Source organism: Mustela nivalis (assembly GCF_964662115.1).
Source record: "Mustela nivalis genome assembly, chromosome: 5".
Lineage (NCBI taxonomy): Eukaryota > Metazoa > Chordata > Mammalia > Carnivora > Mustelidae > Mustela > Mustela nivalis.
The window spans coordinates 155351731-155420909 of NC_139024.1; the positions used below are offsets into that span (position 1 = coordinate 155351731).

The 69179-nt window shown below is 45.3% G+C and overlaps 7 protein-coding genes and 2 long non-coding RNA genes across 13 annotated transcripts in view; 6 read left to right on the forward strand and 3 right to left on the reverse strand.

Moving 5' to 3' along the window:
* Positions 1-4962: 4962 nt before the first annotated feature.
* On the reverse strand, positions 4963-19461 carry LOC309865304. The gene is made up of 3 exons (XR_014312018.1): positions 19353-19461; positions 17405-17462; positions 4963-8890 (listed from the first exon to the last, which is right to left on the reverse strand). It is a non-coding gene; the product is annotated as an uncharacterized lncRNA (long non-coding RNA).
* On the forward strand, positions 6599-14582 carry HFE (homeostatic iron regulator). 2 transcript variants are annotated; one of them, XM_082731520.1, is made up of 6 exons: positions 6599-6912; positions 9758-10021; positions 10194-10493; positions 11297-11572; positions 11700-11813; positions 12524-14582. In XM_082731520.1, the coding sequence occupies exons 1-6, from the start codon at positions 6837-6839 to the stop codon at positions 12562-12564; spliced, it is 1071 nt and encodes a 356-aa protein (XP_082587646.1). In that variant the 5' UTR covers positions 6599-6836; the 3' UTR covers positions 12565-14582. The 2 variants fall into 2 exon arrangements, with proteins under 2 accessions (XP_082587646.1, XP_082587647.1); XM_082731521.1 differs by having other exon boundaries at positions 6774-6912; positions 11380-11572.
* Positions 19462-19636: 175 nt separating the features above from the next.
* LOC309865296 (histone H4) lies at positions 19637-20023 on the forward strand. The gene has a single exon (XM_082731563.1). It carries the CDS (start codon positions 19649-19651, stop codon positions 19958-19960), a length of 312 nt encoding a protein of 103 aa, XP_082587689.1. The 5' UTR covers positions 19637-19648; the 3' UTR covers positions 19961-20023.
* Positions 19642-23295, reverse strand: H1-6 (H1.6 linker histone, cluster member). Its single transcript, XM_082731529.1, has one exon. The coding sequence runs from the start codon at positions 22810-22812 to the stop codon at positions 22174-22176; it is 639 nt and encodes a 212-aa protein (XP_082587655.1). The 5' UTR covers positions 22813-23295; the 3' UTR covers positions 19642-22173.
* Positions 23296-29833: 6538 nt separating this feature from the next.
* On the reverse strand, positions 29834-43760 carry LOC309865285 (histone H2B type 1-C/E/F/G/I). Its single transcript, XM_082731545.1, has 2 exons — positions 43323-43760; positions 29834-30064 (listed from the first exon to the last, which is right to left on the reverse strand). The coding sequence occupies exon 1, from the start codon at positions 43710-43712 to the stop codon at positions 43332-43334; it is 381 nt and encodes a 126-aa protein (XP_082587671.1). The 5' UTR covers positions 43713-43760; the 3' UTR covers positions 29834-30064; positions 43323-43331.
* Positions 43761-43986: 226 nt separating this feature from the next.
* On the forward strand, positions 43987-51800 carry LOC309865279 (histone H2A type 1-C). Of its 2 annotated transcripts, XM_082731540.1 has the most exons (3): positions 43987-44561; positions 48179-48358; positions 51585-51800. In XM_082731540.1, exon 1 carries the CDS (start codon positions 44052-44054, stop codon positions 44442-44444), a length of 393 nt encoding a protein of 130 aa, XP_082587666.1. In that variant the 5' UTR covers positions 43987-44051; the 3' UTR covers positions 44445-44561; positions 48179-48358; positions 51585-51800. The 2 variants fall into 2 exon arrangements, with proteins under 2 accessions (XP_082587666.1, XP_082587667.1); XM_082731541.1 differs by lacking the exons at positions 48179-48358; positions 51585-51800 and adding an exon at positions 45751-48118.
* A 2588-nt stretch (positions 51801-54388) lies between these two features.
* LOC309865305 lies at positions 54389-57520 on the forward strand. Its single transcript, XR_014312019.1, has 3 exons — positions 54389-54600; positions 55255-55293; positions 55407-57520. It is a non-coding gene; the product is annotated as an uncharacterized lncRNA (long non-coding RNA).
* An 8523-nt stretch (positions 57521-66043) lies between these two features.
* Positions 66044-69179, forward strand: part of LOC309865264 (histone H1.4) — a 3791-nt gene continuing 655 nt past the window's right edge. Inside the window, exon 1 of the mRNA XM_082731524.1 lies at positions 66044-69179. This exon is cut by the window's right edge and continues 655 nt beyond it. Coding sequence (XP_082587650.1) covers positions 66110-66769 — 660 coding nt within the window. The 5' untranslated portion in view covers positions 66044-66109 and the 3' untranslated portion in view covers positions 66770-69179.
* Positions 67699-69179, forward strand: part of LOC309865288 (histone H2B type 1-M) — a gene marked incomplete at its 5' end in the record, with an annotated part of 19658 nt that continues 18177 nt past the window's right edge. For 2 of the 3 annotated variants that reach the window (XM_082731550.1, XM_082731552.1), the window contains one exon: positions 67746-68135. In XM_082731550.1, coding sequence (XP_082587676.1) covers positions 67746-68126 — 381 coding nt within the window. In that variant the 3' untranslated portion in view covers positions 68127-68135. Of the gene's footprint in view, positions 68136-69179 lie in introns of all 3 variants that reach the window. The other variant, XM_082731551.1, reaches the window with a different exon arrangement.

Here is a 69179-nt window from a genome sequence, read left to right on the forward strand (position 1 = left end):
TAGGGCTCACTCTAATGACCTCATTTTAACCCGAGGACCTCCATGAAGACCCTATCTCTGCCAATTTCTGTTTTTAATTTAGGTATTTAGTCCATCTACATTTAAGATGATTTTTGACATGTGAGGGTTTAGGTCTGTTATGTTATTCTTTGTTTTCTCTGTTTTTCCTGTTTTTCTTTTCTTTTCTTTCTATAAGTTATTTGAACAGGTTCTTCAAATTCCATCCCTTTTGGAAAATGGATTTATTTATAATATTTTTTTTAGTTCATTGCTTTGTACAATTTTGTCAGTGGTTACTCTCAGGTCTTACAATGTATATGACTTTTCATAGTCTATTAGGATCAGGTTTTATGACCACAAGTTAATCGTGGACACATCATTTTTATCCTCTCTATTTAAAAATATTGTCTTGAATATCAAACTGTTACAATTTTTGTATCAGTTGCCACATATGATTTAGAAAACTCCTGAGAAAGGCAATCCAATGTTTGCCTATATGTTTACCCATATTTCTGGTCTTGCCATTGTAGTTCTTTCTTCTTGGTACTCTAAGATGCCTTCTCTTATTACTTCTTTTCTGTTTTAAGAAACTTCTCTACTCATTCTTTAAAGATAGGTCCGTTAGTAAAAAAATTCTTTCTGCTTTCCTGCATTTGAGAATGTCTTTATCTCCCCTTCATTCCTGAAGGTAGTTTTACCTAAAGGATATAGAATTTGCAGTTAACAATTATTTTCTTTCACTGCCCCAGAAGCATGTGCCCTTTCCTTCTGCCCGTTTCTTCAGAGGAACAATGCACTGTCCCCCGAGTTGTTGTCCCTACATAGCTTGTTTCTTTCTCGATGCTTTTTATTAAAAGTTTTTTAAAAATTGTATTTATTTATTGACAGACAGAGATCACAAGTAGGCAGAGAGGCAGGTAGAGAGAGAGGGGGGGGAGGCAGGCTCCCTGCTGAGCAGAGAGCCCGATGGGGGACTTGATTCCAGCACCCTGGGATCATGACCTGAGCTGAAGGCAGAGGCTTTACCCACTGAGACACCCAGGTGCCCCTCTTTCTCCATGCTTGCAAGATTTTTTAATCTGTCTTTAGTTTCTAGAATTTTAATTACAAAGTGATTGGCAGGAGTTTCTTTGATTATATTTTACTTGGGGTTTATGCAATTTGTGTCTTTTCACCAAAGCTTGAAATTTTCAGACAATATTTCTTGAAACACTCTGTCAGCCCTGCACTCTTTCTCTTGTCCTGGGAGCTGATGATATGAATGTTAGGTCATGTGTGTAGAGCTACTCCAAGTGGCAAAAGTAAACACGTTCGTTAACAGACCCAAAGATACAGTCTCTCTAGGGCATATGAAAATAAAAAGCAAAAGCATATGAACTTACAGAATGCTTAAGAAGTGTCTCAGTGTTTTATATACTTAGAAATGTATACAAGAGGGGGAGCCTGGGTGGCTCAGTCAGTTAAGTATCTGCCGTTGGCTCTGGTTATGATCCCAGGGTCCTGGGATCGAGTCCCCCAGCAGGCTTCCCACTCAGTGGGGACTCTGTTTCTCTCTAGTCCCCCTGTTCCTGCTCTCAATCTTTCTCTCTCTTTTTTGTTTTTCCCCAGTTTGTTTATTTATTTATTTATTTATTTGAGAGAACATGAGCAGGAGGGAAGGGGCGGAAGGGGAGGGAGAAGCAGGCTCTCCTGCTGAGCAAGGAGCCCAACGCAGGGCTTGATCTCAGGACCGTGAGATCATAACCCGAGCTGAAGGCAGATGCTTTAACCCACTGAGTCATCCAGGCGCACCCCTCTTCCTTTTTCTCACATGTGCTCACATGCTCTCTCTCTCTTTCAAATAAATAAATAAATAAAATCTTTCAAAAAAAGAAATGCATCAAAGTGTCTATCTAAGGATCTTCCATCAATTAATAGAACATTGGTGCAAAGTTAATGAAAGATCCACTCTGAGCGTGTGGGGGGAAGCAGCTACTCCTTCCTTTTGTATACCTGTTCAAGAGTTTTCAGTTGTCTGCCCCGTCCTTGTTTTCCATGACCCCTGTTGAATGTGAGTGTATTTTTTTTAAGACTATGAGGATTTCAGGAATATAGGTACTGGGTTACGGCGGAAGCAACTGTGTAGCTCTGTGCCCGTTACTCTGCACAGCGTCAGGATTATCAAGAAGCAGGGGCGCCTGGGTGGCTCAGTGGGTTAAGCCTCTGCCTTCAGCTCAGGTCATGATTTCAGGGTCCGATGATGGAGCCCTGCATCAGGCTCTCTGCTCAGCGGGGAGCCTGCTTCCTCCTCTCTCCCTCCCTGCCTCTCTGATTACTTGTAATCCCTGTCTATCAAATAAATAAATAAAATCTTAAGAAAAAAAAAAAAGAAGCACAGAGAGGGTCTCGGTCAGTGACGAATCTAGTGAGAGAGGTAGTATATTAACATATCTGTCTAAGTCCATGCAATGTCTTCTGGTATTCACAAGCTCCGGGGGCACCGGTAATAGAGACAACCAGAGAAGTCTTCCCAAGTTCCCAAGTGGGTTTCAGTTGGCTTCACGGTCTGCTGTTGGACATTCATTCACTGGCTCATTTATTTACTCAATCCACACATAGTTATGGAATACTTCCACTAGGCAACAGTGCTGAACGATGTAGAACAAGGTCACTGTGTAGCAGGAGTTCAAAGGCAAGAGGAGAGAGAGGAACAAACATTCTTGGCCTAGAATGTGACCATTCCTGTGGACGGAGCACGAAGGGGCAGGAAGGAGGGAGAGAAGTCAGGGGAGCAAGCAGATGGAGGGCACCTAAATGGGCCCAAGACACATTTCCCTGCGTGAATGTATACACGAAGATAGGAAAACAAGCTTTCCTAACACATCCTGGCGTTCCTAGGAATTGATCGTCGGTTTAGACTGCCCATTTCAGAGGAAGACGAAGAAATGGTCAGGAACCAGAGGAAATGAAATGCAGTTTCTGTTGAACCTGGCCTGGTACCTCTCTGATTCTACTGAAGTCATTTAAGGCAAGAAGTTATTCATTTCTGTGAGTTCCCAGAGTTGTTCACCTCAGTGAACTTGGGCAAGGCCCTAAGTCCCTCTTTGCAAATAGAGGTTATATATCTATTAAAGATTTTACTCACTTACCTGTTACATGTAATGGTTAAATGTAAACGGTCTGAATACCTAAATTAATACCTAAATTATTTGAGAGAGGGAGCGAGGAGAGGGGCAGGCAGAAGGGCGAGGGACAAGCAGACTCCGCGCTGCGGACGGAGCCAGACCTGGGGCTCGATCTCATGACCTTGAGAGCAAGACCTGAGCCAAAATCAAGAGTTGGACGCTTAACCAATTGAGCCACCCAGGCACCCCAGAACAATATATTCTTAAGAAGATGTTGAGAGTAAGTTTCTCCTGTATAGACAGCTCAGCGTGACCCTTCGTACAGGCCTGGCATTCTGCAAGTTGCATTTCCCTTTCCTTTCTCTCCTGGGTTAATCAGGACTTGGACACTTTGAAATCACTGTTCTGGGGGTTAATTCTGAAAATGGGTTGGCAGGGCTGACTCCTTCTGAGCAAGGCGAGAGAAAAACCTGTTCCAGGTCCCTCTCCTCGCGTGTAGGCTGCTCTCAGTTACCCTCCTGTCTTCACATCCCTCCTCCGTGAACTTCTCTGGGTCAAAATCAGTTCTGTCAGATTAGGTCCCATCCTAATGGCCTTTTCTTAGTTTGATCATTTGCAAAAACTTGATGTTCAAATGAAGTTACGTACAAGTACTGGGAGTTGGGACTTCAACCATTTTAGTGGAGGACACATTTCAACCCCTAACATCTGACCATCCACAAGGGTTTCCGGAGACTGGAGGGGCTGAGGCCAGCCTACAGGTGGTTACTGGTCTCGTGGAGCAAGCTAAGGGAAGGGAAGGCCCAGGGACCATCTACCTCCTACTCCCGTTCCACAGGACTGCCTTCAATATATAAGACCCACCATAAGACCACTCGGCAGGAAGCATTGGTGCAGTGCCCAGCCTATGTCTCTTCCTCTGCCACCACACTGATACCTGTTCTCCCTAAGGGGTCGGGGAGGCCTGCACTCAGACCACAAAGGGTACCAGTGCAGCAAGAATGGAACCAGTCAGCGCTGGGTGAATGTCCTTTGGGGAGAAGCAGCCACCTACCCCTGCCATACTGAACACTGAGGCCTGGAGAGGGCCACCATTAGCACATGAGGAAGGAGCTAGGCTGTTGGTAGACCTGGGTGGGTCTGGCATATCCCTGGAAGCAGATGGTTGGGACAAAGGACGAAATCTTACATTCTGGGGAGGGGCGAAAAGAAACCAGAACCTCAAACAGAGCTTTCATCAGACTCCATGAACACCACTGCTCAGATGCCCATGTTAGCAAGCATTCCAGCCATGGCACCATTGGAGTTCTTTGGAAAAAGCTATTCTAATCAGGCAAGCTAAGAAGCAGCACAGTGGGGCCTGCTGTCAATCTCTGCATGGCCGGCGGCTGGCCCCCCAGACCAGACAGCATTTATTGTCTCCAGTGTCCCTCCGTGCAGTGAGAGCTAACTAGACGAGTCAGAAGTCAAGCGTTTTGTGTGAGTAGAAGAGGAAACACACAGGATAGAAAATATGATGTAGAAGAACTGTTTTTTTCCCCCTACACACGAAGGAAGATCTGAGATGTTACTTTTACACACATGAAAAAGAATGAAGTTGGACCTCAACCTCATACCACATCCAAAAAATTAACTCAAAATGAATCAAAGACATAAATGTAAAAACTAAAACTACAAATACTTAGAAGAAACCGTAGGTATAAATCTTTGTGACCTTGGATTTAGCAATGATCTCTCAGTTATGACACCCAAAGTACAAGTAACCAAAGAAAAAATACGTAAGTTGCACTTCACCAACGTTAACAGTGTCTGTGCCACGTGGCACACCATCAAGACAGTAAAAAGATCACACACTGAATTGGAATTTCCAAATTGTATATCTGGTACTGGCCTTACATCTAGAATACATAAAGGACATTTATGACTCAATGAGAAAAAGCAAATAACCCAGATTTTAAAATGACAAAGGATCTGAACAGACGTTTCTCCAAAGGAGGTTCCTAGATGGCCAATATTCAGGTAAAAAAAAAAGATGTTCAGTATCACCAGTCATCAGGGAAAGGCAAATCCAAAGCGTAATGAGGCATTCCTTCTCACCGACTGGGACGACTAGCATTATGAAGATGAACCATAAGAAGTGTTGGCAAAGGTATAGAGAAATCGGGACTGTCATTCACTGCTGATGAGAGCACGAAATAGTGTATCCACTTTGGAAGACGGTCTGGCGGTTCCTCAAAAGGTTAATTAAACATAGAGTCATCATAGGACCCAGCAATTCCACCCCTAGGTCCATACCCAAAAGAAAAGAAAATGTAAGTCCACACAAAAATGGGTACACACATGTTCAGAGCAGCATTCTTCTTAATAGACACAAAGTTGAAATAACCTAGTTTCCATCAATTGATGAAGGGAGAAATAAAATGGGGTGTGATGGAATATTATTCATCCGTGAAAAAGAAACATGAAAATATTACGCTAAATGAAAGAAGCCAGTCATGAAGAATCACATAGTCTAGGATTCCATGTGTCTAAAATGTTCAGAAGAGGTCAATCTATTGAGACAGAAAGTAGATTAGTGAAGCCTGCAGTGGGGTGGGAGGCATTGCCTAGTGCTGTCTAAAAGGCACAAAGTTTCTTTGTGGGGAGAATGAAAAATGTTCTAGAACTGTGTTAATAATCACATGCCTTTGTAAAAATGTGAAAATTCACTGAATTTTACACCTTAAGTGGAGGAATTGTACGGGATGTGAATTAAATTTCAATAATCAAGCTGTTACCAAGAAAAAATATATTACAATCATTCAACCCCAATGGATTCATCCACTGTATTCATCATTTTTCCGGTTGCATTTCATATCCCCCTGCAGTTAGGCCCCAGTTTCCAAGTCTGATTTCTTTTTCTTAGGTGGCCAAAATTGACATGCATGCTTAAAAAGGTATTGCTCACTGGATTTATTAGGTATTTAAAGGTTTTTAGGAAAATCAGATGTATTAAATTTGGTAATATGTTTTGAAATATCTAAAGCAGTAGTTCCCAAACTTTGGGTGTGTGGGGTGGGGGTGGAGGAGGGGTTAAAATTCCAATCCCCAGGTAACACCGCAGGCACAGTAGCTGAAGTAAAAACAGGGCATCAATAAGTTTAATGATTTTCTAGGTGATCTGAATGTGTTGTAAAGTTTGTGAAATCTAACTATTAAATTGGGAAAGATGCTTCACTAGGTTCTAACTTATTAGACTTACGATTTCATTGTTTCTAATGTGGGAATAAAATGGAAATTTTACACAAAAACCGTATTTTTAAGTTGAATAAACAGGATTGGCAAGATGAACTTAAGATAAAAATGCTGAAAAATGTATCGCTAAATTTTTAAATTCCTATTTAAGTATCGGATATCAGAAATAAGGCTGTTTCGGTCGGAACACTGGTAAGCATACTCTCCCCCAACAGCAACGTCCCGAAGGCCTGGAACCCCCCCAGGGACAGCTGGGTCACAGTGTTTCACAAGCCGGTGCTCTGGGCCGCAGCAGAGTTCAAGTTCAGGAGCCGCGTTTCTTCTCAGCCGCGGCCCCGGAAAAGGATCGCACCGGCCAGGAAGTTTTGTCTGGTATCCCCGCAGCCCGGGCAGCGACTGCAGCGTGACTTGCTGGCCATGCCCGCGTCGCCGCCGCTCGGAGGCGGGTGAAGCTCCGGGACGCGCGGAGCCGGGGAGGCGCACGGTCGCCGCGCCGAGATGGGCTCCGGAGCGCGGCGCGCGCTGCTCCTGCTGCTGCTGCTGCGGGCCGTGGCCGAGCCCGGGCCGCCGCCGCGTGAGTCCGGGCCGCGGGGGGGACGAGATCGAAACCAGCTTTGCTGAGCGCCGGGGGTCGCCGAGTGCGGGGGCACGGCTCGGCCCCAGCGCAGCCTGTCCCCGACTCTCCCGGGAGGGGCTCCACCGCCGGGTGCGGCCGGGTTTGCGGGTCCCCTCGCCCGGGCCCTGTGCGGCCCCCACCTCCGTCGCAGTTCCCCAGGGTGGCGCTCGGAGCCTCCCGTCCCCTCCGCCGACTGCGACGCTTTTAACTACTTTTAACTCCAAATCTGCGCGTTTCTCATCCAGGCTGAGCTGGGATCCCCGGGTCCTTCCGAGCTGGGTGCTGTTGCTCTGCTTTGGGCCACGTCGTGTTTTTCCCCGGTGGTCCCCAAAGAGGAAGTTCCCCGCAGAGACGACGTGTTGACACGCAGGGCTGGCAGAGGGCAGCAGGCCGGGGCTGCGCGACCCCCCACGCACAGCGTCCAGCCTCGCAGACGCGTGGGGGCCCGCGAGCTAGCGGAGGCCGGGCTCCCCCCCCACCCCTCTACACTCCCGGTTCCAACTCGGGGTGAAGAGAGGCCCCCGAGACAGATCTGACCCGAACCTTACTGACTCTTGGCGGTTATTCCTTTGCCTGGAAAAAATAACGTATCTGCGATTTCTGGACTTTTGAACTGAAGGGAACAGTTCGCATTTTCAGCCGCGGGCGGGGGGTGGGGATTGATTTGCAAAGTTCATCGTAGTATGTGTGACTGACAGGCTTTTACTAAAGGATGCCAACGTGAGGATAACTGACATCGAACTAGGTTTTAAATCACCTTCCTCTCTATGATCAGATTGGACTCCACTAAGCATTTGGGAAGGAGGAGCTAGTCGGAGGGTGATTTTACTGGCGTAAAATTCCTCAGGCTCAGTTCCTTCCCCAGGTTAGAAAGAACTTAAGCCATCTGGTTCTCTGATGCAAAATGAAGAGCTATCACTGTTCCTAATCTCAGCTGAAGGGGACTCTCCACACACCTGTTTACACAGTCTCAGAACAACACTTGGAGGGCAGGTCAGATGTGTGCCCACGTTTTACAGACATCAAGAATGAGGCATGACCTGCTCCTGGGTAATTTTGTTCCAAGTCACCCAGGGCTCCTGAAGCAGCACCTGCATCTCCATCGCTGTGATTCTTACATGTCACACCGCAGTAGAGGCTGAATACTAAATTTGATGTGGAACAGAAATATTCATTGTTCACACTTATAAAGGGAGTAATGGAGCGTGAATTGCCCTGTTCTAGACCCAGGGAGGTAGCAGAGCCAAGCCCCTGCCCTCTGGTATTTTGCATTTTAGAGGCAAGATGACAATAAACTAACAAACCATAGGACACAGAGCCCCAGGTAGCAGCAGGAAACTGTGAAGATGGATGAGGATGGGAGGCTGGGGCAGGCTCCTCTTAGGCTGAAGGGAGTAGGAGTAAGCCTTCTAGAAGCTTCCCAGTTGAGCTGAGTGTACACCGCAGGTTGAGTTGAAGCAGAGACTGCAACCTTAAGGAAACTGACACTTTTCTGTTGTGGGGACTGTTCTGTGCATCACAGGATGTCCTTTACTCACTAGATGTTAGTAGCATCCCTCCAGTTCTGACAGCCAGAAGTGTCTCCAGACATTAATGAGGGAGTCACAGTGTCCCAATTAGGAGTGGCTGGGGTGCAGAAGAAGCAGCGACCAGAGGTGGAGATTCGCCGGGGGCTCAGCCCCCGGCCACAGGCAAGGTGTCCTCGGACCTCACCGCTGCCGTGTGGGTTCTAGCCGAGGAGGGACATGATCCACCATAGGTCTGGCCGCTCTGTGGGAGGCAGGGGTGAAGGAAGTCACAGAGCTCGGGAGCAGCAAGGGAGCTGTTGCTGGGATGCAGGGGGAGATGGCAGCCAGGCCTGGGGCTAGCCGAGGAGGCCATGAGCAGCAGGTGCTTTCTGGATGTCTTTAGAAGGAAGTTGCCGAAAGATCTGGCACTGTGTGAGAGAAAGAGAAAAGTCAAAGGCGACTCTGTGATTTAAAATTATTTTAGATGTGTCATTGGCCTGAGCTGTGGGGTGATAGGTGATGCCATTTCTGAGATGGTGAAGGCAGAAGAACGAGCAGCTTGGGGGAAATCAAGAGTTAGACTGAAGTTGGATTTTTCCAATTAGTTATCCAACCGGTGGTGTCCTGTTGGCAGTTGGGTGTAAGAATCTGGAGTTCAGGGCCAGAGATAAACAGCAAGGAGTTATCATCGATTCATCTAACAAGGATGTACCGAGCCCCGAGTACATGCCAGGCACTGTTCTAGGTATTAGGCATTCATCCCAGAGTCCCTCTTTCCACAGCGGAAGGAAGGGAAACTCTCTCTTGCCCTTCTGGGTCTTCTTCCTTTTGCTCTGAAAGCATCCTAGTGGCGCATCAGCAGATCTGCCAGCATTTCACAGCAAACACTTACACAGGAAAGAATTTAGAGATGGGAATTATGAAAAAACAAACAAACAAACAACAACCCAGCAGTGAATTCCTCCGCACGTAGATCTAATTCCCCGTGAGCACCCAGAGCTTGGCTGCCCCAGCTAGAGACGCTTTGGGATCTTAGAGAGTTGGTGGGCTGCAGGGGAGATTGCCCTAAATGTGGGAATGGGGCAGAGGCTGGGAGCTCCAAGAGGGTGGTGGCAGCCCCCCCCCCCACCCCCCGGCTGGGGAAGAGAGAGCACCCAGGCTGTGGGGGGGGGGGGGGGCGGAGAGGCCCTGCAGCTCACGAGTGGTGGGTGGGCCCAGAAGGAGCAGAGATGCGGCTCTGCTGCCTCCCAGCCCCTTTCGCAGCCCACAGAGATGTCCTCTTGCCTTCTCCCCAGGATCCCACTCTCTGCGCTACCTCTTCATGGGCGCCTCAGTGCCGGATCTCGGGCTGCCCCTGTTTGAGGCCTTGGGCTACGTGGACGACCAGCTGTTCGTGTCCTACAGTCACGAGAGTCGCCGTGCAGAGCCCCGCGCCCAGTGGGTCCAGGGTGGGGCCACTAGCCAGCTGTGGCTGCAGCTGAGTCAGAGCCTGAAAGGCTGGGATCACATGTTCATTGTGGACTTCTGGACTATCATGGACAATCACAACCACAGCAAGGGTACATGGAGAGGGAGCTCGCCTTTCCCAGGGGGGCAGAGCGCTTCTCTACCTCAAAGATGCATCTGGGGGAAGCAAGCAGGGAGTCTGAGGTCCCACGGGAGGAGGGGAGGAGTCTGAGGTCCTAGGCTCCCTGGGGGTGACGAGACAAGCAGTTTCTCCTTTGATTTCAGTAACGAAGCTCGGGGTGCTGTCCGAGTCCCACACCCTGCAAGTGATCCTGGGCTGTGAGGTACAAGAGGACAACAGCACCAGGGGGTTCTGGAAGTATGGGTACGACGGGCAGAACCATCTGGAATTCTGCCCCGAGACGCTGGACTGGAGAGCAGCAGAGCCTAAGGCCCAGGCCACCAAGCTGGAATGGGAAGTGAACAAGATTCGGGCCAAACAGAACAGGGCCTTCCTGGAGAGGGACTGCCCCGAGCAGCTGCAACGCTTGCTGGAGCTGGGGAGAGGGGTCCTGGACCGGCCAGGTATGATGGGGGCCCCTGGCTGCCCCTGGACTGTCCGGATGCCGCAGAGGGGAACGCAGGGCGAGGTCTGGGGCTGGGCTTTCCCAGGTGGCCAGGGTCACATGACTCTCGGGGCCAAGAGCTCTGAGGTCTGAGGGCTCCGCCTTAGAACTGAGATGTAGGACACCGCTGAGGGTCAGGGTTTTAGGGGTTTTTTCTCCCTACACATGGCCGAAGAAGTATCTGTGATCTCTTGATTTCCCCGAGAACACTGTGTATATTTACACCTTTTAGGAATTTCAGAGATGTCAATTACTGCATGAAAGCCCAGCCAAGAAATTAGCAAAGGAGGCAACCAGTCAGAGTAGCAGAATCGTTGGGAGGTTAAACGTTACTCTTACAGAACAAGCAACAACAGAGAGTCCCTGATGGCTGCCCATCTTGGAGGCCCCTTCTTACAAGAACCCTTACTGGGTTGAGCCAGGGAGAATTTGCCAGTAGGGCTCATTCGATCACGTCTGCACACTGTGGAATTTTATCCGATTCCACTTACTCTATTGACAAAGGACAGAAGTCGCGCGCTGCAGGTAAGTGTGTTTATACATGGGCAGGAGAATGGCCTTGACTGTCCACCATGCAGCTCCCCATCACAGCTGACACTCCTGTGACATGATTTAGGACACAAAACGGTGACTGTCCTGCAGCTGTGTCAGGACATGGTTAACTTCCTCGTCCAACCCATGGAGAAAGGGAAGTGAAAGTTCCAGTCTTCCTGGCAAGGGTAGAAAGCTCCCCTCTCCAGATCCTTCCTCCTTCCTGTGCAGTGCCCCCTCTGGTGAAGGTGACTCAGCGCGTGGCCTCCGCTGTGAGCACCCTGCGGTGTCTGGCCCTGAACTTCTACCCCCAGAACATCACCATGAAGTGGCTGAAGGACGGGCAGCCACTGGATGCCACGGACGTGGAGCCGAAGGATGTGCTGCCCAACGGGGATGGGACCTACCAGGGCTGGGCGGCGTTGGCCGTGGCCCCTGGGGAAGAACAGAGATACACCTGCCAAGTGGAGCACCCCGGCCTGGATCAGCCCCTCACTGCCGCCTGGGGTACAGGCGAGGGGGGTGGGGCAAGTCCGTTGTGGGGGGAAGCAGAAGGCTCAGCCTGGCAGTGAGGGGAGGGGCTGAGCTGGGCTGGGGCCGGAGTGCCAGCTTTCCCTTGCTTTTGCCTTTTTAGAGGCCCCGATGTCTGGCACCCTGGTCATTGGAGTCATCAGTGGGATCGCTGTTTGCATCATCTTCCTTTTTATTGGAATTCTGTTCAGAATCTTAAGGAAAAGACAGGCTTCGAGTGAGTAAGAGGAAGGAGGACATCTCTCAGTTCCTCTGACCTGGGGACACACTAACTCATCAGGAAGCAGGGTTGAGGCAGGGCAAAGGGGCTTTGATATCCGTCCAAGAGAAGCCTGGTCCTCTTTTTCTCTTTGGGAACATGTGCACGGTCCCGGGAGCAGGAATTCATGGTTTTCCTTGGAACGAAAGCTCCAAGTTCAACAAACTTCTCTGTAGAACCTACTATGTTGCAAGCTGCTATTTAAAACAGTGCGCGGGCTTTAACGTTGAGTTCATCACTATTGCTGTTCTCGAACCCACATCCAGAAAGGAATGAAATCTAGCACAAGTTAACACAGTGAAAGGAGAGCCCCTGAGGTCCTTAGACAGATATGAATTAGAGGGACAGACGGAAGCCAGCCGTGCAGAGCTCTGGGGGCCTCAAGGATGCTAGCCAGTGAGCCCAGGGAAGTCAGTGCAGGAACAGTGGGTGGGGACAGACTCTTGGCAGTTGGAGAATGAGCGTCAGGAGGTGAGACGGAACACAAGGAGGCCCAGTTAGAAAGCTGGTAAGCAACTCCAGGTGAGAGATGATGATGTGAACCCTGGGAGGCCTCCAGGCAGGGGGCGGTCCCAGTTGAGGTGAATGGATGAGGGGGGTGAGGGCCAGGGACACAGCGGCATGGTGCTTGGGTCTGAGATGCACTTTCCTGTCTCTTATCTCTGCAGGAGGAGCCATGGGGGACTATGTCTTGGCCGAATGTAAATGACTTGGACAGCCTGCGACCCCTTGTGGGGAGGAGATGTGGAGACTCAAAGAGAGGGCACCACTGTGGCCTCTTGGTGTTCCAGAGCAGGACTGGACTGAATGAATGGGAACTGCACCAGGAAATCTCTGCTTGCGTCCTGCCTTCTTCATTTTGGGAAAGTTCCTCCCATTTCAGTTTTTGAGTTCCCGCGTGCCAAAGAGCCCCAGCGCTGGCCGCGGGACAGAACAGGCTCCCTTGAACCACCAGCTGCCTCTAGAGCCTGCCTTCACTTCTGCATCACTTCCAACTCCACGTGCCCAAGTCATCTCATCTCCTACCTCTGGAATAGCGCTCCTGAAATCTGGGGGGCACACGGTTCCTTTCAACATCTGAGAAAAACAATGAACTTTCTCCTTGGGACATAACACTCTCATGCCCTTACCAGAATTTTGCACATACATTCAGGCATTTCCTAGGCCCATCCGACTTTCCTTTTGGTCCCTTCTCTCTCTGTTGTCCAGTAATTCACCTGTCACCGAGCCCTCTGGTCTCTTCCATCAGAGGGTGAAGTGGGTCAGTGTACAGCGGCAAAGGCCGTGCACTGCACAACCCAAGGAGGCACCTTTCCCAGAAGAGCCATTGTGGATGCCTCTGTTTATTTATGATAGTTTTCCAGAAAGGGGGTGGAAAATGTCTTGAAAGGGGTATCTTTTTCTATTTGGTAGCAAGTAGTCACAGATTCACACAAACTCATGATTTACATTAATGCATTCATAGCGCCTCTCTGGTGTGCCAGGCTTGACGTAATGCAGTCATTTCCTACCCTGGTCTCTGCTATTGAAAGGACAATGAAAATGATCCTAAGAATGATAACGGTAGTGATAAGGGGGCTGACACTTACATATATATTTTTTTTAAAAGGCATTTTACTTGCTACCAGACAGTTCTGAGCACCCACTTACCGTATAATTCTCACAATAATGCTCTGATGTAAGTACTGTTATCCTCGTCCTTTCTTTAGGTGAACAAAATGAGGTAAACAGTAGCTCACAGCCTGCCAAGGCTAGAGACAGGTCTGTAGCTCCGTCAGTCTGACTCTGACCCATCTCACACGCCTGCGCAGTGTTCTAGCTGTGCCAAGAAATGGAGAAGGGAGGGGCACGGCTCTTCTGTGGCCCCAGTGTCTTTATTTTGCCCGAGCTTGACCAAAACGAAGGGAAATAGTAGAAAATAATCTTCACCATTTCCTTTCAAAGTCTCTGGGCAAAGAAGTCCAGCGTGTGGCTGGTTTCCTCTGCTGCCAGCCCGGGGCCGCTCTGTCCCGCGCGTCTCTGGCGCCCCCGGGTCACGAGGGGGATCGGTGCTGTGCGTCTGCGGCTAAGCTGGACCGCACGGTGTTTTCGTTCCGCCTGCGCCTCCAGAGTCACAATCCTGCTGGCATTTCCCTCCAGGAACCAGAGTGACATCTCTCATATTAAAGAGGGCAAAACGGACGCCACAGTGTGGCCTGGGGGTACCCTGGCATATTCCTGGGGTTCCAGGAAGTCTGTCTCTCTTCCCCAATTGTGCACATTAAGAAAAGAAACTCATCTTACCAAGCTGCTCAGGAATTACTCCGTTCTGGGAAAGTAATTCATCTGACGGTGTTCAAAAGAAAGTGACATGATGCCCAGATGGCGCGGGTCTCCTTTCTGCTGCTATGTACATTCGGCCGCAAACAGTGCAACAGGCATTCTGTCTCTGCGGCAGGTGCCTCGAAAGTCCAAATATAGCTCAACGGTTCGGTAGGTATTGAATTTGTGCAAAAAGAGCTCAACTATTTTTTTTAAACTTTTCTTTGTTTCTGGTTACAGAAGTTAAGTGGATAAAAGTACATCTAATTTGTGCTTATTGTCAAAAAGTTGAAAATTAGTTCAATTGAAACTCTCATTCCAATTAGCTAGTGATAAACGATCTGGGTATCTCCTCTCAGTTTTGCTATATTAACACATAAGATCAACATATACACTTTAATAAACATACAATTAGTGTGTTGCAAACTGCATGATTTCTTTAGGGGGAGAAAAGCAGAAGAGAGAGAATCTTAAGCAGGCTCCACACCCAGTGCAGAGCCCAGCTCAGGCTTCAATCTTCCCACCCTGAGATCACAATCTCCCTGAAAACCCAGAGTCAGATGCTTAACTGACTGAGTCGCTCATTCTTTTTATAATGGAAGTTATAACCTCTATTTTCTTTCAGTGTTTCTTACCTTAATTTTTCTTCCCCTGTCCATCAATTCTCAAGATCAACTACCTTTGAAAAATCAAAGACCTAATTTTAAATTCTGGATCCTATGTGGCCTCTGGCAAAACCAGACACAAATCGCGGTCGGGTGGAGAAGGGTGCCACCTGGTGGCTATCATCGAAAGTGTCACACTGGTCATGCGACTGTCTAGCTATGGGGGGTGAGGAGCAGTGTTTCCTGCAGGAATGAGGAGACAGAAAGAGGAGAGGGCCACTGGACATCTTTTGTGGAGAAAAGCCCCAGAGAACTGGAGGAATTTGAGTCACCAGCTGGTTTCATCACAGCGCACTGCTGAGCTGGCTGAACCGAAGAAACCTTTGGTAATCTTTGAAGTTCAGGTTCAGCAGTTGGTTAAGACCTGCTGGGGCCGGTGCGGGGGTGGGCGGGGTGGGGGGAGCGTGGGGGTGGGGTGGGGGGTGTGGCTGGATGGCCCAGTGGGTTAAGCCTCTGCCTTCTGCTCAGGTCATGATCCCTGGGATCCTGGGATCCGGCCCCACTCTGGGCTCTCTGCAAGCTTGCTTCCTCCTCTCTGCCTGCCTCTCTACCAACTTGTAATCTGTCAAGTAAATAAATAATAAAATCTTAAAAAAAAAAAAAAAAAAAAAGACCTGCTGGGGGGTTAAAGCAGATGTTCTGCTTGAACAATATGGTCTTACAGGGCTAGTGGGCTTGACTCACTATGAAACATTTTTTAAGTTCACACACACACACCCCTTCGAAAACATAATGCTAAAATGCTAGAAACTCTTATAAGCTACCATTTTTAAACTATAATTTTTTTCTAATCTCACTCTAATCTAATAATGACTAGAACTAAGAATGCATGACTTTAAACATTGAAGATCTTCACACTGGTGGATGGGTATCTGAGATTTTGATTTCTATCTGTAGACTTTGTGTCATCATTTTTTTGTTTGTTTGTTTCTCTTTGGAATCAATGTTAACTGGTAGAATGTCAACTCATTATTAATGATTATACGTGATGATTTTGTTACAAAGCCTAGATTGACTTGACATCCAACACACATGTCTTCTGTGGCATGAATATTTTCTAAAACTATTTTTTTTCAGCTAATAATAATTATGCATTTCCTAGATGTCAGGCCTTGTTCAGGATATTTTTTTCTGAAGAATTCAGTGAAGTAGGAACCATGGTTATTTCATTACCCTTATTTGGTTTTATGGAAACCAAAGCACAGAGATGTTACCTAACTTGCTGAGGGTTGCACAGTTAGAAAATTATTGTGCTCAATTTTTATTCTCACTTGTCTGGCTCAGAGTCAGGCTCATAACCACTATACAGTACCTCTTTCTGTGTCAAGAAAAAATGTCATGGGCGTACTGCTCCTATTCTCAGGGCTTCTCCTGGTGGCCACACCTCTGATGTTTGCTGCAGTGGGGAGAGAATCTGTTTTAACATTTCAGAATTTGCCATATCCCTGTAACTTTTTCATAAATATTTGGAAGCATTTTCTTTGGGTGTATTTTTTAAGGGTTTTTTTTTTTTTCTGTTAATAAATAAATTTCTAATGAAAGAATTCTCATTTCTATTTATTCTCTTTCTCATAAAGGGAGAAATTTGAGTATGAATAGCTCCGAAACACCCGTGAATCACTTAATAAAGTGAGTAGATTTGGGTAGAAACTGTTGTTGCTACTTGTGTTTTGGGTTTTTTTTTTAAGTATTGTTATTTTTTAAATATAAAATTTTAGCTTTTGATCCAAACAGTCTAACGAACAGTTTTGGAGTTTTCTGTGTACTCGTGGTGGGACGGCGTGTGGGTGAGTATACAGACCAGTATCTGTATAAAACCCAGTAGTAAGTCTCAGTTAACCTTACTCTAGGATTGATTAAATGCCCTAAATTTAATTCCTTAAATAGTTACCACAATGGTATTTCCATGAAGCAGTGAATAACCAATTTTGATCTTGCCAAAACGTCTTGACCTTGTGTGCAAAAGAGGGCATCTGTCTTAAATACAGATGTAACAGTTAGTGGAGTTTCCTTTTGTATATGTTTGCCATTAAAACAAGAGCAAAATACTTTTCATATTTTGTGTATGTGACTAAGAAAGTATCCAAAGGGGGTGCCTGGGTGGCTCAGTAGTTTAAAACCTCTGACTTTGGCTCAGGTCATGATCTTGGCGTCCTGGCATCCAGCCCAGCATTGAGCTCTCTGCTCAGCAGGGAGCCTGCTTCCCACCACCCCCACTCTCTCTGCCTCTCTGCTTACTTGTGGTCTCTGTCTGTCAAATAAATAAATAAAATCTTTAAAAAAAAAAAAAGTATCCAAAGGAATTTGAAAATCAAATTTAATTAGAGACTTTTTAAAAAAAAAAAAAATTTGAAACAAATAAATATATACAAAGGACATTGTCAGAAATTCCCTGTCCAAATAACTTTTTTTAGGAGGTCAAAATAAATTAAGAATGTTTAATTAAGTGCCCACAAAGACAGCAGGCTGAGGAAGTAGATGGGACAAAACCTTTCAGTAGACTGTTTGTACTGAAAAGAAAACGTAGAGCATTTTCTAGAACAGGACAGAGAGGAAGTAAGGAAACTAGGCTGAAAGACCTACCTCACGTGTTGAATGAACGGGGTTCTCTGAAGCCAGGTTCTCTGAAGACAGTTTCACTCTGAGGGTAAGAGAGGTGAAAAGAAAAGTCAGCCATAAAGGTTCCAGAGTGAGCCACCCCTCTCCCAAACCTTAAGACCAAGAAAGGCAGGCACTCTTCACTGAGTGGAAGGATCCATTCTTTTTTTTTTTTTTTAAGAGTTTATTTGTCTGTTTGTCAGGAGAGAGAAAGCAGCAGGCCAGAGGAGAAGCAGGCTTCCCAATAAGCAGGAAGCCCGATGCAGGACTCGATCCCAGGACTCGGGCATCACCACCTGAGCACAAGACAGATGCCCAGCCAAGGAAGGATCATCTTTACTATACATCTATATCTGCATACCGTTTAAATATTTCTGTTCTGACATTCACAATTTTTGAGTCAATGTCATTGAGAGAAATTGATAAAAGAGAACATTAGGAGAAGGGAATAGGAAAAAAGAATAAGATATCAAAATAAAAGTGAGGTTTTATCAATGATAGAGTGGGCAAAATAAAATTGGGGGGAAGCTGGCCTGGATCTCCGGCTAAAATGCAGAGGGCACCTGCTGGGATGTGTATCCCCGGCGGCTCACACCATTTTTTGCATGAAATTACCATATTATATACATGCTACTTTTACTTATTTCCATGAATTAAAAAGCATGTTGAGATTTCAGTTTTACTTATAACCTCAGACCTTACACTTTTTCTCTGTAGTAAGCATTTGAGATTTCAGTTTTACTTATAACCTCAGACCTTACACTTTTTCTCTGTAGTGTTTGACATTTCTTCCTAGCTAAGTCCTCCTCGTAAAATATGTGTTTGTGGTGGGAGGGAGAGAGTAAAAGTCAGGAACCTAAAAACCCTCAATCTGGGGCAGGAGAATGCTTAATAGTTCCAGATGTGTTACAAGTCAGGGCTTTCCTACCCTCTCTTGGAACTCTTTTTTCATCTGAAAAAGTATGAGATTATATATATATATTTATAGATATATCTATAGATTATCTATAATCTATATATATATCTATAGATTATCTATCTATCTATCTATCTATCTATCTCAGGCCATAGTCTCATTCTAAGTATCCACAATAGATATTTATTTATTAACTAGGATGGAGGGTATACACCCCCCCACTTCCCGGTTTTGACTAGAGTAAGTCTCATCATGGAAATTTTCAAAAGCTGCCGCAGGAGGCTAAGGAGAAATGTGTGTTTTTTTTTTTTTTTTTTTTTTAAACCCTCTCCCAAACCACATTCAGATCCAATTCTGCTCTATTCTTTTTTCTCCTTAATGGGATTAGCCTTGTTTAAAACACCAATAATCTCATTAAAAGCCCTCCAGAAGAGGGCCCTGTAGGCTTTATAATGACCTTAATCAAGTATTAGCCCTGCCCTACAATTAATCCCCAACTCAACAAAACGTCTATTCTGGTCTCTAAACCTGGAGAAGGCGGACAAGGCTTGAGTTAGGGAGGGAAGGGGAGCTTACTAGGAATTGCAGGAGGCTCAGACAGGCCCAGCAGGCCAGGAAGAGGGTCCAGCGGCAACTGGCGGTCCAAGCTCAGCTCCAGGTTCCCGAAGGCTGGCACAGACTTTTGTAGAAACAGGAGTCACTCAATAAATGTTTGAAAAGGAACAGAAGTTTTAATTTGTAATTGTTCGCTTTCCCACCCCCACCCCCCCCCAGACACGGGGCCAGAGCTTCTGGATAGCCAGGCTTACACTTCCTCCAGCATAAAGAAGCCCTTCTAAATGTGTCAGTTTACTAGGAATACTGAAGAACCCGGAGGGAAAGTCCCTTGACCTATAAACCCTCCGTCTTTCCCATATGACCTCTACATCCCCCCTGCCAGGAATCATTCCATAACTTATTAGTTATTAAGTGGAAATAAAAAGAAACGTTGAGTGGTTCTCTGCTCAGCGGCTTTACCTGATAGAAAAGAACACATTCTACCTGCAAACGCGCCCGGAAAAAAAACAACGCAGGACAGAAGAGAAAGGAGCTTTCCAGTCAGGAGAGCCATCCCTCCTCCTCCAGCGCGCCGGCGCAGAGCGAAGTTCCACCGGCCAATGAAAACACCGACATGTTAATGAGGGCTCCTTGCCCCACCCCCCCTTACTGACCTAATTTGGAAAGTACGCCAGAGCACAGTGTTCTCAATCAGGTCCGCAAAAATGCTATTTAAAGGGCTGCGTGAAGACGGCGTTGTCAGTTCAGCGACAATCATGTCTGGTCGCGGCAAGGGTGGGAAAGGCCTAGGCAAAGGGGGCGCCAAGCGCCACCGCAAGGTGCTGCGCGACAACATCCAGGGCATCACCAAGCCCGCCATCCGGCGGCTGGCCCGGCGCGGCGGCGTCAAGCGCATCTCCGGCCTCATCTACGAGGAGACCCGCGGGGTGCTCAAGGTGTTCCTGGAGAACGTGATCCGCGACGCCGTCACCTACACGGAGCACGCCAAGCGCAAGACGGTCACGGCCATGGACGTGGTCTACGCGCTCAAGCGCCAGGGCCGCACCCTCTACGGCTTCGGGGGCTGAGCGCACGCAAACCCTCCCACCATACTTCAAACACAAAGGCCCTTTTCAGGGCCGCCCACAAAATCCTTTAAAGGGCTGTTAATGCTAAGTAGGTCTAATTTGGGGTAAAGTCCAGTGACGGTTGCTAAGCATAAAACTCCGGAAGGCTTAGTTGGTAGTCGTTTGCGGAGTGCTGTTGTCTAAGGTTATGGGGCGCTTATACCATAGTAACGGGGTCGCATGACTTAAATGATGAAGTGCTGGCAATTAAGTGTTTTCAGGACAGAAATACGTGTATTTTACACAATCGTGAGCGCCCCGACGAAGGCCCTTCATGTAAGTGCAGAGGCGGAAGACCCCAACGCACAAAGCTCTCCGGTCACACCAGCCGCGTCTTTGTAAATGAAGGTCCTCTGGGGACAAGTTCTGATTGGATGATACTCGCTGTGGTGCGGCACAGTTGCAGAGGGTGGGATTTCAGCACCATTTTCCTGTTTGCTGGAAAAGGTTTAATGCTGGACCCGGAAGTGGAGGAAGAACCCTGGTTGGTTAACTTTGTTTTTAACCCGATGTATGCCAGGAGCTAAAAAAGGTGCGAGGAACAAAGGCGCGCAGGATGGCGGGGTCAGCTCTAGACGGATTCGAGCAGTGCCCCGCACCTGCCGGCTACCAGGCGGAGGTCTGGGGTCCGTCCGCTGCTGGGCGCGGCAGTCGGACGGGGGACTCACGGCCTTCCCCGGTACGTGAAGCATATTCCTGTGCCGCTTTTCCAACCTGAAACTGACCGCCAGGTCCAAGCAAGACACAGGCTGTGGCTGATTCTATACAACTTTAAACCATTATGTGTATTCGTTTTCCCTTATATAGAAGATTGTCAGAGGCCTAATTGCATGGACTAGTTTAGAAAGGCAAGGCCCTAAAGAGTTGTAATTCAAGCTTGCACATGAAAGAATGCGTTACGTAGTTTTTGCATGGGTCTTTGTTCAAGGTTGCTCCAAATACCAAGGCCCAAAATAAGATTAACAGTATGAATTTAACATATATAGTAACCTTTAAGAATGCCAAATCCCAAATTAAGCGAAAGCTGAAAAACTAATTTTGCTTAAAGTGAGAGAGGTCTTCACTCAGACCCTGACAATTTCCAAGTTTCTGAGATGTAGTTCAGTTTGGACCCTAAAAACTGTAGCCCCAGTATTTACGTAAAGGTTTAGTATTTTTCAGCCTGTGGAACACAATCTGGACAAGCCTATCCACTAGTCATAAAACAGAATTACAATTATGTTGGACTAATTGTATTAACAAACCAATTTCTTTAATGTGACAATACAGTACTTTGGAAATGATATATGGTATTTCAGTATTTTTTTAAAAAAGATATTATTTGACAGAGATCACAAGTAGGCAGAGAGGCAGGCAGAGAGGGGAAAGCAGGCTCCCTGCTGAGCAGAAAGCCCAATGGGGCTAGGACCCTGAGATCATGACCTGGGCCTAAGGCAGAGGCTTAACCCAGAGCCACCCAGGTGCCCCTCAATATTCTTTCAACTGTAAATTGAAGGTACTTGATATTTCTATTTTTAAATGTTAAACCCAAGGCACCTGACTGGCCGAGTTGGTTAAGTATCTGACTCTTGATTTTGGCTCAGGTCATGACCTCAGGGTCTTGGGATGGAGCCCCCAGGTCAGCTTCCTGCTCAGCAAGGAGCCTGTTTCTCCCTCTCCACAGTCTTCAAAAAGTAAATGGAAAAGCTCCACAAAGATTCAAAACTCCAATCCAAATCTTGTTACAATTCCAATATATTGGCCCACAGAAAGCTGTGGATCATGAGTTCTGTAAACCTCTTTACAACAGTACCATCTAACAAGGTCAACTGGAATGCAAGCCCTTGGAAAGTCAGCTACATTCCTGCAGAGCAGAGCTGATCTCTGATCCAACCTCAACCTATGCCTTTCCAGAGAAACATGGCGGCTACACAAGGCCATGTGCCCTATTTAACTCTGCTGTGCAACCTACTTTTGGACGAGGCTACAGGATTTCCAAATACGGATAAACCTTTCTTTCTAGATCGGTACTTTCTCTGACCGGACCCCACTTCCTACAATAGAACTCACTTAACAAACCAATACACAGTTACACAATTAAAAGCTACTAGAAGTTTTCAGTGTCACGCCGTTTTGTAAGTACTTGGGGTGGCTCTTAAAAGAGCCTTTGGGTTCACAACAGAGCTTCTTTTGGCTTATTTCTTGGACGCCACTTTCCTCGCGTTAGTTTTCTGCTGGCTCAGCTTGGGCTTCCCGGCCTTCGGCTTCTCTGCTCTGGCCTTCCCCGGGCTCTTTCGTGCTTGCTTGCCCTTGGCCCCCAAGGCTTTCCTGCCGCTTCTGGCCGCTTTCTGCGCTGCCGTTGCCCGGGGCTTCTTGGACTTCTTGTTGGTCTTGGCACCTTTCGGGGACTTCGAATCCTTGGATAAAACCAGCTTCTTCGCCTTGGCGGAGGATGGCCTTTTGACTTTGCTCTTGGTGGGCTCAGGAAGTGCCTTCTTGCTGAGCTTGAAGGAGCCCGAGGCGCCGGTGCCCTTGGTCTGCACCAGGGTGCCCTTGCTCACCAGGCTCTTGAGGCCCAGCTTGATGCGGCTGTTGTTCTTCTCCACGTCGTAGCCGGCGGCCGCCAGCGCCTTCTTGAGCGCCGCCAGGGACATGCCAGCTCGCTCCTGGGACACCGACAGCGCCTCCGTGATCAGCTTGGACACGGAGAGGCTCGGGGCCTTGCGACTAGCGCCTGGTTGGCCCCCCGGCTTCTTCCCCCTCTTCTTAACTGGAGGATTCTCCATTGAAACCAAGGCAGTGTCAGCTGTGGCTGCGGGAGCCGTCTCAGACATGGCACGAAGACAAGCTGAGGGCGACCACCGATGAGCACAAAATGCCGCGCGGCCTCCAGGCCTTATATAGGGCAGGGCGTGCTGTGATTGGTGCGTCACCCGGGCATCGCCCCGCCCCTCGAGGGAGGAGCTTTTGTGTTTGTTTTACCCCCAAAAAGTTGGATCACGCACAAATCCTCCTAGCAGAATCGTCCATCTTTCACTGCTGGGTCATCTGCGGAGACCCAGATTTCACGTGCCTTTTAAGTTTTTCATGAAAAACGACCCTGAATGCCAAAACTGTTAGATAAAGCCCTCGATTTTCGGGAAAATTCAAGGAGAAGGGAATAACTTCCTCTTTCCTTGTAAATTTAAAAGGCATTTTGAACAAGAGGTTTACTTCAGCTCTTCTGAATGGTTTTCTAAACGGTTGGCTTCCAATCGATGGAAAAAATAAATTATTCACACATTGATTTTTATTGGAAATTATTTATGTATGCGAAGGAAGTAACACATCTCTTGAATGTCTCACGGCGTGCTTAGGAGATGCTTATAGAATTGTCTAAAAAATCTTAGAGTACGACTTTATTTGGGTAAACACAATCTAATGAACCATAATCTCCAAGGCATGTGGGTTGTTTGTGACTTAAACCAGTCTTAGGTCCCTGTGGCTTGATGGAGTGAGTAAAGTCACCTAACATGTGATATCTGTGTCCCCCAATCAGGTCACCTCCGTGAGCCGTGTCCTCAACTGAATTTTGCTTCTCGTTTCATTAGGCCAAACCATACCCCCACCCAAACCCCGGTCTACCTCCGAAATGCCAGGTACACACAAAGAGAAAAAGATAGAGTCCCTACTCCCAATTAACTTGAAAATGGGAGTCAGAAAGTGGGGAGCATAACCCCAGATCTCGAGCAGGACTGGGCTGGCCTGTGTGCCTGCAAAGCTGTGGGAGAGGAGTTACCGGGATAGGGTCTGGGATGCTTTTTTAGGCTTTTCCTCGGACTTGCCTTCCCAAGAGGTCCAGATGGGAATTTGTTTATCAAGGCCAGACCTTTCAGAAGGATGTTGAGAGAGGAGGGCAGTATGGCTGAAGCACAGGCTTCAGCAGAGAAAAACCCCAAAAAGACCATCTTGTGGAGATCCCCCATAACCAATCCCCCATGCCTGCATGAGAAGTTTGTTATTCTGCAGGCTGGGGAACGACCTGAAGTTTTTAAGGACAGGATTTGTGTATTGTTCTTGTAGCTGTCTTGGTTTTAGAATTTTCCCATAAAAAACAATTATTAGAAAGGGCTCAGAGGTTGGTAGTCTGTTGCAATAGTCTTAGAAAAGACAAGGGCTTCACCTAAGGAGATAGTATGGGAATGGAGAGTCTACGTTTGATATATTTCTGAAGCAGAAATCAAATGAGGAGACTTTCCAACTTCTGGTTGCAAAGTGGAGTAGCAAATTCTCTGCCTCTCTCTGTGTCAGGGGCACATGCTTACACACTCACCTGAAAATACACACACACATTCAGAAAACAATACCAACTTAAGTGCTTGCTTTCTGATGCATTCCAATCTATTTCATTCTTTTAATGCTTGTTGCAAACTACGGGATTGATTTCACAACACACTAAGGCACTAATGTGACCCTCGATTTGAAAAATCTTTCTTCTAAGGGCGATTACGGGTGCATCTCACTGAGGACCCTAGATTTTAACATGTGTTTGGTTTTTCTGACCCTGTGTGACCCTTGAGTACTTGTGCTTAGGCGTCAGGTTGTGAAGTGGCTTGAACCTTATAATTCTAGGTTGACAGAACATATCATTCTATTGCTTTAAAAGTAATAAAGAATTGGAGAATTTAAAAAATTCTTACGTTCCATAATATAAGATCCAGAGAAAGAACCATGATTCATTCTTTGTATTGGAAATCAAAAAGCTACCACACACACAAACACACACACACAGTGCTTACTACTGTGTTAGTCATCATCCCAAGTTTTTCCCCTTCAAAAAATGAAAACGTATAGAAACTAATTTGGTTGTTAAGGAACTGAGTGACAGAAAAGTCATAAAGCTCACCCAGGGTCTAAGAGCTAGGAAACAGGAGGCTGGCTTCAAAAGGTTCTAGCTAGTTACGGACATCACTGATGATGGATCATTTTTTTTCTTCCTCTTTATATGTTACAACTACTGTCCATGTAATTACATTTTTATAGCATTTTTTTGTGAGGCCATACTGTAATTTTATTTTGGCAAATTTTCTGTCGTGAGAAAGTCAACCTTCTGAAATTTCATGAGGGAAATAATACTGCCATAAACACTTCCTTAAGATCAACTTTTACTGGCCTCTTTAACTTCTACATAGTAAAACAAGGGAGGCAGTAGCAAGGAAACTAAATGCTTTCTTTAAAAAAATATAATAAATTTATTCTGTCATGATAGGGAAAGTGTACAGCCCATTTTTAATATTAATTTAACATTCTAGTCTGTTGGGATTTTTTTTGTTTATTTATTCATTTTTTTTTTTTTTTTTTTTTTTTTTTTAGTAATCTTACACCCAACATTGGGCTCAAACTCATGACCCTGAGATCAAGAGTCACATGCTCAGAGCTGAGATTTGAGGTGGGTGTTACGCTGACCTCCAGAGCCTCTTATTCGCCTTTCTTGTTTTCTCTGAGCAAACACTTGGAGGTACTTAGTCTGGCTATGTGACCTGAGGACACCTTTTTTTTTCTGGACAACTGTAATCTCTTTGGTCCAGGTGTTGCAGGATTTTTCCCCATCAGTGCCCACAGTTCTTGGTCACACCACTTTGAAGAATGAAGAGGTAGACCAGACAGACAGAGTGCTGGGCAGCAAAGAAGGTTTATTGAGTGAGAGCAAAGTGATAGTACAAAGCTCCCAAGGAGGGAGGGGGCCTGAAGGGGTTGCCCTGTAGTCTGTTGTTTAAAAAAAGGTGTTTATATTTCTCCATGTATGTGTGTGTGAATAAAATAAAAGCATCTACTGATTTTCAGTATGCTCAGTGAGATCAGCAGAATTTCACTTACCAAAATGTCTACCCAACATGCTTCTTAGATTTTCCTAGTATCTAGGATTTAGACCTACCTTTCAAAACTGTTAGCCTTTTTCATGTTTCTTCTTTTTTCAATAGGTATATTTGAACTTTGTTTCAAAGATAGTTTCATCTATCTTTAACAAACATTAGTTCACATTTGACTCCACCTCTTTTTCAACTGATCTCTTCATGTTTGAATCATTCTATTTGCTTGTTCTTCTATTGAGGAATTATTTTGTTTGCTTGTGAACAGTTCCATGGTTTGTAAAAGTTGTCTCTAAAATCATCAAGTATTAAAGATCAAGTGCAGGTCTGATGTTGTTCTAGGGCTGAGGGACATTAAAATGACAGTTTTTAAATTAAGAAATAAGTCTTACTTGGTCTCCAAACTAAAGAAATCACCACTTTCCTTATTCGGAGGTAACATTTAAATATATGCAATAACAACAATAATTTGGTGCTGAAATCAATGCCCAAAACAATAATCTTCCCAGGGTTTCAAGATGGAGAGATCTCTCAGAGAGAGGGTGGCAGGAAAGAAGTCCTCAGTTGAGTGAGATGGACCTGAATGACTTGTTCAGCTTGTTTCTGCCCCTCCTTATGAAACAGCACACCTTCCGAAGGAGTTCTAAAAGCATCTCAGAGGAAAGAGGACCAAAATCACCAAAGGCTAAGTAGAAAGCACTGGAAGCATTTGCCCTCTAAGAGAAATGATTTGCATAATTAGAAACCCACTGGAGGAGCCATTCAGGTAACTTATTTCTGTTTTCCCTGACATTCCCACCTGGCTTATTAGCTATTTATATGGAAACTAAGATACTACTGGTATTATGCTGTTTCTTAATTTGTGACTGCCACGAATAATGCTAACAACATAGACTTCTATGCAAAACCTTTCCATGGATGTAAATGAGCCAGTTTTCCAAAGTAAGGAGACACAAGCATTAAGACTTGGTGTGAATTTTCTGTTGCACTTTAATACAGAATATGGAGTCACTAGAAAAAAAGCAAGAAGTCTATTTTTTTTTTTTTTAACTAAGTAGACTTAGATGGCACATGTCTATATGTCTATTTCCCCTTGATCTTATCCCTTCTTCCAGTCTGGAGAAGAGATTCGCCCTCCCGAGGAGATAAAGAGGAACATGAGGTGGAAAATGACATGGAGGATGAAAATTGCACGATTAAGAGCACAGGATGCTAGAAGAAACCTGTACACTTGGGCAGCCTTGGCTGCTCCCCACCACCCGTGACAAAGCAGCCAAGCTCTCCTGCTAACTGGGAAGAGCAAATCTCTTTCTAGCTAACTAACTACATACAGATTTCTGTGAAATGCAGCTCAGTGCATTCCTGAGTCAGTGGATAATACCCTCCCATGAACATGCCAAGTTCATAGACCTGGGATATTGGTCTACCAGGCATGCTACTGAATCCTTCCACAGGAGTGCCTGGTGTGTGGGCAGAGCTTATCTGTGCAGTTGAGCTGAATGGGAGGATGGACACATAGTCCATCTAATTTCCAACTGTAACTCCAATGTTTCCTTTGTTTTCTTTTTAAGATTTCATTTATTTATTTGGCCTACAGAGATCACAAGTAGGCAGAGAGGCAGGCAGAGAGAGAGGGGGAAGCAGAGGCCCCACTGAGCAGAGAGCCCGACGCGGGGCTCGATCCCAGGACCCTGAGATCATGACCTGAGCCGGAGGCAGAGATTTACCTCACTGAGCCACCCAGGAGCCGCTTGTTTTTATTTTTTAATAAACATATTAGGGGATCCTGGGTGGCTCAGTCATTTAAGCACCCGACTTTGATTTTGGCTCTGATGATGATCTCAGGGTCATGAGGTCAAGCCCCCAATGGGGCTCCAAACTCAGTGCGGAGTCTGCTTGAGACTTTCCCTCCATCTCCTTCTGCCCCCTACCCACCCCCCCAAATAAATAAATAAATCTTTAAAAAATATTTTTTAAAAATAAAGAAACATTTTCCGTTATATATCTTTCCACTTAATTTACCTGTCTGACTAGGACCACTCTGAGATCCCACTTCAAGTAACGTATCACCCTCAATCAATGCTGTAAGGATATCATTAGGCTTTATGTCACTTCCCACTGGGTGGGCAAAAATGGTTTTGCCCATGATATGCATTTTAGTTTTGTAAGAATTTCAACATTTTTCATGAGGGAGCAGTCAAAGCCTATTTATTTAAGATTAAACATTCACCTTCTGGTGACAAGTCTCAGTCTAATACTGGTTGTGGGAACATGTGGCCCTCAGCCCTCCAAGGCTATTGTCCCTGTGTGCAATGGAGGAGCTCTGGCCTTAGAATAAGGACACCTGGGTGAGCTTCCAAACCTTGCCTGTTTCTGACTCTTGTGATTGGGGCCACATAGCACTTTATTTCTCCCAGTCTTATTCACTTTCCTGTTTTTGTTTTTTGTTTGTTTGTTTTGTTTTGTTTTGTTTTGTTTATTTTTCAGTGTTCCACGATTCATTGCTATTCATGTTCCTTGTCTGTAAGTCACAGCGAAGACAGTCTTAGTCTGCTCAAGCTAGCGGAAAAAAGTACTATCGATGGGGTGGCCTAAACAATAGAAATTTATCTCCTCGTAGCTCTGGAGACTTGAAATCTGAGATCAGAGGGCCAGCATGGTCAAATTCTGGTGAGAGCTCTATATGGCTGTCTTCTGGCTCTGACCTTGAATGCTCTTTCTGTGCTGCGTGGGTACCGGAACTGTCTTTCCCTCTCGCTCTTCTTACAAGCCCACCGATCTAATTCGAGGAGGACCTCACTTTTATAACTCCTTAAGCCTCAAATACCTCCTAAAGCCCATCTCCAGATAGAGTCACACTGGGAGTTAGGGCTTCAATGTATGAATTCTGGAGGGAGAGAATGCAATTCTCATTAGACACCTCTCTCATGGAGTCGTTGGGAGGCTGGTAAGGAGCAGTGTTGGTATAAAAGTAGGTTTGGTTCCACACACAGTCAAATGCAGTTTATTATTCCAGCACTGTCCCAGGCAGAGGAATCCCTGCTAAATACTAGTTTTCAGTCTTAACCTAAGAGCCTACTTATTCTGCATATGGTGCCTTCTGCAGATTGATTGTGACCATGGGCCACGGTTCATTTCTTATGGGATCATGGCTAATGAAACCATGGGGGAGAGGTCCCAAGAGGGAAATGACATTTCAAAAAAATTTGACGGGGGCCTGTCAGGTTAACAATGCTTTAAGGCATTGTAAATATGCATGCAGTAAAACAGGGATTTTCATAAAATGTTGGGATATAAATGGGCATGTTCCTTCTGGATGGCGGTTTGGCAATGTCTGTATCAGGAGCCTTGCAAGAGGTGGTGACCTAGTGATTTAGTATTTCTACTTCTAGAAGTCTATCTTAAAGAGATAATCACAGGGGCGCCTGGGTGGCTCAGTGGATTAAGCCTCTGACTTCGGCTCAGGTCATGATCTCAGGGTGCTGGGATCGTGTCCTGCCTCGGGCTCTCTGCTCAGTGGGGAGCCTGCTTCCCTCTCTCTCTTTCTGCCTGCCTCTCTGCCTACTTATGATCTATCTCTGTCAAATAAATAAATAAAAATCTTTTTTTAAAAAAGAGAGATAATTACATATTTAAACAAAGATGTGTGATCTGTTAAATCTCGAATGCATAAAAATGAAACAGGCGTTGCAGGGACATGTGACTCTTGATCTCAGGGTCATGAGTTCAAGCCCCCACGCTGGATATAGAGATTATTTTAATAACCGGGAAAAAAAATTTTCTTAAATGGACCTCAATCTAAATAGCTAATAGCAGAGGACTGTTTATCTAAGTAATGATACAGCCACTAAATACTGTTTCTATGCATATCACCTAGAAAACTGTATATGTAGATCTATGGCATGATACCTAAACATGCTTCATATATGCATTATATGTGTATCCTATGTATCTACATTCATCTATACGTATCTGTCATATACATATTAAAAGGAGATACTAAGAGTTATTTTAATTCTTTATATATTTTTCTTTTTACAAAATTCTACAATAAGCATTTAATATTTTTATACTCAGAAAATAATATTTTAGCCAGGTTCTTACAGATCCTTCTGTGATTGTTAAAAATCTTTGCATTAATATTCTTATAGCATCACTTGTTGTTTTACGTATGAGATGGAACGGTGTCTAGCAGTGGCTGGTGGTGGTAAAGATGTCTAAAACCCATCTGCTCCTCCTGTGAAAAGAGAGAGATTGATCAATTCATTTCTATAATTCATCAGATCCCTGATATTGTACTTGAACTCTGAGAACAACAGCAATAATGAGGATGGTTAATTTCACTGGGAGCTTGTTCTGCTCCCGGCGGTGTTCTAAGCACTTTATAGATACCAACACACTTGATCTTGCGGCAACCTTATGAGATACCTCTGGTCCTTCTCTCTGCTGTGTAGATGAGAAAATGAAGGTTGAGTTTCTCCAGTGACACAGTGAGATGGTGAATCTCTGTAGGAAGTTCACACCCTCTAGCACTGGAGTCTATGTAAACTCTTAAACAAAGGATGAATATGGTCCAGCCAGTGTCCTTTACATTTGAGTTAAGTTTTTTTTTTTTTTTTTTAAGATTTTATTTATTTACTTGAGAGACAGAGATAGAGAGAGTGTGTGTGTGCACAGAGCAGGGAGAGAGGGAGAGAGAAGGACAAACAGAGTCCCCATTGGGCAGGAAGCCCCACTCAGGAACTCAAATCCAAGACCCTGGGATCATGACATGAGTTGAAGGCAGACACTTAATCGACTGAGCAATCCAGACGCCCCTGAGCTAAGTCTTGAAGGGCAAGTAGGACGTCAGGTTAGAGCTTTTCACAAAGGAGACGCAGTGACAAAGGCCAGGTCATGGACACTGTCTAAGGTGAGGTGCTTGGGGTGGGCCACAGCTCGAACTGCCTGTGAGGGGCGAGGAAGTTCCTTATATAACCACAGTTAGAGTTCAAGCCTGTTATTCCCACATGGAACAGCTGAAACTGTGCCCAGAAGCCACCCTTCTCCCAGCTGTTCATCCCTTTGGGCAGCTAACAGATGAGGTCATCCCCCATGAGCTTTTAAATAAGTCAGATGAAACATATCTGATGGAAATGTACACAAATAAAGGCTTAGTCTACTTCTGGGGTGTTCTGAAATGCACTTTTCCTCCTCCTCTTGTCAAGCAAGCAAAGGCAAACCTGATTTTATCCCCTGCAGGTGTCCACATCCCATGCAGGAAAAGGTACAGAGTTTGCTTATTAGGGAATTCTCTTTTATATGTCTGGACTGAAGTGTTCCTTGGGCAGGGAGATACGGGTTCCTGTGGCAAGTGTTTGCATGCCTGGCTAATCTCAGGACCTATGATTATAACCCATGCGTGAAACAGCTAACACCCCAGTGATCATTTGGCTTCCCAAAGACAAAGATTTGTGCATCCTGCTTTGTTTGTACTTCTAGAAGTGCAATTGCCATCATATTCAGGTAGGTTCAAAGCAGAGCCTGCTGGTTGTGGGGGTGCGGGCTGGAGGAAACAGTCCTCTCCCTTTAGCTGGCGAGGGGCAGTCTCCCCCACAAATGACGACTCAAGATGTGACCCCTGATGTTCGCATAGGGAGTTTAGCAGACTTACTGTCGCTTCAAATGTAGTGCTCTTAACAACGACGCATGCCACGGGTTGTCTTAGTCCCCGTGGAAAAGGCCCCCAATTTAAAACCTATGCTAGAGGAAACCACGGCTCTCCCTTTGGGGGCTCACGCTCACACATGACCTCACAAGCTCACGCTCGAATGAAGACACTGATGAGGGTAGCAGAGAACGAACGACAGATACTGGGACAGATATTCCGCATTTGCAGAAGCTGTTGGTTTCCCCTCGTTCCTTCATTCCAGGCTCATCTTCAAGGGCTTAGGCCCTCTCCACTTTCCTCCCGCTAACACATTATCGTTGGGGAATTCACTGAGTTAATAGAGTACACATTTAGAATGTTCCTGGCACACAGTTCCTGCCACCCCAGGGTTAGCAACTATTGTGATAGTGTTTTAATTCATGAAAATATAAATATTACATTTACTGCCACCCCTGACCTGCCTTTCACTGCTGTACTAGGTGACTCCCCAGAGTGTTTCTTCCTTTCTTGCATCCTATATAATTATATATGATAACTACCATTTGTGATCTGTCTTCTCCAGCCGAGATGAAAGGTCCAAGATGGCAGTGAGTTGTCCCTTTTCAAGGGGACAGTTGCTGAAGCTGGAGCAACGGAGCCAGGGAATAGTCCTTCAGAGCTGGGGCAGAAAAGGAAGACTTCCCCTCCATATGCCACCCCAAGACTCTGTCCTCATCCTTTCTGTGCCGGACATTGTCATTGGCTGGTGAAAAGCCACTGTGGGGCTTGAAGGGACAGAAGGGACAGAGGAAGTGGGTCGGGGGTGGAGGAGAGGGCAGGGAAAGGGAAGCGGATCTAGAGGCTCATGAGAGCTTCCTTGCTCTGCCTCCATCAGCTCCTCTGTCCGCTGGCCGGATGTGGAGGCTCCAGCAGAGTATCTCTAAGACCCGAGAGTCTGCGAGGCACAAGCTGGAAGGAGTCGTCCCTGAAAGACATGGAGCCACGCCCCATCCCCTTGCGGCGGCGCATCATATGACATTTTGTAACAGATTGAGGACCTTCTGTCTTGGCTCACCATTAAGTTTTGGGGCTCTGCTCCATAAAAGAGAAAGTATCACAGACCTTGCTTTGACTTGAGGCTTGTCTAGTGAAACAGACTCAACACTGCCCTTCACAGTAGCGCCTTGACCCTAGATCCGGTCTCCTAGACAATGATTAGCAACTGTCAGAGCTCCCGCCCCACACGCCGGCTCCGCTCACACTGGGGCCGCCTGCTCAGAATTTCATTCCCGGGCTCATCATCGCGGTCCTTCCTCGTCGTCCTCACCTATGTGCCAGGCCCAGTCGCAGCCCCTGGGGATCAACCCAGAGCCCAGAGCCTATTGGACATGACAGCTAGGCAAGTAGTAAGAATTAATTGCAAACAGAGCAAGACGTACACTGAACGATTGGGAGGGCTGGTCCGAGGGGAGGCGAGGGGCAGGAGGGTGTCTATAGGATGATGAGGAGAAATTTTCAAGGCAGGAAGGAGAGGGAAAGAATCAAAAGATGGAGGTCCAGCATATGCGTGGGGCGGGGAACCAGAAGGCAGGATGTGTGCAAATCTGCTGTGATCCAGATCATAAAAAAACGGGGGGAGAAGGATGTTCCAGACACTGGGTAAGGACAGCACCTGCCAAAGTGTGTTTCATGGATTTGGAGAATCCTGAAGGCAAGATAAGTAGCTCCTTCAACCCCATTCCAGACCAGCCATGACATCCTAGTTCACACGCTAGCAAGACAGAGGTCCCATCACCCCCTCCCCTCATTTCCAGTTGATTAAAATTTCTGATCATTTTAGGACATGAAAAAAACAGTGTGCTATTACAACGATGGGTAGCTGTCATTATACATGTGTCCAAACCCAGAGAATGTACGACACCAAGAGTGAAATGGCAAATGGCAAACTATGGTCTTCGCATGATTGCGATGGGATGGGTCATTGTAGGTTCATCCTTGGGGAAACAGAAGTACCATTCTAGTGAGTGGTGTTGCTAATGTGGGAGGCTCTGCATGTGTGGGGATGATGGTACATGGGAAGTCTTTACCTCCTTCTCAATTTTGTTGTACACCATGTATATTTTAGACTGTAGGGGGAAAAATGCCCAATTCACTCAGGCATATTTATGTCTAGAACTGACTGGGCCAAACTCTGTCTCTGAACTTTAGAGCGGGGCTGGATCCCATGACTCATGAGATCACAGCCTGAGCCAAAACCAAGCATCCGTTGCTTAACCAACTGAGCCACCCAGGCGCCCCAGTCAGCATTCTTTTTATATCAAATCACTTGTGAAATTTCCATGACTTAAGGAAAACTGGTTCTTAACCAAGATCTTCAATCATCAGCTGCTCTAGGGGCTAAGGGTCGAAGGAAGGTTATAAATAAAATTTGGCAAATATCAGCAGACCCTGAGAACGTACCACGTACATGTCACTCTACAAAGTGCTTTCTATGCATCAAAGATCTCCGATCTTGACCAACATCTAGAAGGTACGTGTTATTACCATCATCCTCAAGACACAAATGAGAACACTGAATCACACAGAGAGGAAATGTGGGTCAAACTTGGAGGTTCCATCTCTAGAGACCACAATTTTTTCCTCAGGGAGTCATCTCACTGGCATGATACTGTTCCTGGGACAAGTATTTTGTATTCATGGTTTCATTTAATCCTCACCCCATTTTCATGGGTAAGTAATTATGACCACTTTACAGGCTCAGAGTGGTGGGTTTGTTAAACAGTAACTCAAAGACATTTAGCTAATTATTAGCACACTGTTTTCTTATGTACAGGTGTGCCAAGCAATAGGAAAATTTAATCCAACAAAGTCCAAAAAAGGTGATTATCTAACAGAGGGGAGAAAAAGCCCACAGAATAAGAACGAGATGTCATGTTTGTGCATTATTTTTAGTATAGACAATCTGTTCTAATGTAGACTAACAAGCCCTTTAAAGAAAACAATTTGTGATTCTTTAGAAACTCTCCAGTTCCTAAACTCTGGGAGCATGTGACAGGCTGTCTCTGCATAATACATTCTTCCAACCCTCAGTCAGCATGTCCGTCCTATGTTGGCCATATCTTCACCCCTTCCGTCATTAGACTTTCTCAACTCCCCCACATTGGTCAAAAAACTTGTGAGGGCAATCACAAATATAATAAGAAGAATCTGAAGTCCATATAGTCTCCAAGTACTTATTTGACATGTCTTATGTAGAAGAATAGTTCTCAAAGATCATTTTGATGTATTTTAGTTAAACAAGTATCATTTTTCCTAATTATTGTTTCAATTGTAATTTGAGCTATGGTCAGAAATAAACCATGTAGCAACCCTTCTTGTTTAGGAATTTTTAGTCAAGGTGTAGAGGTCTAGGCTCTGAAGAATTTATTTTATTTCATTTCACTTCATTTTATTTCATTTCACTTCATTTTATTTCATTTCATTTCATTTAATACTGGAGAAGACGAAATCCAAAATCTAATCATTGGAAAGACTGATAATGGAGAAAAAGACAAAAGAGCAACACAGAAGGAAAAAGAAGGAATGATATTCTACTCTAGTTCTCATCTTGATCCGTCGAACCTTAGGAGAAAGATTCCTACTTCCAGAATTCTGGAGAACTTTCAATGAGTCTCAAGATTGTATTTCCAAAGAGAATGTGTATCAAAGTGGTGAGATTCTAAAAATGTGTTTGCAGTGAGAAGCAAATATTCATCTGTCCTGGAATGTAAAAGCAATATTTTTAGTTGAAAGGACTGGAAATGGCCTTTCCATCGTTGCTACGAAGTTGACTTTTCTTTTCTTTTTTAGACTACCACATATAGGGCCTCATTTGGATGCGTCTGGAGTCTTGGAAGATTGACTACCCTACGTTCTCCTACAAATGGACCTTGAGAGCTTGTTTGGAGGTTCCAAGAGGGAGCACAACTACTCCTATACCCTTGACCAGAGAATGGTCCTCCTCTATCCACGAATCATTCTCCTTCATGGAGCACACAGCTTCCAGGAGGGATGCACATGGAACAGTGAGGGAGGAAGGGGACACCCGCCAACCAGCCAGATCAGCCAGATCAACCCTGGGGATCAGTGCAAGTGACAGATGTCACAATTCGATCACCCTCACATCCTATAGCTGACACTTCTTGAAGTCTTTAATCATATAATTTACAGAAGTGTGTCTGGTGACAGCTTCCCACAAATGTAGCTTCCATTTGTTCAATTATGCTAGTGTGGGGAACAGTTATTGATAATATCTGATAATACCAGAAGGCCCTAAAGCAAAACGTGTCAAAAACCACGTCCCATGGATCTTTTGGTACAATTTCAAATGATGAGAAGTTACGAGAATCTTTAGGTAGGGACACATTATCATGATTATTAGAATAAGGAGTAAAATACGGGCACTGTAAATTTAAGTTATTTTGGGCAAATTTTAGAGTGTCTTGTATTATCCTCTTAACAGGTAGCAGATGATACAGACTGACATGATCTGTCCAATAAGAATACTTTTGTACAGATTTTTGAAAGTATTTTACCTATGATCTCAGTTCTATCATTTACAAGTAGTAAAGGTATTACCAGGTGGGGAAAAAAAAAACCCTGTTTTAACAATAGCATGAAATTGATTTGTTCATGTGGTTCTTGAGGTATGGTTTGAAGCCCTGCCTCAGCTTTATAGTTTTGAAATTCACACTAATTACAGATAACACAAGGGTCAATCACTTGTCCAGTCTTTGGGCTAATCAATGTATTTGTAAAATTTGAACTGGTTGGTGTTAATCACTGGAGTTATTTTTATTTACATGATTATAAAGTCTGGAGATGGCTGAGCCACAGAAGCGGTATGAGAGATTTGTGGTAGTCAATTTTTATCGAAGGGCTGGCTATACTTGATTTTATTTTTAGAAATCAGACTAGACAATTGGTATAGTGCTAATGGTGAGGAATCCTTGAAAGGCTCTTTTTTGCATTGCAATTTTGGTATTTTCTTTAGCATTAGGTTTAATTTTAACTACTCAATTTTACTTTGGTTGCTTTTCCTGAGTACTTACCCATCCCCAGCTCCCGCCCCAATATTGACTGAGCCGTCTGCACAAGTTAGAAATCCCGTTTGTTTTCATACAAGTGAAAGCAAATGAACAACCGCCAGATATATCTATTTTAAGTAAATATGTCAACTCTTGAGCTGTGAGCGAAGTACCATTCTCAGATCTGACCTGTAGACTGAGTTATTGGTTACAGAGAATAAAGTGAAAACATAACGGTAAAATCTACTTGGATTATTCTTCAGGGACAATTAATTACCAAATAATATGGCAAGGTTTTAATTAGGGAGGAACGTCAGACAAACTGGCTAAAACAAGCTTAGTGTGAGAAGAGTTGTTAAAAAGTTATGGGATTTAATTTGCAACATGGTGGATGGAACTAGAGAGTTTTATGCTGAGCGACATAAGTCAATCAGAGAAAGACAATTATCATATGATTTCACTCATATGTGGAATTTAAGAAACAAAACAGAGGATCAAAGGGGAAGAGAGGAAAAAAATGAAACAAGACGAAACCAGAGAGGGAGATAAGCCACAAGAGACTCTTAATTACAGGAAACAAACTGAGGGTTGCTGGAGGGGAAGGGGCTGTGTGTGGGGGTGACTGGGTGATGGACATTAGGGAGGGCACGTGATGGGTTGAGTACCAGGTGTTATATAAGACTGATGAATCACTGACCTCTCCCTCTGAAACGAATAATACATTATATGTTAATTAATTGAATTTCATTTTTTTTAAGTTATAGGATTTACTCTTATCAGAAGGAAGTTGGAAAGCTGGATTTAGATTGGAAAATTTAAGAATTACATAAAAAGCAGACTGTACCGTGATTTGACAATCAATATTTGAAAAATATGAAATATAGCTGATAAATTTAATCATTCCTCCTTTCCTTAGATTGTGGGAATAAATTGTTGGCTCGCCATGGCTATCAAGGAAGGCCCAGGAATATTTTTTGGTATAAAAGATATCTTAACGGTTTCATTATTTTGTACTTAGACCTGAATCTAGGATATGATAAAAAAATATGTCAGTGGGATACCTGGGTGGCTCAGTTGGTTGGACAACTACCTTCGGCTCAGGTCATGATCCCGGAGTCCCGGGATCGAGTTCCGCATCGGTCTCCCAGCTCCCCGGGGAGTCTGCTTCTCTCTCTGACCTTCTCCTCGCTCATGCTCTCTCTCACTGCCTCTCTCAAATAAATAAATAAAATATTTAAAAAACTATGTCAGAGAAAGCTGGTTATTATATTAATATGTAAACATAAATCATAGCTATATAAAAACAAGAAAATGGTTGCAGTCATATTTTAGAGTGAAATGTAAAACATCATAAAGAGATCACAGCAAATTCTTTGAGGTGAGGTCAAGCACTTGTTAGAAATGATTTCAAGGGGCGCCTGGGTGGCTCAGTGGGTTAAAGCCTCTGCCTTCAGCTCAGGTCATGATCCCGGGGTCCTGGATACTAGAGTGCTGGGGTCCTGGAATCGAGTCCCGCATCGGGCTTTCTGCTCAGCAGGGAGCCTGATTCCCCCTCTCTCTCTGTCTGCCTCACTGTCTACTTGTGATCTCTTTCTCTGTCAAAAAAATAAATAAAATCTTAAAAAAAAAAATGAAGAAGAAGAAATGATTTCAAGCTTGGCAAGGCACAAAAATATATCAAAAGTTCCATGTGAATCTTGAATTTTTCTCTTCCTAAGAGTGTTTTTTGTTTTTTAACCAATCCCAGTAAGCCATTCTGAGCTTATGTTTAGATATACACAAACCAACCTCAGATAAACAAAATGATAAATTCATAGAACGATATATTCAAAGCCTATGACTTTACTTGTAAAGAATATTTAATCAGCATCAAGAAGATAACACATATTAAACTGAATTTACTACATTAACAAACTGTAACAACTTCCTAATAAATGAACAGACTAAACATAGCCACTGTCTTGTATGTATATCTGTGTTTCTCTGAAGTTATAATAATTAACAGGATCAGAACTGTATGTGTTAACAACAGCCCTTAAAAGAAGCAGGAGATTTGTTCCCTCATTGGCCTGAGGAAACTGGGAGCAATACCAGTCTGCCCAGGGCCTCTAGGCCAAGCGCACTCATTACATTTGCTTCCACAGATTTAAAGTGGCAAAACCAAACCTATCTAATTCCGTTCTCCTAAGACATCTACATGTTCTCTAACTTGTTTATCTAGCATCATTCTAAACTGTGTAAAAATATGAGCCTTGCATAGGTCAAATTTTTTTAGGGATGCATATTTTGCACCCTCTGATTTAGAAATTGTCTAGGTATCTGAAGATTGGGCATTAATGTACTCAATTGAATAGTCATCAAAATTCTCAGGTTTATCTATAGATTATGAATTCACCATTTAAGCTGACGCACTGAGCTTTTGTGATTGGATGCAATGTTATAAACATCAGCTGTTTTAAAAATGATACGATCTGGGGCACCTGGGTGGCTCAGTGAGTTAAGCCTCTGCCTACAGCTTAGGTCATGACCTCAGGGTCCTGAGATAGAGCTCCGCATCAGGCTCTCTGCTCAGTGGGGACCCTGCTTCCCCCTCTCTGCTTGCTGCTCTGCTTACTTGTGATCGCTCTCTATTTGAAATAAATTTTAAAAACCTTAAAAAAAAAAAAAAACCTCCATATGGGGCACCTGGGTGGCCCAGTGGGTTAAGCCTCTGCCTTTGGCTCAGGTCACGATCTCAGTGTCCTGGGATCGAGCCCCGCATCGAGCTCTCTGCTCGGCGGGGAGCCTACTTCCCTCTCTCTTTCTCTGCCTGCCTCTCTGCATACTTGTGGTCTTTGTCTGTCCAATAAATAAATAAAATCTTAAAAAAAAAAAAACCCTACATATCATGAACTAAAAAATTTAAGTTGTTCAAAAATAATAGAGATGTTCTCTTTTGTTTCTAAGCCTATAATCTGTTAACTAAAGCCACTAATTAAATTCACAGTTAAACTTTCTTGTTTTCTCTGAGTTACAATTTAAAGAGGAAATACATTTAAAACGTCAAGTGAAGTTTTATTTTGATGTGAGGTTCTCTTTCTTTTCTTTTAGTTTTTATTTAAATTCTGGTTAATTAGCATACGTGTTATATTAGTTTCAGGTATGTAATATAGAGACTCAACACTTCCCTATATCACCCAGTGCTCATCACAGCCCATGCCCTTCTTAATCCCCATCACCTATTTAACCCAGTCCCCTGCCCACCTCCCCTCTGGTAACCATCTGTTTGTTCTCTAGAGTTAAGAGGTTTTCCTCTCTGTTTTTCACCTATGATTCTTTGTTTTGTTTCTTAAATTCCACCTATGGGTGAAATCTATGATAACTGTCTTTCCCTGACTGACCTATATCACTTAGCTTGATACTCTCTAGCTCCTAGTTTCTTTTGCTTTAAGTTGTGTTTTTTAGTCTTTATATAAGCCATTTAAAATTTAAGTTTGCCTTATAAGTTATTAATTTCCTGATGAGGTAGAGTGGACAACTTGCTCAAAATTGTTTGTATTCATAAAACAAAATATTCTCAATCATTGTGCAAGTTAGAGGAGCTAATTGTGAAACCGTAATAAAATCTAAAGGAGGTAAAACTGATGTGGGAAACAAAAGCAGAAGAAAAATTATTAAATTGCTTTACTTTCTATAGCCCATTGACAGGTCCTTGAAGCAGACAGTGACATTCCTCTAGGGACTCAGCTGCCTAAATGTTGACATTTTGCTAAGGGCAAAAGGCTATCCTAGCTGGACACCCAGGACCCTGTAAGCTTATGTTAACATGTGAAAATTCTTTTGGAAACCTCCTTTATATCTACCCCCAAGGTACATGTTGGCAAACATCCCCCAAGCTTATGGCCCACTGATATAATTCTGAAGGGTCTCCTGACTCAGGTCCTATTAGACCCTAATAAATGACCTTTTCCTAGCAATAGCGAGACCCTTTGAGGTCCTGGAAAACTTGCTTCCAAAATTCCTTAGAGACTTACGCTACTCCCAACCCCCTCCCAACTTGAAAGTATATAATGAGCTACTCCTCATGACCCCATTGCTGCTCTTTCTGCCCACGGGTCCTGTCCCCGGGTCCTGTCCCCGTGCTTTCATAAAATCCCCTTTTTGCACCAAAGATGTTTTAAGAATTATCTCTTGGCTGTCAGCTTCGAACCATAACATCTTTCCTACAACAAAACCAGGGCCACAGATTTGTTGATCAGTTAAGAGGGAAAAAGAAGAAGAAGGAGGAGGAGGAGGAGGAGGAGGAGAATAATTAAAAAAAAATGTAACTGGGCTCCCAGGTAGCTCAGTTGGTTAAGTGTCTGCCTTCAGCTTGGGTCATAATCCCAGGATCCTGGGATCGAGTTCTACGTGGTGCTTCTTGTGCCTCTTGCTCAGCGGGACGTCTGCTTCTCTCTCTGCCCTCCCTCCTGCTCATGCTCTCTCTTTCACGCTCTCTCTCTCAAATAAATAAATAAAAATCTTTAAAAGGAAAAAAAAAAAAAAGAAACAAATGTAATTAAGAACAGAGATCTCTAAGCAAACACCATTGTTGAGAATATAAGTAAATTCTCTGATACCCTTCTAAGTTTTGTAGGAAATTCTTCTTACTTTCCAGAGCCCTAGCTCTTACAACAAACACATTAAGATTTAGTAACTATTAATGTCTGTTTTGTAAGAGTACTGGAAGCCTTCTTTTTGTCTGACTCAGTAATCTGATTTATAACACCATGTTTCTTCTCTCTTTTTTCTACTCTTACTTACACAGCCAGAAGGGACAATTCCTTGGAATTATTGGATCATTCACTTTAGAGGCTTCTGCAGAGCAAGGGACAGGCTTCTGCAAGCTGGAAATTTGGTTAACTGGTTTTCTTTCTTGTCATTAGTCTCCTGTAAAGCCTAACCACTCAAAGTCAAAGTTATTACAGTTTGCCCTTTTTTACTTGTATTATCTTTGAGGCAGGAATCCTGTTTTTGCAGATGCTGACAACTATTTGGATACATAATGTGTAAACAAAAGAAAAGACCACTTTGAAAGGAGGAAAGGGACTCATCTTTAATTTCAGGAATCCACAGCATGTAAACACAAAACACCAAACCCAATGGATCACATTAAAGGACAGAAAGAAAAATACCAACTTCCAGTTTATATGTTCTCAAATGTCAGAGAATATCAGAATCCCCAGACAAACACAAACAACACAGAAAAGATTAACAAGTACCCTAGAGTTCAGACTGCCTGTCCTCTGCCACCAATAATCACTTCATGATCTGACATAAAACCACTAATGTGTAACCGATCGACAGAGTGCACTCAGAATAAGAGCCAAAATAAGAAACAAATTTAGGCAGGAACACATTTCAGCACGCAGTAGCAGAAGGCAGATAAGCATAAAACTCAAACTGCCCAGGGTTGGACAAGAACCTTCTCCAGGTCGCACATTTCTATTGATTCCTTGGCAGGACTTAAGTAAACAATGTCTTGGTAAAACTTTAGAAATAAATTATCAAGTTGTTAATGATTAGCCCGCCCTTCACTTGTATAGAAAGGGGAACAAGCTACAGGATTACTCCATCCAACACGGGCAAATCAGAATTTATATAAGAGACAAAGGGAAGAAGGAAAACAAAAATAAAAACAAAAACAAACCAAAGACCTTGTAATCACCTGGGTAACAGTGAACCTGCACATTTTTGGGGTAGCCTGTAGGTGGCAGTCTGAATTGGACCATCAGTCCTTGAGCAGATTCACTAGACACATAGAAAAAAAAATCCAATTTCAGTTGTTGAAGGATTCTGGAAGCCTTAGTTTGGCTGAGGAGCTAGTATGACTAACATCTGGAACTGTCGTTTTTGCACTTCGACCTTAACTATGTCAAAACGCTTCCAAGTTAGGCAACCAGAGCTGTGCTCCAATGCAAGCCTGTCTAAGGCCAGGCAGGCCTTTAATATTCTTCCCAAGTATTAATTAAAACTGCAGGTATAAGATCATGAGGCCCTTATGTTAAGTAACTTGGTAGTCTACATCATGTTTCATCTAAAATTGTACAAGTCTGTGTTCTTTTGTAACAGAATCTATTCCCTGTGTTTTCCCATGTTTTTTAATGGAAAAAGGCAAATTTCACCGCAAAGTACTGAAATGTGTTCCAGAACCTGGAGAAGACAAATGGAGAAGAGTGCTTCTTTCACCTAAAAATCTTTGCCTGGAGCAAAGCTCATGAGTAAAGAGATTAAACTGTAACTTCCTAGGCTGCACTATTTGCTAAAGTAAAGTTCTCTAATGGGAGATTTTGAGTATGCCAAGTTCAAAAGCGTCTTTCCTACCCATTCACCTCCAAACTTCGCCACTAGTACTTACCTACCTTTAGTTCAGCCGCCCTTGGAAACAACCAAGTTATCCAGCAACTTTGAGCAGGTCTAATGAAGCCATGGATCCATCCTGACTGTTTAACATAAGCCACCTTTTAAGATCAGATCTCCGTGCTCAAATGAATTAGACCAATTATGGCAGAATTTGAGAATGGGAGACTCAGAACAGCATGGGTTTTCACGAAGAGGGCCCCCGAGAGCATGGAATAAGAATCCTATTAACTTTCGCTTCGTATTGTCTTACACCCTTAAGAAAGACTAGTAATTCCTTCTCTGGTAATGATTTTCTAGTTAAGGTAGAATACTTTGTCCCAAGCCCCTCATGCACAATTCTGTGTTGGATTACAGCTCTCTTAGTGGAAATGTGGGTGGCTCTGAAAAGAGCCTTTGGGGTTGGAGGACAGGACGCTTACTTGGCAAGCTCACTTGGAGCTGGTGTACTTGGTGACGGCCTTGGTGCCCTCGGACACGGCGTGCTTGGCCAGCTCCCCGGGCAGCAGCAGGCGCACGGCCGTCTGGATCTCCCTGGACGTGATGGTCGAGCGCTTGTTGTAGTGCGCCAGGCGGGACGCCTCGCCCGCGATGCGCTCGAAGATGTCGTTGACGAACGAGTTCATGATGCCCATGGCCTTGGACGAGATGCCGGTGTCGGGGTGCACCTGCTTCAGCACCTTGTACACGTACACCGAGTAGCTCTCCTTGCGGCTGCGCTTGCGCTTCTTGCCGTCCTTCTTCTGCGCCTTGGTCACCGCCTTCTTGGAGCCCTTCTTCGGGGCCGGAGCGGACTTGGCTGGCTCAGGCATTTTGAAACCTCAGAAAGGCCGAAGTGAAGTGAAAGTAGGAAGCGAATCTGTGCTACTTATAGGGCTTTTATGCTAATGAGGGATGCAGACAGAGCCTTAGTTCATTGGAAGACAAGCAGCGAGGCTGTCATCCATGGGCAGAACTATGCAAATGAGGTATGGAAATAAAGCTTTTCTATTGGCTACTTGACTGAGTCTTGTTACCATCCAATCAGACAACCGGACTTACTCCCCAGGAAATGCCTATAAAAGCAGCGGTGTTCCTGCTTCCATCACTGCTAAGTCGGCCTTGGCAAGCGATTTGTTTTCTTGTTTTGGCTTTTCTTTTCTGTGCCTGCAATGTCTGGACGTGGCAAGCAAGGAGGCAAAGCTCGGGCCAAGGCTAAGTCCCGCTCCTCTCGCGCTGGCCTGCAGTTCCCGGTGGGCCGCGTGCACCGCCTGCTCCGCAAGGGCAACTACGCCGAGCGGGTCGGGGCCGGCGCGCCCGTGTACCTGGCGGCCGTGCTCGAGTACCTGACGGCCGAGATCCTGGAGCTGGCGGGCAACGCGGCGCGCGACAACAAGAAGACGCGCATCATCCCGCGCCACCTGCAGCTGGCCATCCGCAACGACGAGGAGCTCAACAAGCTGCTGGGCCGCGTCACCATCGCGCAGGGCGGCGTGCTGCCCAACATCCAGGCCGTGCTGCTGCCCAAGAAGACCGAGAGCCACCACAAGGCCAAGGGCAAGTGAACTGACCAGCGTCTTAGGTTCCGGAAGCGTTTTCAAACCCAAAGGCTCTTTTCAGAGCCCCCACCAGTTCAAAAAAAGAGCTAACACTACTTTAGAGTAAGGGGGAAATAGGCAAAGGTAAGTCAACTTTTTCTGAAAAGATATCGAGGCTTCAAGATCTCTGAGACTGGCTTAGGGTGTAAGTGTCAATCATTAATGGGAAACTGCAAACTGATAAGGATCTAACCATTGCATATGTCTAATGACTCTCCTAAGCCGTGCATACCCGGCAGGTCGAGTAAGGCCCAACTTAAAACAACTTAATTGCAGAAATCTGCCTGTATTTGAATTTTGTCTTGCGGACTTAACTCGGATGTTACTGAAGGCAAACTTAACTGAGTAACACGGGAATCTCCCTGGCCAAACCATCTTAGATGCTTCGTCTTAAGCGGCAAGCAACCGGTCTAGACTAATCCCGTAAAGGAGTTAGGCTCTTTTCCCTTGGTTTTCAAAGTATCACCTGAAACTTAGGCATGAAAAGGGGCCTCTGGAAAATGGATTTCCCTGCGGTGATATAAGGGGTTGACTGAATTCAAATTCGAATTACAGCTTTTTCCCGTTTACAAATCAGTTGTATTTGGGGCTACTTTCTAATTTTGTCCTCCGTAAATTGGAGGTAGATTGATGGTGTCACCCTTAAGTTTTTGTGCCAATTAAACCACTTAAAAGCCCTTAACCTAGATTACTGCTTGACATTCAACGAGCTGGAATTAATACATTTCAAGAGGCTCAAATGCCTAGATTCCTAAGGCAACCAAAAACAAACAAAACAAAAAACTATGGGGGCGCCTGGGTGGCTCAGTGAGTTGAGCCGCTGCCTTCGGCTCAGGTCATGATCTCAGGGTCCTGGGATTGAGTCCGGCATTGGGCTCTGTGCTCAGCAGGGAGCCTGCTTCCTCCTCTCTCTCTCTCTCTCTCTGCCTGCCTCTCTGCCTACTTGTGATCTCTCTCTGTCAAATAAATAAAGAAAGAAAAATAAAATCTTTAAAAAAAAAAAAAAAAAAAAAAAAAAAAACTATGGCCACAGGCCTCCCCAAAGCTGTTGCTACTAAAGGTCTGGCAACTTAGCTGCTCCAGCCCCAGAAGTGGCAATCTGGGACCATGGAAAAATTCCTACGATCTTATTTTCTAGGGTCGAGTCTCACCCAAGTGTTTCTTCAGGATGACTCGGTTTACGCTTTGGAGAATGAGTGGGCCATGGTTTGCCCACGCCTCTGCGCGCTGGTACTCGGGCGACCCAAGTAAGAACCACCTCTTTCCCCAAAAGGTGCTTGAGCTCCCACTGAAGCATTTTCCGGGATCGTTCGCTTGGAGCATTCAAAGAGGACGTGTGCGCTGTGGAGGTCATCTAAACTGAAGTCTGTTCCCGCGGACGCACCTCCCACTTCCCTAATGTTGAAGCTCGCGGAGTGGTCCAGAGGCAGCCTCCACCCTCTCCCCGCCCACCGGCCCCTCCACCCCCTCCCGCTTCCCCCCTTCCCCCAGCCCCGCCTCCCCTCCCTTGGCCTAGCTGTCACCTGCGGGGGGTGGGGAAAGTGGCTAGTGTCTGGGAGTTTGGTGAAGGCAAAGTGGTGGGAAAAGAGGTAAGCACCTTGATAAGCACACGGTAGAATTTCCAGAGAAGCTGAGAATCTTCACTCGGGGAGGTCCGGCCTGGCAGCGTTCCGGAGAGGTCCGCTCAGGGGACGGGGATCTTCCCACCCAGAATTTCTGGTATGCTGGAGAACTTGGATCCTTAGATCCAGTTGCTTTATATGGGCCTAGCAATCCTCCTCATTAACTTCCAGCTTGCTTTGGACCCCGCTCCAGCACTGACTAGGCATGTGACCTTGGGCTTGGTGGTCAACCTCCCCCTGCTTCCATTACTCCGTGTTTGCCTTAGCTCACCTCCTGATGAAATGCGTAGGCTCAGCAGTGTGGGTTCTGAAACTAGAGCACGGGCACTCAAGGGTAATGGCTAACACTTACTAAGCATTACATGCTTCTAGAAAATTCATTAAACCCAGCGGCCTAGCGATAAGTGCTATCCCTATCTTGATTTTAAAGAGGAGGAAACGAGGACAGAGCATAAACAATTTGTCTAAGTCCCAAGGCCAGGAAGCCAGTACTTTGACCGTTGAACACCACTCCCTAAGAGATTATTGTCAGAACAATGAAACCAGTAGAAACTCAAGACATAATGGATTAACTTTGTCCACATACCAGAATGTTACCAAGCATCCTAAACTGAGGAATTTAAGGGAAGGAGGAGAGGTGCTCTCCTTGGAATCGACATCAAGGGAGCAAGGAAGATGAATCTTGGCCCCGTGTTAGCGCGGTAGACCCAGGGGGAAAGTACATACACTTTCGAAACAAGGGGACAAATCAGGAGATGGTTTGGTAATGAGCTACCTGATTTGGTAAACTAATTTCCTGTGGTGAATGAAGAAGGAGTTAGAGATTGGACTTTGAATTCTCCCCTCTGCATGCTAATAACAAAACTTTGTATTTGATTGGTGAGTAATAATACATTGTGTTAATTTTGCTTGTTTCATCTTCAGCAAGACCTCCTTAAAGTCAAAGACCTCATCTTGTTAAATTGTTAATAGTGAGCACAGACCCCACCTTATGGTAAACACTTGGAAATGGGGCCTTGTGTAAATGTTGAGCTGAGTCTGTGGCTGGGCCATCAGGAAGCACATTGTTCTAGAAGGTTGGTTTATTAGCAGAAGAGACGTTAATTAGACACCAGACTAACAGGTTGCTAATAACATCTCTTTCCAGTAGAAAATCCCTTCTGAAAATCTCATTTATGGAAGTGTCTTGTTTGGAGAGCATCAAAGAAACACCGAAGGTGCCAAGTGACCAGCTCTTACCTAAGAGCTCCTGCCAAAAGGCTTTCTGGAGGACATTCCTCACAGATCCATTCTAGCTCCCCCTCTCCAACATGCCTCTTTTACTTCTACTTTGAAACATCACTGTTTATATCCAAAAGCCCTAGTTACATCTTTGGAAAATTCTCTAGTGAGCAATAAATTCTCAGTAGCTTCAGTTGGTTTCCAGACGTTGAGCAGGTCTCCATCCACCATGCCTCAAGGGTCCCGGGGAGGACCATTTCAGCTGGGACGAGTTCATGAGAATGGTAAACCCTGGCCTTCCAATTACTGACAGCAGCTGGACACCAGGGACAGAAGTTGATCTCAGGGATTTACTGAGGTATGAGGCTAAGATGAATCATTATTTGGTTATGTAGGGAATTCCCAACAAAGCAGATCATATCACCAATTAGAATATCTCTTTCTATATTTTGAAGTCATCTATGCAATCTTCCTTTCCTCTGTCCACCATCCAGTCTCTTACCAGTTTTTTATGTATCATTGGAACTCTTTTTTTATGAGGCTGAGATATTTTATAATTAGTTCTAAAAAATTGTGTGTATTCTCGAGTCAATTACATTACCATCTAAGGGTTTGTCATCTTTTGATCCTAAGTTATAATTATAAATGTAAATATTCCTGTTAAATATAATGTATGTGTATTATTAGACGATGTTAGGAATTTAACTGAGGATTCGCCATGCATACTGAAATTGAGAATTAGGCCATATATGTAGACAATGACATGCAAAACTTGAAAATAAAGTGATGTTGCAGGCATGGGATGGTGTAACCCTCTTTAAAAATATCAGAATTTCACTGGACTGCATTCCATCGCAGCTGTTCATTCCGTCGCCCTGGGCAGGGCAATGGAACCAGCATCTCTTAGGACTTAGGACTAATGCACATCACTAGAGTTGGGGCTCCTTGTGAAAGAAGCAAGTGTGCTAATGTCTTGTTTGTCTGCCAGCTGAAGCTTCAACCTTGAGCACATTCCTCATCATCAGGAACACCAGGCAGGTGAGGAAGTCCATGCCCTCCTACCTTTGCCAAAAGCCACAGCCGGAAGGACTGGGCTAGACTTGACACCACGACAAGTTCTCTTTGCTTTAACGATTGATCTCAATGAGGTTGGACAATCATGTGCTCTAAATGTGAGAACCTTGGAGCTTGGTACCAGTTCCTATTCTTTTGATGATCTCATCAAGAGTGCAGTTTCAAAGCTAGCTGGTAAACTTCCACGTTTACATCTCTAGCCCGGATCTCTCCGCTGACGTGCAGATGCGTGTATATATATGTGTATACATACTTCTCCTTAACGCCTTCCCTTGGAACTCTCATCTCACCCGGAGGATGTCTAAGACACAGGAACTGACCCTGTGAACCTTAAGCTTGTTATTTCCTCCTGTCCTTCCAACTCAGGAAATGACACAGCCTTAAATCCATTCACTCCAGCCAAAATTTTAAGAGTAAGCCTTGCTCCCATCCCTTTATCTCTATAAATCCAAACTATATGTAGGTCATGTCACCTGCACCCCAACATATGCCTTGATGCATCCTCCACACTTCTCTACCATGACCTGAGGGGCCACCCAGGACCACCTCTGGCCTCTGCCCACCACCTCCCGGATTTCACCTCCATCTCTCTGTTCCAGCCACACTGCCAAGCTCTTTGAAGCTTCAAGACACTTTCATTGGCTCTTTTTCTCTGAAATAACCTGTTCTCTGATGTGTCTTCTGGCAAGCTCCTTCTCCCCTTTCAGGCCTCAGTTCTTCTTCAGACAGGCCCGTCTGAAATGGAGCTACCCAGACAGATTATAGATCTGAATACAAAACCCAGACATAAGATGAAATTTCAGGAAACACTTTAACCTCAGTTCTGCACGTGGGTGTGTTTTGAGGGGGAGGTATTGTTATCAAGCAAGACAGGAAACGCACAACCTTATAAGAAAGGACATAAACCGCATAGGCCAAAAGGAAATTTAAGACACAATATAATAGACAAAAATGACTAAACAGGGGATTTTGTATCTTTTGCTGAATTCAAATGGTCAATGCCTATGAGGGGAAAAAAAAAAAACAGTTAACCTTTCTCGTAGTTCAGTTTTGTATATAACAGTAACAAAAGTATTAAAACACAAGACCAAAACTAGCAATACACGGGACTACTAAGGATAAGGAAGGTTTGCCACTTGCTTATAAGCTTTTGAAAAATTCTCCTGGCAATATCTATTAAAATGTATTATTAAACACTTGGCCTTTCATACGACAAATTAGTACTAGATAAGTAAAGGAGTAAACCAAACAGGAAAAAAGAAAATTAGACAGTTGAAGAGGGTATCTGCCATCTAGAAAGAAAAACCCCAAGATATAAGGTTATATGAGGAGAGCTGGTTAACCTTTAGAAACACCTGAGTGTAAAGTGTTAAAAAGAGCATGTATTAAGTGTGTAACTTAAAATATAAGAAGGAAAATTAAAAAATAACCTCCTTCCGTTCATTTCTCACCTCAGATCACTCTCTATCAATCTCCTTATTTAGATCCTTTAAAATACAGCCCAAGATTTTATTGATCGGATCCCTTGTCATGTGCCTCTCCTCATTATACCCTTTGCTCCATGAGGTAGGGGGACCCGGTCTGTCTACTCACTGTGACTTCCCAGCATCCAACAAAGGCGGCCACTCAACTCTGCCACATGAACAGGGAATGGATGCTGTAGCCCGGAAAGCCTTCTCTGAGCCCCGCACACGGTCAGCTGAACTTCCGTGGAAAGATCCACCACTGACCATTGTCCGGACCTCGCCTGCCTGCCTCCGAAGCCACCAAGCATGCGAGGAAATGGGGAAGTGTGCCCCTTGCCTTCGCACTTTACCTTTTCCCGGCTCCGTGCACTCACCTCTCCAGACTTGATGTCTCATGATAACCCTCAGGAAGCCCTTAATTCTTTTAAGAGCCTGTTCTCTGCTGGCTGGTATCATGCATAAGAGCCCTCTTTAATATGCTACCGGGTCTGTGGTTACCAAATGTTTGCTTAGCAAGAAAAGACTCTCACAGCTGGTGGGTGTGACAAAATCAATGTTTTTTCATCCGCTCACACTGTCTGCTCTGCACAGAAGGCCAGCTCACTGGTTTTTACATTCTAATGCCGGGATTACTCCGGGAACACACTCATCTCCAGGGTGTTTGTTGAAGAATTCTACCCTCTTCGTCTCTATACCCCAGCCCTATCTCCTCCCCCTGTAACAGAGCTTCAGTAAATACTCAGAACGAATGTGTCGACAACAAAACTTATAACTGCACAGAAATGCACCGATCACTAAGCTGCAGGGACTCGAGAGCTGACTCCTGGGTTACGTGCCACGTTAGCCACCACTCGTCTTCAAGTCCGGTTTGGAGGGAGACGCACAACTGGTTCTAAAGCTGCTCTGTCCAATACAGTAGACAGGAGCCACAGGTGACAGTTTAAATTTAAATAAATAATTAAGTGAAAAATTCAGGCCTCAGTTGCACAAAGTACATTTCAAGTTGTCAATGGCGACTGTTTGGGGTAACAAAGATACAGAACACTTCTGTTGTGCCAGAAAGTTCTATCAGGAGCCCTGGGCTAGGTACTCCTTGTCCTTTGGGGCTAGCGTGTTCAAGAGCACTTAATCAACGTCCTCTGGATGGGACCTGTCGATATAGGGTCGCCAGATAAAATACAGGATGCCCGGAGTGCCTGGGTGGCTCAATCAGTCGAGTGTCCGACTCCTGGTTCTGGCTCAGGTCGTGATCGCAGGTCAGCGCTCAGTGCAGAAATTCTTTGCCTTTCCCTCACCCCCTGCCCTGTCCCCACTTGCTTGCTCTCTAAAATACATAAACTCTTTTTAAAAAATAAAGTAATAAAATAGAGGGTGATCAGTTAAATGAATGTCAAATAAGCAACAAATAACTGTTTTCGACTAAATATGCTCCAAAATATAGCATGAAACATACTATACTGAACCCCAAATTGCGAATTATCTGAAATTCAGGCTTAACAAAGTATCTTCCGTTTTTATTTGCCAAATCTGGCAACCCAAACTCAAGAACAAAATGACAGCATCTTCCCTGGGAGCCTGGGTTCTCTGACCCTGGGGAGTCTCTCTGCGAGGAACTGAGAAGGGCTGATATTAGAAATGAGGCTGTAAGTTTTTCTGCACGTGTTGAGGGTGGCCGAGAAAGAAGTTCCTAACTACATTTACTTTGGCTTCTACACTTTCCTTAGGTTTCAAAAGCTTCTCCCTGCAAAGATGTCTGGGTCCAGGGTGTCTGACAAACTCGTCAGTTCTCTGACACAAATGGACAGATGCCAGGGTTCTGACATCACTGATCGATTCTGCACCTGCAAAAGTTTTCCTATTGGAAACCTACCCTGCGTCTATTTCTTTGTGCGTACACATGTGCCTTAGGGATAAGGAGAATAAAGGGGGAGAAAACATTATTGAAGGGAAGGTCTCTTTAGTACAAATGTGTCTCATGTCTTGAATAAGTAATACATTCAGAGCGTTCAAACAAACCAATATCACAAGGTATTTATCGAGAATCCAGTCATCTGCTGGATGACTCCACTAGGTAATCATTCCTTTTCTTAAGCATCTGCACATCGTTAGTCCTTACAGATGGGAGCCGAGCCCCCGCCTTCACTGGCAAAAGACGGCAGGCTGTAGACACTATTCTTTTCCATGACAATTGTCTTGGAGAACTTTCCAGATGTGCAAACGGGGAGCCTTCTGTATACTGTCCTACGCAATAGCACTGTGTTGATGCATCCTGGTTCTGTAACCCGTCCCCTGTTGGTGGGCACACGAAACAATTCTAGAGCCATGAACCCTGATTTTCAGTACAATGGTAAGTGCCCTCCTGTTCTGCTGGGGTTGTGGAACGTGAACCACAACCAGTCACTCTCAGGATGGACTCAGGTTCTTTGCCTTAGAAACAATATGGCCTTAGCCAAGTTAGTCATTTTGAGCCTCAGTTTCTTCATCTGTAAAATGGAGGGAATATTTAGCTTAAGTGACTATGAGAATGAAAAAAGATCACATGTATGGGCTATTTGAAGCTCAAAAGAACAACACAGATAAGGTTGTTTAACTTTCAACACCACTTCTGTAGTGAGAGTTATGGATAGTATATCGTAATAGGAAAAAATCCCCCAAATCCCAGCCTGTGGCGAGGGAGTAAAAGACCATGCATGAAGGCAGGAAGGCAGTTTCTCGGGTTACCTGCCTTTTGCTGTCCTCCTCATGGGAGTCAGAAAACACACTCTACCCATTTCCCCACCCTGTCTCCTAATCGCTCTTTTTTTTCTTCAGTCAAGGTCAGGTTTTGTCTATATAACAAGTCTACACAGAGTGGTTGGTGCTTGTACACACACACAAATCCGTCTACACAAAGCGGATGTGCAGGGAGACCTTCTGGAAGGGCAGGGGAATCTGGAGCTGAATTACTTGGGTCGATGTTCCACTGGGCCATTTACTGAGGGTCTGACCAAGGTTAAATCACCTGCCATCCCTGAGGATGAGATTTTTTATCTGTGAAATGGAACAGCACCTCCTAGAGTTTTGAGAACGAATCAAACGAGGTGTCGAAGAAGAAAGGTCATTGTTCTGGGGCACCCGGTGTTGCAGTCCCTTAAGCAACTCCGGACTTCCACTCTAGTCGTGATCTCAGGGTCGTGGGATGGAACCCTTTGTAGAAGACTCTCCCTCTCCTTCTGCCTCTCCACCGCACTTGCCTGCATACACATGGGCAGAAAAGTCTCTCTCAAATAAATAAATCTCATAAATCTCTTAAATAAATATATATACCTCAAATAAATATATATATATATCTTATAAATCAAATATGTAAATCTTATAAATTTCTCAAATAAATAAATCATCTCTCTCAAATAAATAAATCTTAAAAAAAAAAAAAAGCAGCACACTGTTCTTGGTAAAGGCTAATATAAACATGCGCAAAACCATGTCGGTAGAGATCCATCTACCTACCTATTGTGTATGGATGCATCTGTCTATCTCCCAAGTGTGGGAAAGCAAAAGTAGGAGAGGGGGCTGGGATTCCCCTCAGGGGTTTGCTGGCTTCCCCGCAGGGCCGAGGTAACCGGGTTACACTAAGCGGGTTCACTCCCTGTTTCTGGTGGCAGCCGCGCAGATGGCCGCAGGACGCTCCGGGAGGAGAGAGTCAGGTAGACCCGTGGCCCTGGAGGACCCCCGCTCCCCTCCCAGCAGCCCGGTGGCCTGGGTGGGCCTTTCACACTGAGCTGCGACGCCCAAGACAGGCACGCCCCACGTTCTGCCTGCTCTGTTGGGGCTCAACGTGCCTCCCTGGATATGCAGAACTCAGCCTGACAGGGTGTCTGAGCAACCTCAACAGAGAAAAGAAAAACGCAGGAGGCTGTTAAAAGGTAGCATTCAGGCGCGCCTGGGTGGCTCAGCCTTGCTAAGCGAGTCTTGGTTTCGGCTCCGGTCATGATCTCGGGGTCGGAGGATCGAGTCCCACGTCAGGCTCCTTGCACAGCATGGCGCCTGCTTCCCTCTCCCTCTGCTCCTGCCCCTGCTTGTGCTCTCGCGCGCTCTCTCTCTGTCTTAAATAAATAAATAAATAAATAAATAAATAAATAAATAAATAAATGAAATGGGGTGGGGTGGGGGGGTCTCTCCAAAGCTTAGTCCCTTCTGGCGGCTGAAGAAGGGACTGGGGCCCGGAAGCAGCTGGTCGTCTGCGCAGGCGCCGAAGAGTTCGGTGGTCGGTGCGTGGCCGCGCGGCCAATACTATTCTGCCCTTGACGTCTCCGCTCTCTCAGGCCTCCCAAGGACGACCCGCGTGGCGCTTGGAATCCTTCCTTTCCTTTCTTCTGCTCAGCATTGGGTGTCTCCCTGGGAGCCTGAAGGCAGCCAGAGCAGCAGGATTTACCAATGGGAATTAGCAAATGCCCCCGGCGGGGTGTTTTGCTTCCTCCTGGGGTGTCCGCGGCTCGACGGCGACCAGCACACGCCCGCCCCTCCCCCCACCTCGGACACGCGCTGCGCCTGCGCAGGAAGGAACGCGGGTTGGCTCACGCTGCGTTCCTACCCGGAGGGTCCTGCCTCACCCGCCATGCTTCTGGGCCGAGTTCAGTCCCTCACTCCGCGGATCTGTACCTGCCACGGATATTTCTGTGTTGTTTCTCGTCTGCTGGTGTTTTCATCGCGACCTTCCAAATTCTGTGAAGAAGCCTCGAACACCCTTCAGACAGATAGGTGAGGTTCACCCTTCACTTCCTTCATGCTTTTTGCTCCCTCATCATCTCCCACTTCCAGAGCGGGCTGCGGCCCTGGGCCGGCAGGCGGTGAGCCTGGAGCACGACTGTCAGCAGACAGGGCCGGGCACGCCCTGAGCCAGGCCCTGCGGACCAGGACGCGGCTGGGCTGTGTAGCCCGTGACCCCAGGGACCTCGTCGGGGTTGCCTGGCGATGAACGGAGAACAATGGCTGCTTCTCTCCCTGTGGGAGGATCAGCCCGTGTTCCCAAGTGCTGGGAGGCTGGCGTTCCCAGCTGGCACCCACACAGAAAATGTTTCTTCTCCCTGTTCAAGTCAGCTTTCTTGCTTTCTCCACGGAGGGAACAGTGCAGGCAGTGGGCGCCCTTCTGGAACATAGAAACTCTAGGCATCAGGGGCCTCCTTCCTACCCCCCCAGCATGGCAGGAGAACAGACCCCGCTGCCAGCCCTCTGCCCCCCAGGCCCAGCGGACATAGGACTGATGGAAGCCCTAGATAGGAAGGCCTGGTTGGGAGTTGAAGTCACAGGACCTGTAGGGGTGCTCGTCCGTGGACAAGAGTGGAAAGCTTTAACTAAGGGGCTGAGATCTAACTTTTTGAACTTGATTTAAATCTCCTTGTGTCTGCCTTCTAGAACGTTCTTCACGAAAGCGACACTCCAACAGCTGATTCTGTAAGTTTCCATCTCTCTCTGGCAGACCCCCTTTCTACTGCCCACCTGCTGCCCACAGTCTCTCTTTCCTCTCCACTTCGCATCCGTGAAAATGACTTTTTCTCTTCCACCAGGTGGTCTGTGTTGAAATATGCAGAGATGCCTCCCTCCTCCACCCTCCTGCTGCCTCCACGGAAGCTCCAGGGAGACCTGGTCTCCAAGGAGCTCAGCTTGGGCTCCCCGGCGCCCTGTGTCCCCTCGTCGGGCAGCAGTGCCAAGCGGTCCTCTGGCTCCATCATCAGGAGCCATGCTGTGGGAGCTCAGAAATGCGCCTCAGAATCAGACCCAAGTTCCTGTTTCCCACATTCCCTGCTCTCCAAACTAGAGCTGGATGATGAGGAATGGAGTTCCTGCCTCATTTCATTAATTAGCTTATAATGTTCACAGTGGGCTGAGCACTCCCTTATTTCATCTTCATAAGGAGTTTATGAGGTAGGCGCTATTATTATCCCACTTCGTAGGCTAGGAGACTGAGACACAGAGACAGAGGTAATGCACCCAGGTCATCTTTTTTTGTTTTGTTACACGATGATACCAGTGGCCTCGGAGCCCAAGGACCTAAGAACTCTGTGTCTTTGGAGGTTTGTTTGACTTGGCTCGGTTGTGCCTCCAATTTCGTAAGGACTCTGTAGCTTTGTCTTTAACTAAGGAACACCAGAAACAAGGCCCTGCTCATTTTTTATTTTTGGGTGATTTACATCACTCTGCAAGAGAGAGAATTTCTGAGAGATGCGTTTGATTTTAAGAAAGCAAGAAGATACTTGATTTTGAACAATTTGTTCTTCTTCTTTGTGCCCAACCCAAACAAGATGACAGCAACCGTGAGGGCTGGTCACCGTGATTCCTGGGACACCATGGGAGATGGAAATAAAAACACAGGTGTGGCCATACGTCATATGTTTTTGCAATCTATGTGACCTTGAGCAAAATATTTTCCCTTCTTATCCTCAATTGCCTTGTCTGGAAAATGGAACCAGCATATCAAGTTCGGCTGTCAGGATTAAGTGGGGATGATGTACATGCTCCATAGTAGACATGGAAGACCATGCCCTCTTCTCCCCTTATCTTTGTTTGGTTCATTTCTGGATGTATCTGTTATCTATTGTCCCATCACAAATTATCCCCCAACTTGGCAGCTTCAGGACTGGAGCTCAGCCATGCTGGGCCTTCTGGCTCTTCCACAGGCTGCGTTTAAGAGTGGCTGAGACTGCCATCACCTCAAGGTCCAGTGTGGGGTCAGTCCACTTCCAAACCCATGCACATGGCTGTTGGCAGGACTCAGTTCCTCAAGGGTTGTTAGACTGAGGGCTTCAAGTCCTTGTTGGTTTTTTCTCATCTTATGGGCCTTCCAACCGGAAAGCTTATGTCATGGCTTTCTTCTGAGGGGCTAAGCATGAGGAAGAGTGTAAGTCAAGGCCCAAGACAGAGGCCACAACCTTTTGTGACCTAATATGAAAAGTGACATGCCATCACTTCTGACACATTCTACTTATTGGAAGCAAGTTACTAAGAGTAGCACACACTCAGGGGAAAGGATTATCCAAGGGTACAAACCTTCAGAGGCAAGGATCATTGGGGGTCATCTTAGAAGATACCAACCACCAGGAATATGTCACAACTTATTTAAAACGAGGGGAAACAGTCTTTGTGATCCCACGTCTTTAAAAATGGTAGTGTATCTCTGTGTTTTCATGCACAGGAGACCCAGTGGGGTGACAATTGGGTCATATGTTCAGGCATCAAAAATTGCAGAAGTATTTGCATTTCTGCCCGTCCTCTGCTACAGTTGAGTGTCAATGGAAACTACATTTCCCAGGCTCCTTTGCTCCCCAATTTCCAGCAGATTTGAGTAATGGGAGATCCTGATGGGACATGTTGGTGGGTCCAGGGCACTTCTTCCCTTCCCTCGTCACTTCCTGGGGTTTCTCCAGCCTCACTGGTACTCTGGCTCAGTCTCATCAGATGACCTTTCTTTTGGTGGTCTCAGCTCTTGCTATGCTGGGCGTTCCAGCCCCAGTTCCTCCCTAGGTGATAGTTGTCCCTTCTTGTTCCCTTGGTCCCTGTAGCCCTTAGAGAGGTGGCATCTGTTTGCCCCTGCTTCTCTTTGGGTTATTCTTCATCCCTCTTTTGTTTTCTTTTTCATTATCTGTTTATATACTTATCTCAATTAAATTCCTTCTGTAGGAAATCCCTAGAATGGTGTTTCTCCTTTTTAACTGGACTCTACAAGTGCCCTGATAAACCGTGGTACCAAACACAGCTGATTAACATTGCTCATTCTTGAACAACCAATGTACAGAGCAGTGTTTCCAGCATTTTCTAGTGTTAAATCCTGGCCTGGGCCTCACGCTGCTGGAAGTCCAGAGGCAGCTGCTTCTTGAGGAGAGAGGCTCACTATCCGGGCTCATGTTTTCTAATAGGGAGTGTGGGAGGCTTTGCGACATCTTAAATCTGAATATGGGGGCCTCCAGAATTTCTCCATAGGGAAAGTTTAGGAACCACATTCTAACTGGGAAATGAATTGGGAGTACTTTATATGAAACCAAGTCATGCGTTTGGTTGGGGGGAGGAGAAGGGGAAGAAAACAAACAACCCCAAACCCTGTGCTGTCCACATCAGAAAAGGGGATGTCCCTGGTGGAAGCCACGGGAGAAGCTGACGAGGATTATGCTAAGGTTTCATAAACAAAGTATGTTGTCCTACGACCTGCTTTCTGTTTCCTACTCCACCCCGTGCTTTCTGCTCCACCCCTAAATCAAAGAAGACAGCTGAGGAATAAACTGAAAATATAAAAATAACACCTCACTGTAAAAGGGATAATAATAATAATAATTTACAAAAGGTGACAGAGTTAGTCACTGGAATCATTTTGACAGAAAGAGAGACAGTACAGAGATCAGCTCTTGTAGCTTAAGACCCTGGGTCACTATCAGTTATAGAAGTTACTTCTACAGTCACTGTAAGTCCAGAGAGTTCCTGGAAGAGCTACTATGAGAAAAGGAAGGTTTGCGGTCAGCTAGAAAAAGAAGAGTTCAAGAATGATAACTTGTGGGGCACCTGAATGGCTCAGTGGGCTAAGCCTCTGCCTTCAGCTCAGGACATAATCCCAGGGTCACTGGATCGAGCCCCGCATCAGGCTCTGTGCTCAGCGGGGAGTCTGCTTCCTCCTCTCTCTCTCTGCCTACCTCTCTGCCTACTTGGGTCGCTGTCAAATAAGCAAATAAAATCTTAAAAAAAAAAAAACCTGATCAGCTAATAAACACATGAACATAAAATGAAATCATTACTGTTTAAGTTACAAAGTACTCCAAACTTAACTGTCTAAAATAACCACCATTTTATCATGCCCACAGATACAATGGATCAAGAATTGAGATAAAGCAGGGTTGGCTTGTCATCAGGCCATGATTTTGGGACTTCAGCTGAAAAGACTTGAGCGCTGCCAATTGGAATAACCTGAAGACTCCTCTCATATTTCTGGTCCCCGAACTAGGATGTTTCCAATATTAGGACAGCAAACCATGGCACCCAGACAAGGTCTCCAAAACAGCTGGGCTTTCTCACAGCCTCGGGGCTGTAGAATCACCAAAGTTCTCATGAGAGAGCTCAGAAACAGAAGTCTGAGGTTTCTAGAAAATAAGGCCCAAGCTGCATTGTTCTAGAGAGCAAGGGACCGGCCTTGCAAGTCACACAGCCTCACTTCCTCCACGCTTGTTGCAAGTGGTCACAAGCTCGCCCAGATTCAAGGGGACAAGAGTTAGATTTGATGAGAGCACAAGAGGCAAGACGCACTGGAGAAAGAAGTGGGGGTCAGAAGACATTGATGCAATCCTCTCTGGAAAATTAAATTTGCCTCATCGTACAACCAGGAGAACATCCAGGAGCAGTAAACTAGATAAGTAAATACATCGGGCCACATTTATAAAAGAGGGCAAGTCACCAAACTAAAGCTCTCTGTCCCAATAGAACACAGAGGGATGGTTCTTATCAAGGGAAAAAAGGAAGACAGGAGTAAGTATGCTATGATCTTACATTTATACATTTCAAAACCAGGACACATGAAACCATAATGTTCATGGACATATATTTATGATAAATCTTAGATTATCAAAAACCAAAGGAATAATTTCAGTAACATTCCAGATAAAGGGCAGAAAGAAGGCACAGATTATACTACTTCAGTGTCTAGGGAAACTTAGTACACATTTAAAAAAAAAGTTTTATCATATTTTTAAGAGTAGGATGTTGTTTGTCAATAATAAAGTAATCCACGCTTATGGTAGAAACTTTGAAGAACATAAAAGCTTGGACACAGCAAGAAAAATCATCTACATTTCCACCCATATGGACAATCTCTGTCACATTTAGGTATATTTTCTCTTTCTATGAAAAGTGTTACATCATGGTAAGATATGAAGAGAAACTGTTTTTAGAAAACTTTTTATTTTGAACCAGTTTTAGATTTATAAGAAAGTTGCAGAACTAGTACAAAAATTCCCTTATATCCCTCAACTGGCTTCCCCTAACAGTAATGTCTCCCATAACCATTGTAAAAATGACAGTTCAGGAAATACAACAAAACAGAAGAAAACAAACAAAAGAACAGGAAATGGACATTGGTACAGTATCATTTATTAAACTTTAGACCCTTTTCCAGTTTGACAAACTTTTCCACCACTGTCCTTTTTCTGTTCCTGGATCTTATTCAGGATCCCATAGTGAATTAACTGATTGTTTTTCCTCGGTCTTTTCTGGTCTGGAATAGTTCTGTAGTCTGTCCTTGTCTTTCATGACCTTCACGCTCATGAGGAGCACTGATCAGTTACTGTAAAGAATGCCGCTCGATTTGAATTTGATGTTTTCTTATGAATGGAGTGAGTTTATGCATGTCTGATGGAAATATCACAACGATGAGGAAACATCTTCTTAATGCAAGAAGTTCTGCATCTCAGTGTGTCTTACTACAGATCGTGTTTACTTGCTCTCTCAGTGAAGGTGACGACTGCTGAGACTAGCCACTGTGCATCTACTACCTTTGCTTCGCCGTTGGCAGGTATCTTGGGCAAGACAGGAAGATACTCTGGGTCTGAGAATCCTACTGCTCCTTAAGTTCGCACCAAGCAATGTTATCATCCACGTGTGCATTGTACCCGCAACAGGGCAGACTTGTCCCTTCTTCTTCTGTATGTATTTATTTACGGAAACATATTTTACTCGTGGTGTTAAAAACATCCAGTATTATCCCTTTTGATTTTTTTGCTCAAATGACACCAGCTTTGGCCATGTGTCACTCCTGGAGCCTGGCCAGCATGTTTTTTCAATATTTCCATCTATTTAAAAACATGTCCTTATCTTCTGGTACGAGATGCTCCAAGCCCATCCCGTATTCTCCCTGCTCCATCTCCTTGGGATCCACCACTTATCCAAGGAGCCCTGCTTCTTTTTATGTGAGAGTGATGCTTACAAGCCAAAGACTGTGGGCCAGGTATGTTCACTGCTGCGACAGTGTCACTATTGGCAGGATGTGTCAGCTTAGAGAGCAAGGAAATATAGGTGTGTATTAATCCGCGCACATACACACAGCTATGTCTCTGTACCTATATAAATGTAGATACACTTCTGCTTCTAATCCAGGCCCCCAAGGTTCATTTCAACCAAATATTTCTTCTTCCACCCGTAAGAACACTAAATCTCATTGTCTACAGCATTTTTATTTCATTGGTCAATTCTAATAGACACATCGGGAGTTTCAGATGGTGAAGCCATGTTCCTGAGATACTTTTATTAGAGGATAACCCATCGAGGATATGATGTTATTCAGTGAGTACAGCTCAGTTCATTTGTTAGTGCTTCTAGTCCATGTGGGTTCCTTCCCCAACCCTATCGCTTATATTTATTTTTTTAAGATTTTATTTATTTTTTGGATAGAGATAAAACGAGAGAGAGCATGAGAAGGGGGAGGGTCAGAGGGAGAAATAGACTCCCTGTGGAGCTGGGAGCCTGATGTGGGACTCAGTCCTGGGAGTCCAGGATCATGACTTCAGCCGAAGGCAGTCGCTTAACCAACTGAGCCACTCGGGCGCCCAACTCTATTGCTTTTAATAGTTTATTTTGCTGATACATGAAACCATACTATAGTTGTAAGAGTCAGAGTTACACAGACACACTCAACAAACCATTCCTCCCTCCTCACCCCTGCTATTCTGTTCCCCTTTCTCCCTTCTTTCTACTCCTAACCTTCCCCCCATAGATAACTCAACTCCTTTGTTTTTGATTTATCCATTCTGAATCTCTTCTGCATAAATAAGCAGAAAATGTGTTTTCTTATAACCTCTTCATTCTCTTACGGAGGGTAACATACTACGGATACTCTTTTGCACTTGGCTTTTTCACTTAGCCATACATTCTGGAATTTACTCCTTATTACTTCACAGAGATCTCTCTCTCTCTCTCTGACTCATTTCTGTAGCTGCATATTCCATGATTCTGCAAGTGCCCTAGTTCACTCAACTACTCTCTTATGTGTGGATATTAAAGTTCATCCCAATATTTTACAGTTCCAAACAAGGCGGCTACAGATATCATATGGTTTGCAACCACACTTCTGATGGCTAAATTAGATTTTAAAAAAATAAATAAAAATTTTTTAAAAGAACATATAGCTAATTTTAAGAAAAATTCTCCAGAAATGTTCTATGCCAAAAGCTAAGATAGAGTACTGATGAAAAGTCCACAAAGGTGAAGTCTGTCCCAACAGAGTTCTACAGGTGGTCTTTACAATGCTGCCATGTCCGTGCGGGGGGGGGGGGGGGAACCCCCAAAACCGGAAAAACAAAACAACAACAACAACAACAAAAAACAACAACAACAAAAAACTACCTCCCATGAAGAAGTTGGGAAGGGAGCGCCATCTGTCTTACAAAAACACCTCTTCTCCAAACTCTGTCTTCGATAAAGCAATCATGGTAACACTAAAATAGCCAAGTCCAGAATTAAGTGCTCGGAACCCAGAACTGTGGAGTAAAGGGAACCAAGCACAAGCCTCACATTCCCTTAAACTTTCTGCAAATCATATCGCTGTTCCTCTTAGCATAACTGATATCATGTCCAAAATAGAAATGTTCACAGAGTGCTCCCCACTTTCCATCACTCAGAGTTTTTCCTAGAGGCTTAAAAAAGGTCAATATTAGGAAATTACTTTTTTAACTCATTAGAGATTAATGCACTTGAGAATATCTCATGAGTTCAAGAAATTGCATGAGGAAGACTCCTTCCACTCTGGCCCCATGGTCCTGCACTGAAGAAATACATTTCACCTTGCAGTGGGGGGTGGGGGGAGATGATGGGGAGACAGCACACTGTCAAAAAGCTAAATGAGTAACTGAAGCCAAATGAATTGGGCTCTGGTATTTAATATCCTATTCTAGTTCAGAGAGAAAGAAGAAAGAAAGAAAGAAAGAAAGAAAGAAAGAAAGAAAGAGAGGGAGGGAGGGAGGGAGGGAGGGAGGGAGGGAGGGAGGGAGGGAGGGAAAGGGAAAAAGAAAGAAAGAAAAGGAAGAAATATTTGGCCTCTGCTACTCAATTGATTTCGTAACCTCTAATGATTATTCAGAACTTCAGTCTGGAACATACTTTCAGAGCACATGCTTTGAAGCCAGAGAGATGTGAACTGGAATCCTAGACGTACTTCACAGCCAACTCAGAAGCCCTTAGCCTGTGTAAGCCCATGTCCTCCTATGTAAAATAGGGACAATATATCCCAAAACTCAGGATCATTGCATTGACTAAGAAAGAATGTAGGTAGCACAGAGTAGAAGCAGCAGTAAATGGAAAGGGTAGTTTTCATTAAGAATGACAAAAAAAGGAAGAGGAGTGGAGATGCTCTCCTAGATGGTTCTGGGAGTCAACAGGCAGCCGCGACCCAGTCCACTCTTTGTGGATGGAAAATCATGAAGTCCAGGAGCCTTTGTCATTAGTCTCCTCTTTCCCTCTAGAGCCCATTCTAGCTCCCAGTCAGGTGTGAATCCATGGGAGTCAGGACTGGGCTGTGGCTGGTCCCATCCTCTCACACCAGGGTTATGTCCAGCAACGACATTCTTGTTCCATAGGAACACTCACATGCGGGAAAACATTTTTGTCCTGTTGGTCACCTCCAGTGAGTGGTAGTTTCCAGACTCTGGAGGGCATCTGAGGGAACTGAGGACTTGTAAAACATTCAGATTCTGAGCTCACAGGAGTTCTTGGTTCAGAATGACCTGGAGCAAGACTTTGGAATCTATATTTAAAATATAAGCATTTGGGTGCCTGGGTGGCTCAGTTGGTTAAGCAGCTGCCTTTGGCTCAGGTCATGATCCCAGAGTCCTAGGATCAAGTCCCAGGTCAGGCTCCCTGCTCAGTGGAGAGTCTGCTTCTCTCTCTGACCTTCTCCCCTCTCATGATCTCTTTCATTCTCTCTCTCAAATAAATAAATAAAGTCTATTTAAAAAAAAAAAATATATATATATATATATGGACACATGCTCACACACATACACTCCCTAGGTGATTGAAATATAGCCAGCTGAGCTGGCAGATCAATGGTATAAAGTAGAACCTTTTGGTGTTACTCCTATTTCATCGTAGAAGGGTGTCAAATATTTACTTTAGTAAGTGTGAGATTGTTGGTGGTGGATTGTTGAGTCCATCACTTAATTTTACTTATAGGAAAGCACACCATACCATAGGACACAAGCAAACAGGAGCTGAAAGATCACAGAATTTGGAGAGCTTACGTCCCTCCAAGTCAGAAATAGTAAGAGATACACAGAATCAAGTCAGACATTGAAAAGAAAACTTCAGTGAGTTGCATAAATTTCAGCCATTTACAAGAGGTATTGTCATTGAAAATGAGTATAACAGACTGTTCTGGGATTGAGTGCCCATATATCAGTTTCCCTAGAAACTATCGACTGGTTTGTTTTAGAACCTTACTCTCTTCCTTTTTAGTTTTATATATATATCAAAGGGCATATTTATTTTTCACTAGCATGCACTAATTACATTGAAATGTTTATACATTAAGGCTTTAAAAACACTGACAATGTACATCACTTTTATACCAGCATTAATTTAAATAACACTAATTTGAAACAATTAAATAATGTTGTATCAAAGATATTTATTCTCTTTTAATTTCAGTAAGAGGGTCTGTTGTGTGTGGAGAAGATTAATAAAACTAAAAGTTAATGTGATGTCCACGGCTGTGTCCAGCTACCCCCACAGAGTAGCATCACATCACTTTATAGCACTGGCCAAAATTGTATTTTGTCTCTCAAGCACATGGCTTGCAACTTTTTCAAGACAATTCCATCTGGACCACTTTCCAGGAATAATTCCTTTAGTGCCTGTCCTTTCTTTAGTACATGTCCATTGCCAAAATGTAGTCTTTGCTGATTGGGCAGCTACCTAAACAAACCCATCTATCAGAGATGTTGCAAAGGATGTCTTCAGAGGGCAATGACTTAACTTGCATAGTCCTTCAAATATCTGTCTCTGAGATGGAAATCTGAACTTGTAATTCAATCCGACATGTAACTTGTTTTCTTTTTTATAGAACTCTGGGAAGCATAGGGCCATAATCCTAATGACTGAAGCCATCCATATTTGGGGTGTGGACTAGATATTCATCAACTATCGAGTAATAACAGGGTCTGGATTTCTCTAATAATGGGAGTAGAGATGTTATAATTTACATTTCTTATTTCTTTCCCCCCAACGATCGACGCCTGAATTTCAATTTTAACTCCTTTATTACTCCAATCCTGAAGACTATGCCAAAAGAACTCAGCAACACTGCAAATTCATCAAAGTGCCTCTCCGCTGCCAGTGATTTTATGGACTTCATCTCTCTGTCGTGTGAAAATTAATCCTTTTCCATCTGTATACCCTGACCATGTTTTGGGATCCCCTTACCTTCCCAAATATGCTGAATTCGAGGTATCTAAACTCATGGAGCAGTTGTCCAGGGAAAGGAGAAGCAACAGCCCCGCCCCCAACCCTTGGGAGCAGAAAGGAAAAGAATTATCCTAAAGAATTATTTAAAAACCAAGATGCAGCAGACAGAAATAAAACCATGGGTGCATAGACTAATGTCCCAGGGGTCCAAAATCTAACCCCAAATGGGCAATAATTTGCTTGGCGTTAAACTAAACCAGTTTGATGAACTCAAATGCCCTCGGCTCAATAGGCAGGACTCTCCGAGGAGCCTGTGTTACTTCCCTCACTTAAGCGCAGATTTGTAATAAAAATCCTAGTGCCAGTGGCATGGTTTTTGGACACATCGGAAGCTAACCACTTGGAGAATCCTATTTGAGAGGTCAGAAAACTCCACACTTAAAGATCGGTTTATAATTTACGAAGAAAATAGAAAGTTTTGTTTCTCTGAGTTGAAATTTGAAGAGCACGGCGGGAAATATTGCAAGTTTTTGGCATAAAGCTTTGTGCTTTCTTCATAATTTGAAACCAGCGTGAAGCCTGAGGCTTCGGGGATCATTTTGTGAGAAAAACCGGGCGATTCGATGTAGAGAATTTTGATATTTTTGGCATTTTTTGAGGTGTAACAAACACAACTCGGGATCCGAGAGGACACTCTGCGGCTGCCAGCGAGGCGGGCTGGACAGCGCACCAATCACCGCGCAGCTCCGCCCTATATAAACGGGAGGGCGCAGCGGCGCGGCCCGAGTCCCGGCCAGTGCCTCTGCTTCCGGCTCGACTTGCTCTCCCCGCGCCCGCCTTCAGCATGTCCGAGACTGCGCCCGCCGCGCCCGCCGCTCCGGCCCCCGCCGAGAAGACGCCCGTGAAGAAGAAGGCCCGCAAGTCCGCCGGTGCCGCCAAGCGCAAGGCGTCCGGGCCCCCGGTGTCCGAGCTCATCACCAAGGCCGTCGCCGCGTCCAAGGAGCGCAGCGGCGTGTCCCTGGCGGCGCTCAAGAAGGCGCTGGCGGCCGCCGGCTACGACGTGGAGAAGAACAACAGCCGCATCAAGCTGGGCCTCAAGAGCCTGGTGAGCAAGGGCACCCTGGTGCAGACCAAGGGCACCGGCGCCTCGGGCTCCTTCAAGCTCAACAAGAAGGCGGCCTCCGGCGAGGCCAAGCCCAAGGCCAAGAAGGCGGGCGCGGCCAAGCCCAAGAAGGCGGCCGGGGCGGCCAAGAAGCCCAAGAAGGCCGCGGGGGCCAGCGCCCCCAAGAAGAGCGCCAAGAAGACCCCAAAGAAGGCGAAGAAGCCCGCGGCGGCTGCAGGAGCCAAAAAAGCAAAGAGCCCGAAAAAAGCAAAAGCAGCCAAGCCCAAGAAGGCGCCCAAGAGCCCTGCAAAGGCCAAAGCGGTGAAACCTAAGGCGGCCAAGCCAAAGACCGCCAAACCCAAGGCAGCCAAGCCAAAGAAGGCGGCAGCTAAGAAGAAATAAGTTTCTTTGGCCAACTGCTTTGAATCTCAACACAACCCAAAGGCTCTTTTCAGAGCCACCCCAGACCTCAGGAAAAGAGCTGTTGCACACTAGTAGGGGGCGTGGCGGGAGGGCAGACGCACCGCGGAGGGGCGGCACCTCCAGCGCAGGGAGGTGGTTCTCGCCACAACGAGGTGCAGCCACAGGCGGCGGCCCCTCGAGAAACTGAATGGTTTTGGGGAGTTGGTAGATCCACAGAAGATCGCGGATATACCTATACGGTGCGCCGAGTATTAATTCCCGCCTCTTTCCTTTCTCCGCCGCTGGGAAATGAATTCGCGCACACGGACTGCGAGACGGGAAGTGCCCGTACGGGGAAGGAAAACTGATCTGGAACAGTTCTCGTAGCCACTTTCTTCCCCCCCCCCCCCCCTCAGTAAAGGCAAAGTATTAGCATAAAGGTGTTCCCCGGCACACTGCAGAGCTCCTGCTCGTAAATCTATTAGGTTGGCGGCCAGGAGAGATACGTGCTTCTTAAGGAGTATCCGCGTGAGTATTAACTCGGTACCTTCTAGGACCTCAGCAGGGCCACCAGTTATCCCGCAGTACAGGGCCCAGAGTCCACGTAGAAAGCCATATTTGTCCGCACGGAGTTGTCTATACCAAAATACCTGAAAGCTAACCTATTCAAAAAAGTTTCATTGGTTCCCTGTGAAATCCACAATGCAAGAGCGTCGCAGGCTTATTTATAGTAGCTTTGGGCAGCCTACTCTAGGTCTTCTCATTGGGTCGAAGCAAAGTAACAAAGCAGCCAATGAAAAGCCGGACCTGAAAGTAGCTTTTACATTCGCATTTGTGACGACACACTAAAATTAATCCAATCGGGAACGAAATCTTGCTAACCTCATTTGAATACCGCATCTATAAATAAACGGGGCTTTGGCGCTCCAGATTATTTTTCTAGCTCTTCGTTCTATTCTTCTAACTTGACGCTAGGATGCCTGAGCCCACCAAGTCCGCTCCGGCCCCGAAGAAGGGCTCCAAGAAGGCGGTGACCAAGGCGCAGAAGAAGGACGGCAAGAAGCGCAAGCGCAGCCGCAAGGAGAGCTACTCGGTGTACGTGTACAAGGTGCTGAAGCAGGTGCACCCCGACACCGGCATCTCGTCCAAGGCCATGGGCATCATGAACTCGTTCGTCAACGACATCTTCGAGCGCATCGCGGGCGAGGCGTCCCGCCTGGCGCACTACAACAAGCGCTCGACCATCACGTCCAGGGAGATCCAGACGGCCGTGCGCCTGCTGCTGCCCGGGGAGCTGGCCAAGCACGCCGTGTCCGAGGGCACCAAGGCCGTCACCAAGTACACCAGCTCCAAGTGAGCTTGCCAAGTAAGCGTCCTGTCATCAACCCCAAAGGCTCTTTTCAGAGCCACGCATGCTCTCAATAAATGAGCTGTAATCCTTATTCCGGGAGCTATTCTCGGGATGTCTCCTAAATTTAAATCTGGCTAGGACTTGAATTTCCAAGTCTCCGTAGCAAGTATGTTTTCCGGTTAGTTACAATACCCACCATAAATTAAGCGCTCACAACAAAAACGGTTCTGTACAGGCATTGTTCCTTTAGTTTCACAAAACTAAATATCAATTTTAAGTGGAAATACCATTCCAAGGGTAGAGGTTTTGTTTCCGTGTTCAGAGCTCCAAATTAATTGTGATGTTCAAGGACTTGGAAAGGCTCTCTTTTTACCTGATGCAGAAAGGGTAGTCTTTGAAAACTTTGTTCTGCTCAGAACTTTTCTTTTTTTTTTAGCTTATAGATCGGTAATACTGGAAAAAGCTGAAGACAAATATGAGTTTTCACGGAAATCTTACATAGGCTTTTCTGGGACCTTTGCAATTGCTCCCATTCAGCTGGTGGGGCCAAGGTGGGGGGTGGTGTGCGTGGGGGGACTCTGTGCTGTAATCCGAGGGCACAGAGGGACAGGAAAGGGAACTTGTCCTGTCTTAGGCCTTCAAATCCCATCACGTACTATAGGTTCTCTCCTAGGAAGTCCTGTTTAAACATTTAGTCTTCTGGCAGCATTTAGCTGTAAAGCTCTCCAGGTCAGGAGAGAGAAGCCCCACTACTCACTCCCATAAGGTGTCTGACCGACTGGGCAATAGTTACCCCAGGACCAAGGGCCCCTTCTCAGTACCCTGGACTCATTCCGCCTGTCCATGGGAGGCAAGGACTGAGGAGGGAGAAAAGGAAGGGAAGCCCTCCCTAGCAGGATGTCGCTTCTGCTGCACAAGGCCCTGTGGCATAAAAGGTTCCTGCTGCTGGGCAATGGATTATTGTGGGGAAAAGAAATCTGGGGAAAGAAGCTGCGGAGCTAGAGGAAGGGCCAGGAGGAAAGCAACCAATGGTTCAGAGTTCACCAAGAACACTGATGA

Excerpts from the sequence above, each read along its gene's own strand:
- HFE (XM_082731520.1), top strand. The coding sequence starts at position 6,837 with ATGGGCTCCGGAGCGCGGCGCGCGCTGCTCCTGCTGCTGCTGCTGCGG. Across the intron at positions 10,494-11,296 it reads AGGGGTCCTGGACCGGCCAG|TGCCCCCTCTGGTGAAGGTG; the intron begins GTATGATGGGGG and ends CTTCCTGTGCAG. Across the intron at positions 11,814-12,523 it reads AAGGAAAAGACAGGCTTCGA|GAGGAGCCATGGGGGACTAT; the intron begins GTGAGTAAGAGG and ends TTATCTCTGCAG.
- LOC309865296 (XM_082731563.1), top strand. The coding sequence starts at position 19,649 with ATGTCTGGTCGCGGCAAGGGTGGGAAAGGCCTAGGCAAAGGGGGCGCC.
- H1-6 (XM_082731529.1), bottom strand. The coding sequence starts at position 22,812 with ATGTCTGAGACGGCTCCCGCAGCCACAGCTGACACTGCCTTGGTTTCA.
- LOC309865285 (XM_082731545.1), bottom strand. The coding sequence starts at position 43,712 with ATGCCTGAGCCAGCCAAGTCCGCTCCGGCCCCGAAGAAGGGCTCCAAG.
- LOC309865279 (XM_082731540.1), top strand. The coding sequence starts at position 44,052 with ATGTCTGGACGTGGCAAGCAAGGAGGCAAAGCTCGGGCCAAGGCTAAG.